Here is a 72,089-nt window from a genome sequence, read left to right on the forward strand (position 1 = left end):
ACACACCAAATTGGTTGTTCCATAAAATAGGGGTTTTCATTGTTACGTAACAACGAAATTTAACAATACAATACATTTTAAGTAACAATCAAAACAAACATTGTAGGTATAGTAACGATACAATACAATACAATGGATAATAATGATCCAAACATAGTGTAGTAATGTTCAATAATTATATTTCGATTATTATTTGTTCATTTTGTCAATTATTATTTATTAATTTATATGATTTCTTATTATGATTATTATTTATTGGGATAATGCCCAAGTACCCCTCAACGTATGCCCGAAATCTCAGAGACACACTTGTACTATACTAAGGTCCTATTACCCCCCTGAACATATTTTATTAATAATTTTTTACCCCTTTTTAGCCTACGTGGCACTATCTTGTGGGCCCAACGATGGTTGACTTTTTTTTTAAACTAGTGCCACGTAGGCTAAAAAAGGGTAGAAAACTACTTATAAAATAAGTTCAGGGGGGTAATAGGACCTTAGTATAGTATAAGTGTGTCTCTGGGATTTCGGACATAGGTTGAAGGGGTACTTGTGCATTTTCCCTTATTTATTTTGTAACGATTTGCTTCAGCAAGATAGGAACATTGCTCCAACTTATGGACTAGATAATTATTTTGGTAAGTCCTCACAGTTTGAAATGACGGAAAATTTTAGGACATTCTCAAATTATCATGCCTCACCTATTTTTTTTATGCAAATGATTATCAGTATGTCCAACACTTGATTTTTTTATTTAAGTTAATTGTTGTGATAAATATTTATATTTTTTTACATATATAGGAAAAATATCTCAATTGTATAAGAAACACTTCAAAAACATCATAAAGAGAGCAAATCGTTAAAAATATTCCTTTTTTAAAGTATAAGTTTTTCTTCCACTTTATAATGTGTAAGAAAAGTTTTACTTTACAAAGTATAAGAAATAGTTCCATTATATATTAAAGGGATAATGCCCAAGTACCCCCTCAACCTATGCCCGAAATCCCATAGACACACTTATACTATACTAAGGTCCTATTACCCCCTGAACTTATTTTATTAATAATCTTTTACCCCTTTTCGGCCTACGTGGCACTATCTTGTGGGCCCAACGCTGATTGACTTTTTTTTTCAAACCAGTGTCACATAGGCTAAAAAGGGGTAGAAAATTACTTATAAAATAAGTTCGGGGGGGGGGGGGGTAATAGGACCTTAGTATAGTATAAGTGTGTCTCTGGGATTTCGGGCATAGGTTGAGGGGGTACTTGTGCATTATCCCTATATTAAAATATAAACGTTATGGGACTAACAGAGAACGTTTGGAATATTTGATAAAGTGAAATTTTTTCTTCTAATGAGCCTATTTTAGTTACTTTCTAAAATAATGGCATATTTTGGTCACTTTTATTTTTTTGTGGCTTATCAAGGTTCCGAACTCTCCCCTTTTCTAGGTACATCAATTTAATATCTCATACCCACAATGTTCCTTTCTTTTTTTTTTAGCCACAAATCTATCCACAGTTACATAGATTAATTTATTTTTGAATTTTAAATCTTTTTTCTTTCCAATTAATGATATCAAGTTATTTAAAAGATAGATCTCTTTCGACCACTTCAGTTTTGATTTTCATAATTAATTTAAAAAAAAATTGTTTTTCATCTTAAAAAAATAACTTTATTAAGATATCTTGTTCACACTGTATTCATTAGTCAATAATATTATATATATATATATATATATATATATATATATATATATATATATATATATATATATATATATATATATATATGCCTTTTAAACTATCAGGATTCCACCTCCCACATTATTAGAGTTTTCACCGACCACAACTAAATCAATCTGAACTCCAATATTAATCTGTACTGAGTTTATTTCCAACCACAAAGAAAAACTTGACCAAACATCTCATGAACACCTGATTCTTCGTCACCTATATTATCACTATCATAAATCTAATCATAAAAAACATTTGAATCAAGAGCAAGATGAGCCACCAACGAGTTATTGCTATGTGCTTGTTACCAAATATTATCTCTAATAAAGAATAAAATAAAATATGAAAAAAGAATAAAAGAGAAAATAAAAATAATAATTGAGAAAAAATAAAAATAAAATGTAATTTATTTGATTTTCTTTAAAATATAAAAATATAGAGAAAAAGATAAAGTAATTAAAAAAAAGAAAGAAATAATAAAATTGTTACGAAATGATATCTCTAATAATAATAAATAATATGAAACAAGAATGAGAAAAAATAAAATAAAAAATAAAAAATAAAAAAGAAAATAACGGAAATAATTTATTTTATTTTCTTAAAAAGGTAAAAATATAGAAATATATAAAAAATAAAAAGAAGATGAACTAATCCAAAAAAAGAAAGAATGAAGGATCTTTTTAACCAAATGATATCTCTAATAAAGGAAAAATTAAATAAAGATAAATGAGAAAAAAACAAAAGAATAAAAGTAATTAATGACTGGACAAAAACAAAATGAGGAAAAAGGAAAAAAATAATAATAATATGATAGTAAAAGTATTGGATTGGGGGAATCGAGCCTAAATTTTAATAAGCTAGCGCGAAATTGAGCCTAAAATTTAAAGGGGGTGAAGGGAAATTAAGCCTAAACTAGAAGAGGACATGAATATAATTTATTGATAAAATTTCATAAACAACAAACATAATATACTAAAGCTCCGTGGCAATACTTTCAATATTGCATCCATAGCTACAGTTCTGTTTGCTACAGAGAATATAATTTGTATATTTCGTTTGCAAATATTTAAATAGGATAATACATATAATTTTTTTATTTATATATTTACGAATTTTTCTGAACTTTGTTTGTATCTTTCATTTGACAATACATAAATAAAGTAATTTATCATGATTTTTTCATAAATCATATACAGTTTAGAATAAACATATGCAAAATTCTAATGTATAAAATCATAATTAGAATGATACAAATTAGGCGAGTTATACAAATTAGGCAAATTATACAAATCAAGCTAATAGCAAAAAATTAAAAAATTATACCTGCAAATTACAATTTTCTTAAATTATTGCTATAATATCTAATATAGGCTAAATATTTGTTATTCTATGTAATTTTCATTCATTTAGTTTGGGCCAACAAGTATTTGCTGAATTAGTTAGAGCCCGTTTGGATGAGCTTAAAAAAAGTACTCCATCCGTCCGGAATTATTTGTCATATTGCGCTTATCGAAAGTTAATTTAACTAATTTTCAAAGGTAAATGGGATCACATTAATTCGATATTTTAAACAAAAAAATTAGATAATTTAAAACTATATGAAAAGTATTGTAAATTACAATTTTTTGCATATTAATATGATGAAAAATATATCTTAAAATGTTAGTCAAAGTTTTTATAGTTTGACTCTAAAAATAAAAACCATAACAAATAATAATGGACGGAGGGAGTAGCTTTTAAAAAGTACTTTTGAAATCAAAGTGCTGGAACTTATTTTTAAAATAGGTAGTTATGTGTTTGGATAAAAGTGCTGAAGTTAAAAAAAATTGTTGATGTGTTTGACAAATAAGTGCTAGTAAACACTTTTTTTTAATCAAAATGTCTGAAATACCCTTAAAAGTTGTTAACATGATAAAAGTTGAATAATTTAAATTTTTTATACTTAAAAAAATTAAACAAAATTAATTTATATTTTACATCCATAAGTAATTATATTTTGCTATCATTCACATATTTCTTTACTATCACAAATTATTTATAAATCATAATAATTATAATAATAAATAATGTAAAATATGAAAATAATAATACTACATAATAATAATAATAAATAATAATATTAATAAAATAATAATAAATAAAATATTAATAATAATATTAATAATATATACTAAATATAATAAATATTAACAACAACAACAACAACAATAATATAATAACAATAGTAATAATAATAATATATAATAATAATAAAGAATAATAAAATAAATAATAATAATATATAATAATAATACTAATAAAGAATAATAAATAAACAACAACAACAACAATAATAATAATAATTGTAATGATAATATATTAATAATACTAATAATTATAATTATAATAATAATAATAAAATAAAATAATAATAATAATAAAATAATACTACTACTAATAATAATAATAAAAAGAAGTAAGGACAAAAAGATAATACATATGGTCAATATAAAATGACTTTTAAGTTGAAAAAAACACCCTTACCTAACTTTTAACTTTTGACCTAAAAAAAGTTATTTTTGACTTAAAATAAGTCAATTTTATAACTGTTAAACACTCTAATAAATCAAAAACTGACTTTTAAGTCAATTTTATAAGCTTTTAAGACCATCCAAACAGGACTCTTAATGTTCTGTGAAATAATAATCATTCTATGTTTTATGCTCATTTATCTACTTTCCCTTATTTTACTTCATAGCTTCTTCTTTCACTACATTATTTTATGGCAAATTCATTTTTTTGGTGTTAATTATTTGTAATTTTATTTTTTTTGTAAAATATATATTAAAGATAAAATCTTATATGTTTAGACTGAAAAAATATCGAATATTAAAACTATATTTCGTCATAAATATAAATTAAAGTTACTTTTATATGTAAGTAAATTATATAGGTGCCTGTGAATTTGAACATTGCAATAACACATAATAATGAAAATTATGTAAATAATATTAGAAATCATAATAATTAACAAGTGAAAATATTTAAAATTCATATAAAAGAAAATTAGTGATTCTCTATTTCTATATGTACCACTTGTATCAATCAGAAGGAGTAATATAATAAGGTAAAAAATATTATAAGTTATATAAATTAACAAAATATTTAAGGTTCATATAACTTTTTTTTTAATTGATTCTCTTAATTTATATATACGACAGAAAGGAATTGTATAATATTATTTGAAAAAATTGACTAAAAAACACCTATAAAAATATAATCGACTCTTCATATTGAAATAAATAAAAAAATAGTATATATTGAACCGTGTTTGGCACTAAGGCCTAATATATATACGCAAAGGATCTTCTGGCGCTATTTTCCCATTTTTCCTGTCATTTAAAGGGCTTTTGCAACTTTCCCTCTTTCTCCAGTACAACACTTCTCTGTTCTCTATTCCTCAATGGCTACACCTCTTTACATTGTTGACGACGACGACGATGTATGCTCTCTATAAGTTTGTTCTTTGTTTCCATGCTCTCTATAAGTTTGTTCTTTGTTTCCCTTTGCTTTGTGATTCTAACTCTTTCTCTCTATTTTGTACAGGAATTTGATTGGGATTCAGCTGTCAAAGAAATCGATGAAGCAACAGCCATCTCCAACAGACCGTCTTCTTCCCATTTTGCTTCTACTTCTCATTCTAATCAACAAATTAAGGAAGCCCACAAATACCCTTTTGCTTCTTCTTCTTCTAGACAATCCACACTTGATAAATTTATCCAAAATTCCACCAAGAATGCCGAAAAATCTAGTCGGGAACAGGAAAATCGAAATGGGTTTGGAGCAAGAAACGGAAATGAAGGCGAATCTTATGGGCCTAGTTATGTTGAGATTGATCCGGAGGCTGCAAAAACTTGGATTTTCCCAGGTTCTTTTTTTCACTGTTTTTTTTTACTTCAAATAATCTGTTTTACATATTAATGTTTTATAGAAGTAAAAATGTGAGAAGTTATGTTCTTTTTAGTTTATGTTTCATAGATTCTTCATTTGAGTTGATGCAGATGTCCCAAATAATATGAACTTCGATTAAGCTGAACGTGTCTGTATCTGATGCAAACATTTACCCTAGTCAGTGTAAACGTAGGATTTGTTGGCTAATATATATACCAATGTAAGTATAATGCTTTGAAGATGTAGGTTTTTGAATTTTGAATATGAAAAGGGAATTCAAGTGGGTTGTTGGAAAACTTGAAACATTGGAAAATCACCATTGTTGCAAAATGAGGTTGTTAAATTTGGTGTTTTTTGACAAATTAATAATTTAGGATTTGTTCTGTATGATATTTGAAACTATGTTTCGAATTCTAGCTCATTTGGAGTAGCTTTAGGAGTTTAGGTATTGAATTGTTGAAATTTGAAGAACAAGTTGTTTCTAGGCAAAAGTTTGTATAAACAAAAATGACAAAACTTCAAGCATATGTGCCCTAAATTCAAGCAATAAAGGCCAAACTTTAGGCATATGTGCCTTGTATTCAGGCAAAATTGCCTGAAGTGCTTGCTTTCAGACTTGCTGAAGTTAGACTTTGACAAACCAAACTTCAGATGCGAATGTCTCATGTCAAACAAAACTTTTGCCAAACCAAACTGCATACACCTCATGTCAAAAGTTGATTTTTCACCACATTTCAAAAGTTGATCAGACATTGCGTATCTGAAGTTGATTTAAAGCTGATCCTGTAAACTGTGCACTGCCCCTGGGGTGACATCGTCTACTTTGGCTCAGGCCTACATGGTTACCCCTAAAACGCCTAATACCATTAAGAGAATTCAACACCTCATAAGTAACTTCTTTTTTTTTTCTTTTTTATTGTTCGTTTAGGACTTTATTCACAGGCACCCACAATCTCCCTCTTGAACCAAGTTCCACATGAACCATCACTATTCATGGGCTAATTTGAAGATTAACTGTGCGACACCCACATTATTCAAGTATTTATGAACACCAAGCCCACAATCTTCTTCTTTTTGTGTTGTCTTCAAGCTACGATTAAAGGTTGTAAACCCGACCCATAGGCATGCAAAGGCAATAAGTCGATTGAGTTGTTGATGGAATAAAGGATGCTTTCAAACCTGAAAGAGGTCCAGATCTTGGAATTGGGTTAGGAGCAACTATTGAATTTGTCTAGTCGAAAGGGAAAGATGATGACTATCAGTTCTGATTCTTTTTCCAAAGGAAGCGAGTGGAATACTAGATAACGATTAAGGGAGTGACTCTGTCCAAATAAGCTCTTAAGAAGTGTTGTTTCAGTCGACAAAAAGGGTTTGGATTGAAAATGTACCTTTATTAAAAAAAAGGGGGTTTGAATTGAAACCATTCTTAGATGGAATCGACTGACTTCTAGTTGCATCATATCGAGAGATCTGTTGCCAGTTCCGATAGAAGGAGAGGAGTAAGGTTTAGGCTTTGCCCAATAGTTGTTGAACCCAAGTTTGGTGATAAACTGTAGTTGCTTAGTCTTCTAGCATAGCGGAGTGAGATATATCGAACAATTAACTTGGACGCCATGCCATCACTCCGCTATCTCTTCCGCCAAACCATTGGCTCTAATGCCTTTTGTTGGGGTAAAACAATAACATAGTGTGATATTATTTGTTTTGAGCCAAGCCCACATGGTTTTCCCCAAAAGGCGTGTCCAAGTCTCATAAGTAGCTTCTTTTTGTTTTCTACTTTTCACTTGGGAGTTTGTTCATACTCACCCAACAGGTATAATAGTTTTAGTTGTTGATTGGGCTTGTTAGGAATATATACCCCCACCCCAAATTTTGTTTTTCAAAAAAAAAACAAACAAACTGTTTTCTCAAAATAAAAATAGAAATTTAACCCCCCCCCCCCCCCCACACACACAACCAACCCCTAAGTTTTTTCTTTTCCAGAAACAAAAAAAAAAAACTCTTCCATTTCACATATGGATTCTCATGTTAGGCCATTTTGTTCATATTTGTATGAGCTTAAATAGGTTGAAGACCATATTAACCCATTTAAGAAAAGGAGAGAAAATATGAGTGATCCATTAAATTTAATATGGGCAAAATGGTTTCATTTCACTTATATGAGCTGAAATTGCCACCTCTAAATATGAGACTCTCCCTCCTTTCCTTTTATAGTTTTAAGACTTCTCTTTTTTAAATTGTAAGTACACTCAGTGTGCTAGCATAATACTTAAATACAGTAGATTATGCTGCTTGAATGAAACTTTTGCTTGGACAATTATAAGCTCTATGATTTAACTGATAGTCTTTTACTATCTTTTAGATAAATCATTGTAGAAGCTTCTTGGAATGAAGATTCATGTTCATTTACCTTCTTTTTCCTTGCAGTAAATTTTGATCGTCGTGATTATCAATTTTCTATCATCCGCACTGCTCTTTTTAGCAACACCTTAGTAACATTACCCACAGGACTTGGAAAGACATTTATTGCTGCTGTTGTAATGTATAATTATTTCAGGTGGTTCCCAGAAGGTAATGCCATCTACGACTATTTTATTTCTTACTTTTTCAAACTTGTCGCCATTCTATTTCCAAGAATTACTCCTATTAAGTCTCTACATTGGAGTGCTAGTTTATGAGAAGCAAGGTTAGTCTCAGCTGAATCTGCTGAAATCTTGAGCTATACAAGAATATTAAGTAGGTGCTTTGAACATTGTAATTTACTCTCCGCATCCTCATAACTGAGAAATATTATGCAGCAACCATATTAGGTCAGATACTTCATTCTATGCATTTTTCGAGTTTATGAACAAAGGAGAAATGAGTTCATGGTTGAATCCTGATGCGCCCTTCAGTTACTGATGACAGTCCTTCTTTATATATATATATATATATATATATATATATATATATATATATATATATATATCATCTGTTTAGATGATATTTTAAATCCTTTGGATTAACTGTTTAGGATGGTGTCCCAATGGCAGGAAAAATTGTTTTTGCAGCTCCTTCACGCCCACTTGTTCTGCAGCAGGTGGAAGCATTACACAAGTTTGTAGATATTCCACAAGTAAGCTTGGAGTTTTATTTTGCTTGATATTGGTTTAAAGTTGTTTTCCTAATCCAATGTCCTAAAAGAGCAAATGTTCTGTTATTTACATTTTGAGACAATTGTATTATACTGATTGCAGGAGTGCACAATTGATCTGACAGGTCAAACAAATCCTTCGAGAAGAGCAAGTTTATGGAAAGAGAGACGAGTTTTCTTTGTTACTCCACAAGTGCTGGAGAAGGATATACATTCTGGTGACATTCTGCACTCTAATGTGAATACGTTTTTATGTTTTTAGAGTTTTCGTGTTTTCCAGCTATTCGAGGTCTAACCTGCACATGATTTGTGCCTTCATGATAGGAAATAGAACTTAACTTCCAGTGAGCTATTTGAATTTCTGGATATCAATGCATAAGCAAGAAAAGAGTCGGGTTATATTTGTATAATTGGATCACTTTAGCGTCACCAACCGTAATCTCTCTAATCAGAGATGTTGGAAATATGTCTAAAACTGAATCCATATATTTGTATGTATTTTTTGACATATTCTTGGAGGTATTTTCAGATATTAACTCTACATTTTCTGCAGAAAAGAAGCTATTTAACTAGCAAGTGAATTTTGTGATTAAACTTTCTTATTTTAAAGAAAAATCAGATGTAAGTATCTAGAGGACAGTATTATTTTAAGCACTCCAGGTTTAAATAAGAATTATAATAGGTTAATTGCTTGGCCCAAATAGGGTATTAGAGGTATCAGATGGTTAAGATTGTAGATGTTAAGTTGTGGTAAATTCAATTATGTGTACTTTATGATAACAACTTTGAGTATAACTTGTGTAGGTTAATTGACACTCAAAACGTTGTTATTTGCTTTGAGCTTCTAACAGTTCAATAACTTCTTCAATTACTTGGATTCGATTATGGATTTTCCTGTCCATTATGGTCATCATCAGTTCTGTCCTGATATTTTTATGTTCCATGATTATGGTGTCATTGGTTTTCCGTTGTGGAGGTGAAGTCATTCATTAGGGGCTATCGTATGAGTCAACTTCATTCTTTAGGGTCGGGTATCTGTTTCTAGTTAATAATTGTAGTGCTTTTTCCAAGGGACTGGATGCTTCTTGGCAAACTTGATTGATATCCCTTGTTGATTCAAAATGGAACTGATCTTGTGCTGTCTTGCAATATATAATATAGTATACACAAGGGAAGTTCTCCAACAGTCAGAGTTTACCATATGATTGCTATAGCCAATGGCGAACACCCCAAACAGATCCAACTTAGCCTCGGTTGATTACATTGTTAGTATAAATAAAAAGCTGTTGGTGCAACTTTTTTGTTTTGATTCTCTTATAATGCACGAATGTGGACTTGGTGAAAAGTTGCTAGCACATTAATCAGATGAGTCCTTGCATATAAATGTGTTAATTCGAGGACATACTTCATGACTAGACGTTGAATGCACATTGGATGTATTTCCTTGATTAAGATAATTGTAAATCTCATATCTTTGTAATATTCCCTTTTTAGACCATATTGAACATTTATGAAGTAATATCTGTAAATATATCACAGGAATATGCTTCATGAAACATCTAGTTTGCTTGGTAATCGACGAGGCTCATCGTGCAAGTGGAAATTACTCTTATTGTGTAGTAGTTCGCGAGGTTTGTCAATTTTCTTTTTTGAAGTAAATCTTCTAAACATTGCTTCATACCTGTTTCAACCTGACTTTATATTGGACCTTTATGAGTTGCTTTGCTATGTGAATTTCACATTGTATCTGTTTATGATTGTTCTCTCCTTTCAGTTGATAATCAGTGTTTCTAAAAAAAATTTGGATGACTGGGAAATATGCTCAATGTTCTCTTTGTCTTGACTATTTACTATTCAGATTTGTTGCATGAGAATACCTATTCTTGGGGAGGTGAGAGAAATAGAAAGGCGATCTCCCTCTTCCCTTTTTGATAGTAAGCTTCTATAATTTGGACAGTGTATCAACAATTTCATTCTGCACTCCAGAATTAATTATTACAATGATGTGGAGGTGCACGGATATCTTTTTCAATAGAAAGAGGAATTCAGGAAATTGAAAGTCCTCTATGTAACTTTTTACATGTACAGTAGTTTTATTCATGAATTACAGCACCAAGATGGTACTGTCTGAGGTTCAAAAGTATCATGGATTTGATTTCTCAAGTGTGAGCAGAATAAGGAAAGGGCAGTACTAATACTGTATCGGTTGTAAAAGACATGTTACTCCAAGTTCTTTATCAGAGCATTCCCATGTACTCTGTATAGCAAATCAAGAAGCAAAGCTATAGATATTCAAGAATATGGGACCAAAAAGTTAATCATGTTCTCTTTTTTTTTTTTTTATTTGTATCTGGCAGTGTTGTAGAAAGCGCAGAAGATCTCTAAGGTCCATTGAGGTGTTAAGCACAAAATAAGGCAAATGGAGAAAAAATATATATATATATGTGTAGTCCAAGACTAATAATTATAAGCATGAATAATAATTATATGGACAAATAAATTTATTTTTTAATAATAAAGTAAAATAGGATTTGTTTAGTGTCACCTCTTAGGATTACTCATTAGAGAGGAAAGTATGCCTTGGAGCTTTGATGACGAGAGTGAAGCACCCGCTAAGCGAGGCGAACCGCTCATGTTTTGCATCTCGCTTTAGGGCAAACTGTACCTTTGGCAAGACTAATTTGTCATTGTGATAACTGACATAAAGGGATTGCGGGAATAATTTATTTGCTTCATTTTTATCTATGTAGATGTAGAAACTAATTGTTGATCTAGTGCCTACTTTATATATCCAACTAGTAAAATTATCCGCGCTTCCCGCGGGAATTTAATATCATCGAATTTATAATATAATACTTAAATCTATCCATCATCAAAGCTAAAGCACTATATTATCTTACATACATGATTATGTACTAACAAACATTTATTAATGTAAAGAAAAATGTAAGTTATTACATCTTTATCATTTATTTATCCTTAATAATATAAGCAATAATTAATGACTGTAAAAATACATACCAGAATCTATAACATAAGCAATGGTGTCAGTGAGCCACTCAATAGGAGCAAAGTGCACAAATATTTAATTGTGAATAAGAGGTTCAGAGCTTTTGTTGTTTTAAAATGAGAGGAAATCCCTTCGTTTATAGACAACAAAGGGTAGTGTGAACAAATATTTATTGTGCCTTATCGGAAAGGTAACAACTATTTGGAAAAGTTGTAACCCTTCGGAATGGTCACAACATTTCATAAAAGTTACAACTTTTCATAAAATTCGCAACTCTTCATTAAAGTCGCAACTTTTCATAAATTTCACAACTTTTCATGAATAAATTTAAAGAGAATTCTGATTTGTGGTAGCACCATGTAGGCGGGCCTAAGGTTCTTTCATATATATATATATATATATATGATTCAACATTCTACCTTAGATTCTTGTTCTGCTTTTCCCTGCTAAAGCCAAATCCTCGGCCCACCCCTACCGGTGATCATTAAATTTGGCCCATTTCCAAATTCCAAACAGACAGGCTTCTATGAGTTCCAAAATTCAAATGCTTATTTCATTTTCTCATGGCCCATTGTGGTGTATACCTTTAATCTTGTGCCCAAGAAAAATGTGAGGATCGTAAGTGGTTTTTATGTGGTTAGTTCTACTCATATAGTACAAAATGTTGTGTTTGAATAGAAGTCTTTACGTTTCTGTGTTTCTTGAGGCACTTATCCCTTAAGGTTCTCTGGTGTGAGCGTTTGATACTGGTGCAGATCTAGAGGTCGGATCCTTCTTGATCTAAATTAATTGGATTTGGGAATAAGGATTCCGGTACAGATATCTGGTGCTGGGATTCAACTATAAATAATTTAAATTAAACAATAGAGTTATATGTATAAATTATAAGACATTAGGTGGAAAACTTACAAGGTATTCCAATAAGAAATACTGATCAAGAGGAGAATTCCTGGAAGAGATTAAAGGAAAATGACTTACATGGAAATTTTTGATACACAAGGTATTCCATTTTCTTCAATTCCACATAGCTTTTGTTTTGGTTACAAAAGTTATTGTATTTGTCATGAAGTTCTCCGTCAATTTTGGTCAAAGTATCTAAAATCGGCTGATCAAATATGGTATGTATCCCCCACCTACATTCACATCCACATTATGTCAACAGTTGACATGGTGACATGGTGTGGCACCGTAAGTGGAAAGTCCGAGCAACTTAGCATTTATCCCACATTTATTTGCTTGGATTCCTAAGGCAACAAGAAAAGTGTGTTCTCTTGTCTGGTTGCCATTATTCTAGTAGTGATATTGACTGCTAAAAACATGTGGAAAAGGAGATACACTTGTGTTTTTTGGTGCTTTATGTGTAAAATATTGGGAGAGGACGTCAACCTCCATTTTCTACAGAAAGTTTGGATTTTGTTGACCATGCAAGGAATAGTGAAGGACACTTTATTTAGTTGAACCTTTAGAAGAAGAAAGAGAAGATACCGTGCGTGGTATATTGCTTCGTTAGCTCTTATGAGGGATTGGAGAGAATTAGGATAACTTTTGGTAGAAACTGTTTTTTTTATGACAAGGGAAACCTGTAGCCGCTACCCTTTGGGTGCACAGGGTAAAACTCCCGCTCCTATGCAATAGCTTGCAAACCACATAGAAGAGGTAACCCGCATTAGGCAAGACCAGTGCGATGAGCTCGACTGAGAAAGCACATCCCTTGCTTTCGCTGACAAGGGATTTCGAACTTGAGACCTCCTACGTGGAAGTTCCAAGCCCAAACCATTGGGCCACCCTGAGGGGTCTAAATTAATTTTGTACATTAAAGAATAGCCTTTTATCCTAAATTTCTTGTTGGGGCATCCATGTGATTGCTATTTGTTTTGAAGGATGTGTGTCTTTTGTGAAGAACCATTTAGTTGTAGAGTACCATTTGGCCAATTTATGAATTCCCCCTATGATAGTCATCAGGATGCAGTTGTCTATAAGGACTACTCTTCCAGGATCGAGGCAATGAGTAGATCATTGGATATGCAAATGTTAATTGGGCAGGATCATCCTCAAATAGATGTTCAACATCCAGATATTGTGTTTTAGTAGAAGGTAATTTGGTATCCTAGAGGAGTAAGAAACAAAGTGTGGTTGCTCAATCTAGTGCAAAAGAAGAATATAAAGCAATGTCGTAGCAACTTGTGAGCTAATTTGGATTGAAACCTTATTCAGAGAACTAAATTTAACACGTGTGTCATAACCAAGTGCCCCTTAATATTGCATCAAATTCGGTATTTCATGAGAGAGCTAAGCACATTGAGATTGACTGTCTCTTTCTTAGAGAAAATATTTTTATGCACTATTGTTACAAAATTTATAAAGTCGAGTGATCAACTTGTAGATATCTTCCCAAGACCCTCGCAGTTGGTATATATGACTTGTATGCACCAACTTGCGGGGAGGTTAGAATAGGAAAAAAAATAGGAATAGTATATAAAATCCTACTTGGATGAAGATACTAGTCTATAAATAAGACAATGTAATATTGTGGAAACACAATTCAATAAAAAAATTAGTTCTCCTGTATTTCTCACAGTTTGTAGGTTCTCAATTTCTTGGTATACCTTGTACACAGGAGTGTTCTAGAACACAGATTGTAGAGTTTCTTAGATAAAACATCTAAAAGAATCGGATTTGGTCTCCTCTTTTTTCTTCCTCTAATTCAAACAGATTTGAATACGTAATACATATTTGAAAGGTAAAATTAGTTAAATTGTTGAAAGGCTCAAAATATTTAATGAATATATTCCTTGATAATTTTCTTTTTTTAAGAAGTTCCAGTCCCCAAATATAAGAGAAATATTAAGCGGAAGTCTTTTAGATTATCAGACCAATTCCTGTTAAGCATAGTCCCCTCCCAGAGTGCAGTTTGAGACATAACAACCAAGCTAGAGTTTGTGGGACACCCCAACTCCTGCTTGAGGGAGGGGGGATAGACATTCTTATCCTGGTTAGCTTAGGACCCTACAATCAGCTTGTATGTTGATTACTGTTTTATGTGTTTAAGATTTACTCCTAAAACATAGTTGCCAAGTTAATATCCTACGGCTATAGTACACTTGGTGATAAACTGATAACATAATGTGTGCATGATATGCTCAAATACTGCTAAAAGATGAGCATAGCCCAGGAAGTAGGTTGGAGGACTCTTCAGTGTGTGTTGTATATATATTTCCTTGTACAGGTATCATTAGCAATCATCAATACACAGAGAGCTTGAATTTCAGTTGTGTTCTTTCTATTATTTTCCTTAGAAATTGCCATCTCAATTCCTTGATTTATCTGTATTTGGTTGGTGAAAATTCTAACTTTTTTCGATTTATTTGTAGTTGATGGCATTTCATGTCCAAGTCAGGATATTAGCATTAACTGCTACACCTGGGTGTAAGTAACTATTTATCTGCTGGACTTTATTGGAATGTAAATTGGTTTCATGCCTTATGTCACCTTCTTATTGGGATCTTTCATGTGTCAGCTAAAAGGCAAGCAGTTCAGAAAGTTATTGATAACTTGCAAATATCAACACTTGAATATCGAAATGAATCTGACCCAGATGTGCTACCATATATGCATGCTCGAAAGATTGAACAGATAACAGTATAAATATAACTCCCTTTTGGCTCTCTGGGGAAGTTTTTCCTTCGTTGTTTATATCCAAAATTTTGTAATATACTTTCAGGTTCCCATGGGCCAAGATGCTGTTGAAGTTGGGGAACTCCTATTTGAAGTAATGGACCCATTAGCATCTCGGCTTCGTGCATACGGACTACAAGTTAATAGAGACTACCGGACAGTACGGCTACTATACCTGAAAATTTTGTAGATGTTTATTTATTCATAGTATAATTATTTGCTACATTTTTGGATTTGCTGTTCTGACTAGTCAGTCAACAACACAGTTCAGGTTAGGATACTTGTTCAATGAAGTTTGTTATTTTTTTCACGTTCATCCTATTTTTTGTTCTGGTTATTTTTTCTTTTCGTGTTGCAATTCTAAGTAGATTATAGTGATGAAGTCTAATATTAAACGGATGCTAATGCCTCCATGTGGCTCCTTTCCTACGGTCATGGGAAATCCAAAACTTGTATATTAACTCAATACTGGGTCAGTCAAAGTTCTTTCTTAGTGAAGTGGGAAGACAACATTGAATCAGACAGGCACAAAAGAAGTGGTTTCATCCAATCGGCGGGACAATTCTATTGCTAGTCAGCTAACTGAGAATCCAATAGAGAAAATAGGTTTTCTAATGATATCTCGGTAGAATGATTATTGTGAGCAGTCGTTAGTACGAGTCTCCGCTCTCCTTCTTTATCCGAATTGGTTCCTAGTGTTAGTCAATCAAGTTTCGCCATCAAGAGAGGGAAGTGCCTTGACTTTATACACTTCATTGAATTAAAAAAAATTATGCAACAAAATTTCAAAGTTCTGGAGAAGTAAGCAGTAATACCAAGAATATTGTGAATATACATATTAATAAACAAAATAATTTGTGATCTTTTTAAATTCTGACTAGTTCAAGAGAAAAAGTTTCTATAGTTGTCTGAAAGAGAGAGCACGTGCTGGTACTTGGAGAGAGAGAGAGAGAGAGAGAGAAGGCATAATTAGAGAGGAAAAAGACGACATGTAAGCTTTTTGGCGAAATAACACAGCATCTTAAGAAGACTTTGAATAGGATTAAGACTCTCTCACAGATCTGACCGAATTAGATGCTTTCAGACCTATTAAGTGATTTTTAAAATTTAAAAACAACACTTAATGGCCTGAAAATTTAATTATTCAAATTTAGACCCTCGTAAAGTGCAATTGAGGCCTTAATGTTAGTAACGTATAATTTCTGAAAAAGTCGAATTGTAAATTGCTGTTTCAAAGATTCTGGTTTTTTCTTCTTCTTAATGTCTTCTCATCACTTAACTCAGATGTTTGGGGTGTGTGCTCTTATGACAGATTGTACTAATATGATCCTAGAGGTTTCTACTCTTAAGTACAGATAAGGACGATTTTCAATTTGCGAGATAATCAGAGTAATATAAAATACAAGCGGTCCTATGCTTTAACCAAAAGCACATTAGCATACAAGAGGGTACATTGAACGAGCAGGGAATGGTAGAATTGAACTATTGATTTGTTAATGTGTCATGTTCTCCAATTTCTTAAGATTATACAGTCAGCATGCTAACCATGTTCATATGTACATATAGAATGTGCTCTTCTTCCATTTTAGCTATTTTATGTTACTGTTGTCACTTCTAACATTGGATAGGACAATCCCTCTTCTGTATATGTAATTGTCTTCCCTTTTTTGTTGTTTTAAGTCTCTCTCTGTCTACCTACACACACACACAGACTTGTTCCTTTCTTAAGGTTTATTTGTCTTGTCCAATTTGCAGTTAAGCCCACATCTGATACTTGATTCACGGTCAAGATTTCGCGAAGCTCCACCTCAAAATTTGCCTCAAGTGAAGTTTCAAGAAATTGATGGACTATATGGAGTTCTAATAACACTTTCACATATAGTGAAGCTGCTCTCGAGCCATGGGATAAAATCTGCATTTGAGATGCTTGAAGAAAAACTGCAATCCAAGTTTGTCCTCTTTGAGCTTACGGAATTTGATTAATTCAACTTGTTGAAAGAGTGCTATTTCGTTTATGATGAGTGGATTTGGCTTGAACAATAATATCCCTCTTACTAACATACTGCCCCAATCCATTTCAATGTGCCATCACATTTCTAACGACCAATTGCATCCAAGATATAGTCATATACGTATTGCGCAGTTAATTTCACCAATTTGTAAATCTAGATAGTTTAACCAAAGCTTTTGACTGTTCTCTAAATATGTGCATGTCGTTTACAGGTTGTTCGGACGACTGATGGGAAGAAATGAAATTCTTTTGAAAGCAAAGCGTTTAATGCAGCAAGTTGTATCTCATGGTGCTCCTAGTCCTAAGTTGTCAAAAACGTTGGAAATACTGATTGATCATTTCAGTATGTTACATATCACATTCTTCTGTTTGTTTAAGTATTTGTTCATTTTAACTGTTGAATGAGCAACCTGTTTATGTTATGCGGATGCAAAACAGCTTTGAAGCATGTTTTTAATGGATTTTGGTGAGGACATCATTATTGATGAAATCTTGATAGTTTGTTTATATGTTTGACAGTTTGAGTGTGTTATTCAATTCTTTTAATTTTGCAAATTCATTTAAGGATTGTACTTGTTTTAAATTTTAGATTTCTCCCATCTTATTTATCCTTATAGAGGTACTATATCATTTGAGTTTGATATTGTGGAGAACTGTGATTTAGTTTCTACTGTTTTCTGTGAAGCTTTTGTTACTTATTTGGAAAAAGAAATCAAACTTAAGAATGTTGTTTAGTCCTAGGGAATTTTAAATGGGATAATACATACTTCTACCATTCCCGTCTTTCACAAAACCACAATTTTTTAACTTATTTCTTCTGTTACAGTCTGGACTGTTCGTAAAAGTCTTGAACCATGTCAATGAAAGATAAACATTGTCTACTGATAACTTTGTTCCAAGTTCGGAGTCTTAAGGCCACCAAAACAATCAGTGCAGATATTCAGGCCATAGATAAGCTCCTTTGGTAATAGTACCTTATTACACATTGATTTTCATGTTAAAAGATGAATCATGAACGCCTCACATGCTTTAGGTGTCATCAGCTTCTCAGCACTGTGTTGCACTCGTGCTCGGGGTATTTTTACCCTCTGGATTTGACAAATAGAAATAGGTGAATTTGAAGCATTATTCTTTGCTGATGGTGGATTTGAAGTTCATTTGTAGCTTCTGATGCAAACTGGAGTACATTCAAATCTAGGCTAGCCATTTATATTTAAATTTAAACATTTTAAATATGTAGCTCACTGAATTTCCTATATGGTGCAGTAACTTAGCAAGAAGAAATGTCATTTCTTGTGCAAATTGTCAATTGGACTTTATGGAAAGTGAGATCTTGTAGTATCAGATACTAAGTTATTAGTTTCACTCTCTAGGATTTCCTTTTTCTTTTTCAGACATGGTAAATTTAGTGCATCCTACTTTGTAATTTCCTTTGATATCCTTCCATCTGTTGCAGAAATGAGTGATCCAAAAAGTTCAAGGGTTATCATTTTCTCAAATTTTAGACAGAGTGTCAGGTAAAGCTTCTATGAGTCCCTCACCATTTCTCACACTTCAGTTACTTGATTGCAATATTATTCTTACTTTAAAATTCTGAAAACCTGATTTTGGCTGCAGTGACATATTGCTTTCTTTGAGGAGTTTAGCGGATTTAGTTAAAGCTACTGAGTTCATAGGCCAAAGCTCAGGTACCCCTACCCTATACGTTTCAGTGGATCATTTTCCTACTGTGTTGGTATTTTAATCTGTTTCTTTGTTAGACAAGTGCTATTTTCCTCTTGGAAAAAGGCCGACAGACTGTTCTTGCGCAATATTATTAAAAGGTGTACTGGTCATTTCTCCTTATGTAGCAGTTTATTATCATTGCCATGTTTGCTGAAATCAAGGTTTTACCCAGCAGTGACTTCATATTTGACCTTATCAGTTGGTCTTCAGTCATAACTCATGATTGCAATTTTCTGAACATACATCTGTTTTAAGATACGACATATACTTGCATTGCCATTTTCCTGTGTCTTTCCAGTTACAACGTGTTAGAACCACATCTTTCAGTCAGGGCGTGAGCCCCAAAACCAATATGCTTGAGCTTCAAAATTTAAAAATTTGAATCCCTCCTAAGTTTGATGTACAGTCAGCTATGTAGTAATAGCTAATTCTGCTTCCCTCCTCCCCCAAAAAGACTAGTCAAAGAATGACGTTATACCATGGAGAAATGCATGCTGTAGCAAAAGTAATTTATGATAAGTGAAACTTAAACTACTGTGCTTTAGTCTTTATGACAAAGTTTGTAGCGGCAGTGTTGCTAAAGACTCACTTTAGGCATGCATAAGTCCTGATGTTATGTGAAGCTCAGGTAGGCGCTTGGGTGTAGGCACCAAGGTTTTCAGGCAAACGCCTCATGGGCCATGGATTTTCCTTAAGAAGGTAGCACTAGAAAATAAATATCTAATAAAGTAACTATATTTATTGTCAACAAAATGTAATGTCTTTTTAGCGATTAGGTTTATAAGAACCTGAAAATTTAGCAACAGAAAATAGTCACGAAAAAGTTAAAACTGTATTTTAACATCTAAATCAAATGGTTGACATGATTGTTTCCTCATATTTTCTCTTGATTATAGTTTTCTCAATCCTCTTGTCCAGAAAATACAATGATTTTTTTTTTTCATGCATCACTCACACACACATTCCTCATTAGCCTTTCTCGCTAAAGCCCATGCTTCAATTGTGCTTTACGCTTAAAGCCTCAGCATAACGTCAAAACCATGGCGCCTTTCTAGTCTTTCTGCCTTTGACAAAACTTATTATCTTCAGTCCTCAGGATGGAATTACAATGGTAGTCCTTTCACTAAATGTGAGGAAGAATATCTTTTAACTTTTATGGTGTATCTTTCCTCAAATATTTCAGTTTGTCCTAATTCCTGATGATGATACGTCAAACTGAAATTTTTCTCCACACATCTCTTCCATTTTTATTTCTAAGAATCTGCAGTTCTCATGCCATTATTTCATGAACTTCTTTGCAGGCAAAACATCAAAAGGCCAATCACAAAAAAATCAACAGGCTGTTTTGGAGGTAATTCTTTTGCTCTCTTTATGTTGTCACTTGACAGGCGACCTTCCTTGAATTGACTTTTTCGTGTAGAAATTTCGAACTGGTGAATACAATGTCATTGTTGCAACATCGATTGGTGAAGAAGGTCTGGACATCATGGAAGTAGATCTTGTCATATGCTTTGATGCTAATGTATCACCTTTGAGGATGATTCAGCGCATGGGCAGAACAGGAAGGAAACATGAAGGAAGAGTTGATATCCTCTTCATCTAGTTTAGGATTTTTTTTCCCTTTCATTTGCTAAAAGTTGTTTTCTTCAAGTACAAGTGTTTTTTTTTTTCTCTCTGCACTTGCAATATTCAGTTTCTGGCACCCAAATTATTTTTTGATGTGGTGATTTCAATATATTTCCTTAATGAAGTTCTACTGGTTTTAGCTTACGAAGGAAGAGAGTTAAAAGGTTACTTGCAAAAGCAAACAAGTGGCAAGACAATTATCAAAGACATGAGAAATGGGGGAATGAGTAGCTTTTCATTTCATTCCAGTCCGAGGATGGTATGCCATATAAATAGATTTTCTCACCAACTTCATGTAAACCATTAGCTTCTTAAGTTTGTTTGTTTGTATATTGTAGATTCCACATATTTTAAAACCAGAAGTCCAGTTTCTCAAGCTATCAATTCCACAATTTGTTCCTCGAGGAAAAAACACCAAAGATGTTCTTCCTGTACAGGTGTCTGCATTCCAGAATAAATTAAGTGATGAAGAAGCAAAATTGCTCGCAAAATATTTCAATTTTACTGGTCAGGAAGCTCAGGACACATGGAGACCATCGCTTATTGCCTTCCGTCATTCCCAGGCATTTCCATCCAAAGTGCACAGAGTGGTGCATTCTTTTAGAACAGGGATGCTAATAGATGCCATGCAAAATTTGCAAGAAATGCCTTTACCTCGAGATGTCAAAGCTTCTAGCAATGAGGTTCTCACAGTGACATTTGCTTAACTTCTTATTTTGTATAATAACTGAAAATTGAATCACTTCTCTTTGATGACTCAGGATGAAACTTCAGAAAATTTGTCTATGAAAGTTGAATCTACCGAACCATGTGAAGAAAATCAGAAAGGTAAGTTTTATACATAATAGATTCATCAGCAAAACTATTCAGCAGTTTGAACAATTTAGTAAATATGTTTGATAATCTGTTTACTTCCGTAATAGATTGGCTCTACATTATCACTGAGTCTGACCAAAATTGTTGATTTTTCATCAAATGGAATTGGTATTAACATTTAATAATTCAATTACAAATAGTGTTATGAAATACCTTCAGCAATTTACACAAGTTTAACATGATGCAGCAGATATATCTCCAGCTATTTCATGTAACAGCACTCTTTCTTAGTATCAATCATAATTTAATGGAGACGTTTAAAAGATGAAGGTTGCACATTTTTTTTTATGCCACTACAACAAAAAAGGTCATCCTAGCGAAGCTTTCCCCTACAAGAAAGTGAAAGATCTGATTTATGGTGCCAGTATAGACAAGATGTCCATTGGTCCAATTTGGATCATGAACTGGAACTTTACGATGTAAATTTGCATACCTCATTTATCCTGGGGTTAATCTCAATGTAAGAAACATTGAAATCATTCAACCTGTTGCCTGCATTTTGTCATTTCATATAGGAATTAACACCAACTTTCAAGAATATTTCGAGACTGTTTGTATCTGGTTTTGTCCTGTAATTAAGAGAGACAAGGGAAGAATTCTGCATTGTATTATTCCTAGAGTAAGAGCTATCATGTACAACTGAATCTATCTAAGGAAACAAAACCAGAAGCATCCCTAAATATCTCTACCAATAATTGTGTGATGTGTACTATCTGAAAAGGTGCCTGTGTTCATACTTCATTCTCTAATGCTTCTCCTCAAATCTGTCCGTAGATATTAATAGTGCCCAATTTGTTACAAAGCTATTCTACCTGAATTCCATCTAAAGCCTTCGTGAAGACGTGAATATATTACCCAATTGCTTTTCCTTCTTCACATGGCCCCTATAGAAATTAGGCTTCCTTGGATCTTCTCACGGATAAAGAGACAGTCTAAGATGATTCAATGTGTCCTTCACGGTTTTAGCGATAGAAATAGAGTTCCGAGAGACAATCAAACAACTGGATGCAGGAGATAAGTGGTTATAAGAAAAAATTAGCAATGGAATATGTGGATTTGCTTTGATGTGTACCTTCGCGAAGAGCAATTGGAATGTCAAAAAGTTTGGGAGGATCAAGGGAAGGAGGGTCTGATGACAAAAGAATTGGTGCATGGATTGACATGTACCATTGGTCTCTCTTCTTTTGAAATAAACTTGGACAATTAGTGGTCATGTTGAAACAGAAGGTGCAATTACTGATTTGAGACACTGAAATCAGTTGGTGCTTAATAGAAGAACTGGGAGATGTAGGAGGAACATCTTATTTCAGTTGAAACTCTAAAGGTGTCACTTGGTATATTAACCACTCATCTTCCTCCCCCTATCTGATAAAATTTGAAGGTGCACAGTAGAATGGTGTAGTTTACAAAAATACCACATTAGTGGACACAATATGTTTACCAAGTTTAGTAAGTAATAACTAACAATGATATGTCTTTTGAAGACAAAATAGTCTAAGCAAACACACTTCAACGCCTTTGGGTCTAACTAGGTAACAATGGTTATACATCTTGAACATAACATGAACTCCAAGACACCCTAGGCCACATGGAATGATGAATTGTTTGGAGAGAGAACATTATAAGTTACATCACCTTTAAGCACAATAGAATGTTGCTATTTATTAGAAAACGAATTGTAGAGGTTGTGTTTGGCCCAAAACTGTTTCGGAACTTTTGTTGGAACATTTGTGCTCAAGCTGTCTCAAGAAGATGCCTATTATTTCTTTCAGCTACTCCATTTTGAGAAGGTGTTTCAACACAAGATGCCAGTGGAGAATCCCTTGTCGTCTCATGTAGGTTCTTAATGGTATGACATGTATTTTTTGGCATTAATACATCTTAATATATGCACCAAATGATTGTATTGAGTTTAACTTTAGGACTAAAAGAAACACAAGTGAGAAAATACTTTCAAAGGTTTTTTTATTATATAAATCCAAGTCAATCAAGAAATGTCATCCACAAAATTATCAAAATACTTGTTCCCAATCTTGGACACAACAACGATGGTCCCCAAACATTGAAGTGAACTAACTAAGAAAGTACACCAATTTATTTACCCTTGGACCTAATGGGTATGATAATGTTTTGCAAACTGGCATGACTCACTATCCAATGAAGAGATATTCATGAAATGAGGACAATTTAAAGTAGGGAGGAAAGATGTCCGAATGGATAATGTGCTTTAAATGGAGGCGTGAGACTAGAGCTGACAACTGACCGAGGCACCTATTTGTCAAGATGTGGAGGCTTTACATCCTTGCTTCGTCATAAGATCTTGAACAATGAGATTGAACAACTGATCTTTGACAAGTCTATTCATAGTGATTTAATTAAATGCAAGTTTTGACACCCATACAAATGACAAGATGATAGAGGAGGTTGGTTTAACAATCCAAGGTCCCAAGCTATTATAGGTTGGCCTATCAACTACAACGTTCAAAGAGGATGCTTTGTGTGATTGAAAGCTAGAAAATATCAAGATTATCTGTCATGTAATCTGTGACATCATGTCCTACACCCTTCAACCGAAAGGAAGAATAGGCATCTCATGGGGCTTCTCGCTCTCTTCTCATTGAATCTTATGTTCCACTGCAGTTTTAGGGTGATGTAGTCCTTGCATCTTGTTATTTAGTTGATATAATTTCCTCATCTTCTATTCAAAATCAAGTTCCACGTTCCATACTATTTCTTGAGTCACATCTCTTCTCTATCCTCCTCGTGTCTTTCGGAGCACATGTTTTGTTCATAACTTAGCTCTTGGAAAAGATAATTAGCCTTCTTGTGCTCTTAAATGTTTCTTTCTTGGTTACTCTTGAGTTCAATTAGGATATCATTGCTATTCACCTAATCTCCATCTATACCTTGTGTCCGCCAATGTCACATTCTTTAAGTATTAACCTTACTATACACCCTTGACTTATATCGCTGTCCGCACCTAGCACTAGTCTTAGATGATTCATGTCGTGCACTAGGACCCTGCTCCTACTACAGACTTGCGTCCTCCTAGCCAATCAATTGCACTTCAAAAAGGTTTGCCACTTAAAATGCTAACCACATTATACTTTCTTATGATCACCCTATTATGCCTTTGTACCATCTTTGCCCTCTATTATCCATTGCTAGGACTACATGTGAAGCACTTTCTCATTTTGGATGGAAGCATGCTATGATAAATGAGATGTTTGTTTTACATGAGTGGTACTTGGGAGCTTGTCTCCCTTGTTGTAGGTAAATCAATTGTCAGTTGCTGTTGGATTTATGACGTAAAATTGGTCTAAAAAATCAGGTTGATAGGCTTAAGGCTTACCCAAAGGGTATACTCAGATATTTGGGCTTGATTATAGTGATACTTTCGCTGCTATGACTAAAATAGCATTTGTCTGTCTTTTTCTATATTTGGTTGTCGTTCGTCATTGGCCTCTTCATCAGTTGGACATTAGGAATGTTTTTCTTCATGGTAATCTTGTGAAAGAAGTTTATATGGAGTAACCACCCAATTTTGTAGCTCAAAGAGAGTCTAGTAGCCTTGTATGTCTATTGCGTAAGCCACTCTATGATTTGAAACAACCTCCGCGAGCATGGATGGAAAATTTAACATAGTAATTCAAGAGTTTGGCATGAGTTAAAGTGGAATTGATCACTCTGTGTTTTATCAACATTCTGCACCTAATCTCTATATTTATTTGGTTGTTTACGTTGATGATATTGTTATCACTAGCAATGATCGAGATGGTATCACTAATTTGAAGCAACATCTTTTTAAGCATATTTTAGGTATTAAGGTTGCTGGACCAGGTTTTGCTATTTCTCAATGCAAGTATGCTTAAAACATTCTTGAGGAGACAAGAATGATGGGATGTAAGATCCATTGACACTCATATGGATCCAAAAAATGTTAAACTCCTTTCCGAACACGGGTAACCATTCATTAATCTTGGAAGGTATAAACGATTAGTTGGAAAGTTGGATTATCTCATAATGACTAGACCTACCATCTCTTTTCCTCTTTTTATGTGAGTGTTGTAAGTCAGTTTATAATTGCCCCTTGTGATCGTCTTTGGGATGTAGTTGTTTGTATATTGCGATACATATAATCAGCTCCTAGCAAAAGACTACTTTTTGAAGATCAAGACCATGAGCATATCATTGGATATACAAATTTTGATTGGGCAGGATCACCCTATGATTGACGTTTTACATCTGGATATTGTGTTTTAGTAAGAGGTAATTTGGTGTGGAAGAGTATGAAATAAAGTGTGGTTGGTCGATCTAGTGCAGAAGTAGAATATTGAGCAATGGTTGTAGGAACTTATGAGCAAGTTAGGATCAAACAATTGTTGAGAGCTTAAATTTGGCGAAATCAGTCAGATGGAACTTGGAACTTGTGTGTGATAATCAAGCGACCCTTCATATTGCGTCAGATCCAGTGTTCCATGAAATCACTAAGCATATTTAGATTGCTTGTCACTTTGTCAGAGAAAAATACTCATTATTACAAAATTTGTGAAGTTAAGTGATGAGCTCGCAAATGTCTTTACCAAGTCCCTCACTTGTCTGCATATAAATTACATTTGTAACAAGGTAGGCGCATATGATTTGTATGCACCAGTTTGAGGGGAGTGTTAGATTAAGAATATACAATCCTACTTAGAATTGGAATAAGAACAATATGTAGTATCTTACTTTGGTAAAAAATGTATAGTAGTGTTTATAAATAGGGTCTCTATGTAATAATGTAGATACACAATTCAATAATCCTATATTTCTCACAAACATAATATGGGAGCCCAACATTAAGTAAACCAAGAAATTGGATGGAAGAATTCCTCATTGTTTTGTTCCAAGAATAAAAGCTATTTATACATGTGCACGTGAATCTATCAAAGAAAACAAATTTAAAAAAATCTTTAAATATCTCTCCTTATAGTAAACTATGTATGTTATGAAAAAGTGCCTATGTAGTATGTGCCTTTTGTAACATGTGCAAAGGTGGTTATGAGTATCCTCTTCAATCTAGTTATAAGAAAAGTATTCTCTTCAATCCTAGATTAGCTCTTATTTTGTTCGTTGATTATTTTAGGATCTGATTCTTGTGCTGTAATGATTTTTAAAACATGAAATGTTGCTATTATCGTATGATAGACTAGCTCTTATTTTCTTCCTAATTATTTAAGAATCTGGTTCTGGTGCAATAATCATCTTTAACACATAAAATAGCTGGCTGTGCTTCGTTGTCCATATCTGAATGTTAAGCCTTATCCAAACAGCTGAAGCTACCATTGTTATGTTTTCACGAACAGGGTCATGTTTTATTTTCTAGGTGAAATAGAGGCAAGAGGGCCAAATAACATTGAAATTTATGCTAATGTCCCCTTAATCCTGATTTTGCCAAATTTAAGAGCATTGTTTGTTTCTTATGTCTTCTACATCAAGCAATAGAAAATAGAAGAGAAACAAGAATAGTTCAGAAAAAAAAGAATTTGGATGTATGTGTGTGCTCGTATCTAAAGTATTTCAAATTCATACAGGCTGTTCTAATGAAGATGATTGTAAAAGAGAAAAAAACAGCCACTCCATTCCAGTCCCAAGTAATAGAAAGACGCTTCTTCTTGACATATTTCCAGGGGAAAATGCTCATGCACATGGTTTCCTATTCAATTCAGATTTTGTAAGTGTTGATGATCAGGGGAGGGTTATAGTCTCATCTCTTGCCCAACTATCTCTTAAAGAAACTTTGGTTTCTAAATTTACAAGCACCAGATTATTTGAAAACTTCAACCTGCCAGAAAAAGAGCCTCTTCATGGGATGGTTTCAGTGAATGATCTGGACGATAAGACTGATGGAGTCAAAGGTGTTTATTCTACTCGGACAGTTACTACAGAAAAAAATAATCTGGAATCATCAAGAATTTGTGTGTCTAATGCAAAGCAACAGAAGATATCTGATATCTCTGAGAGGAGTTTTGGAAGTTCAGATCACAAGGTTAAACCAGAAGGTAAGAGCATAGGTGAGAGTCTGGAAGTCCAAATTCGGGGGACAACAATAGGAGCTGATGAGCCAGATGAAACTATTGAAGATATGGAGCTTAGTCCACGTCTGACCAACTTCATCAATAGCGGCTTTGTCCCTGAATCTCCTACAACTGATAGTCTGTTTCTTTTCCTTAACCCAAGTCTTTTAAGGGAATTATGCCCTTATTTTTTTGCAGCCCTATCTTTTGTTACCTTAAAAGTTTTACTTTTTCTTTTGCAGGAGTGTTTAAGGATAAAAGTGTAGAGACCATGGTTAAAGACCTATTTTCAACACCAAAAATATCTTCGGAACAGAATGAAAAGACAGTGGGTGGCAGTAGTACCTGTGGAAAATATAATGAAATGTCAACTCCTATACAAAACATTGACAATACTGAACCCAGAAGTTGCAAGTACACTAGTCTAATTGTTGAAGATAAACAAACTCCTATGGAAAAAAATTCAGGCAAAAGCTGCAGCGAAGACTGGCAACTGCGCTCTACAGATAAATCAGATAGCATTGGGAAAATATGGAAGTTTAGAAGATTGCTCAAACACGGTGATCTTCCTAGAAGAAAGCCACCAGACGAGCTAAATACTAGTACTTCCAGAAGAGGGGCAGCTCTTTGTGGCACTCCTAGTCATACTGGTTTCAAGCATCGAAGAGCTATAGGTAACTTGAGGGTTTTCCTTTTTATCGAAAGAAACAGTATACTTGCTGCTAATCCTTCTTGCCTTTCAACGTTAGAGGGTTTTAATTGACAATTCACTTTTCACAACCTTCTAAAGGATTTCGTGTTCTATGTCATTTGGGAAGTAAGCTCATCTTGATGAAAAAATGGATATTGATGCATCTGTTATTGCCATCAGGTGAGAAACGACAGCAAAACATTGTGAGAGACTTCATTGAGGAGGAAGCTGAGTAAGTTCATTCTTAGAGAACTGGAAAATTTCATGCTTCCTATTATAGTTGGTGCTACTTAGCTCACTTGAAATAAGCACATATAGATGGATTGCATAGTCAATATGCTGACATTGGTGCTTGTAGTACCTAGTGATGCTAAAATTTACTAGTATACGTTCTATTTTGTTCGTTTGATTTCACTGAGGAATATTGGAAGTTATTGACTTCTTGTTTTTCGTACTTCATTCTTCATGAGAATTGAGTATCTGGCCGTTTTATTCTTTTGTAATCGGGTGTGTGTGAATAACTTAAGTCTAGATTGTAATCTCGAGCTCTTTGCTTCTCTTCGTTGTTTATTGTGGCTCTAACAAGGCATTCCTTTCATTCATGTCTGATTCCTTCCCGTCTCATAATGCTTCTGTGAAATTAGGTCTTAGGCCTAACTCACACCTCAAAAGCTAGCTCAAAGGGAGGAGGATTGCTCAAGCTTTATAATGAGTCCATCATCTCATTAACCACCGATGTGATTCTTTAACACCCCACCTCACGCCCAGTGCTTAGCATTTGGTGTGTGGGCAATTTTGATTTTGGGGGTCCCAACATCGGGTGAGACGAGCCCTGCTATGATACCATGTGAAATTAAGTCTTAGGTCTAACTTACACCCCAAAAGCTAGCTCAAAGGGAGGATGATTGTCCAAGTCTTGTAATGAGTCCACCCATCTCATTAATCACCGATGTAGGACTTTTGTCATTCTTTAACAGCTCCTTTCAGTTTTGTGTTTTTCCTGTCCGACGCTGTCCACTACAGAAGAGGGAAATGTAAAAGTTCCTCAGGTGTCTGAAGGGGAAAAAGTGAGTTTCTAGCAACAGATAAAAAGGGAAGCCTGGTGCACTAAGCTCCCGCTATGTGCGGGGTCCGGGGAAGGGCCTATGTATGCAGCCTTACCCTGCAATTTCGCTGGTGGTTATTTCCACGGCTCGAACCCGTGACCTCCTGGTCACATGACAACAACTTACCGGTTATGCCGAACTGTCAGGTTCCTGGTCACATGACAACAATTTTACCGGTTATGCCGAACAGTCAGGTTCTCTATTTTGATTAGCGAAAACCTTTGGGTTTTTTTCTGCTGAAAGAGTTCTCAGGCAAGGTGATCCTCTTTCACTTTTTCTATTCATATTAGTTATGGAAGAACTTATTAGTATGATGAGGATTGCTATCAATAATGGGTGGTTGAAGGGTTTCAAACTCAACAACAGGACAAGTGAGAATTAGCAAATATGTCAACTGTTTTATACAGATGATACGTGGTCTTCTATGAGGCTAAAACAAAACAAATTAGCTACATCAAAGTGATACTATTGACTATTGAGGCAGTTCTGGTTTGAGTGTGATTCGGAGGAAAAGAAATTATTTCCTATTAAGGAAGTGGCACAGATGCGGGGTTTTACTAATATGTTGAGGTGTAGCATAGAGCAACTGCCTACTGTTTATTTGGGCATGCCTTAAGGAAATAAACAAACCTGAAGATATGGGATGGGATAATTGAAGAAACAACGAAAAAGGTATCTGTTTGGAAATCCCAATATTTGTCACTAGGAGCAGACTCATTTTGATGAATGCAGTGTTAATTTCATTACCAACCTATGTTATGTGATTATTTCCAATCCCCTCCAAAGTAATCAGGAAGCTAGCCAAATTCAGAAGGGACTTCTTGTTGTTTGGAAACAAGGAAGGAAAGGGTATGCATTTAGTGAAGCGGTCAACTGCTCAGCTCAGAGAATTCAGGTGGTCTTGGTATTGAAAATTTGAGGTTTTAGAATGAGTGCTTGATAATGAAATAGTTATGGATATATACTTTAAAGATGAAACACTGTAAAGGAGGTCATACATAGTAAATATGGCCTAAGCAGGCCATGGGTCACTAATTCTGTCCCTAATACCTCTGGATTTTTAGTTTGGAGGTCAATCAGGGGTCTTTGAGAATGTTATCATGAAGGTGGACACTGATCACAAAATTCTTTTCTGGAAAGACGAATAGAAATGGCCAGGTGGCTTTGGTGAACTCCTATCCTGACCTATTCTCTTTCTGCACTAATCCTGAGGCTACAGTGGATGAAAGCTGGTTCATTTATAGATGAGAAATTCATGTTAGGGGATATGTGAAAGATTGGGAAGAATTGACTCATTTTTTACTTGAAGTAAGCAGCTTCAAAGGAGCTTCTTCAACTCCAGACACAATCAATTAGAAGCATGCTACTGATGAGAAATTATCTGTGAACAGATCACAAAATAGGGGTGAGGAAGCATCTAGGAGGGGGAGAAGGACCAGGTAAACAAATCTGGATAAGTTGAGCACCAACTAAGGTTAAATGTTCTTCCTAGTTGGTGGCTAGGAAGGCATGTCTCACACAAAAGCTGAAAATAAGGGGATCCAAATATTCTCTAGATGTTTCTTATGTAACGAGGCAGAAGAGACTAATAGCCACTTGTTTTTCTATAGTAAATAGCTTCACAGAAACAAATTGGTTGATGTCAGAACATACTGTTAATCTTCTTAGTTGTTGGATATTAGGAGAGGTGGAAGTAAAAGCCAAAAGAAATGGTGGAAAGTAATTCCAGCTTGCATATGGTGGAAAATATGGAGAGAGAGGAATGGGAGATGTTTTCAGGATAGGTTTAATTCCACTCAAAGTAAAATGGATTTGTATTATATCCTTTCTTTTTTGGTATAAAGAGTATGTATAGATGAAGTTGAACAGATAGTAGATATTTTCATCATGTCCTTAATGCTGAGGAATGCAACATTTTGCACTAGGGGAAAATTTGTTGTCTTATAAATAGTTAAAACATGATATATTTGTTTCTTTCTTGTCACTTATTTTGTTTTTCCGTGACTTGCTTGGTGTACACAAACACAAGAAGATGTGTAATGGTATAGTAGAAAATGATGTTATTTTGTCTAACTATTTATTTATTTTTAAATGGAATACAATCTCAAAACAACATTTTTTAAAGGTATTAGGGGAATATATATATACAATAATCCCTACTGTCCAACTATTATATTCAAGTTTTTGTGTTCATTTGACCCTGCTTGTTCAAAATCATGGGTTAGCCACTATCTTTTGATATGTTTCTAAAGTACTGGTTCTTACACAGGGTGTCTTCAGAAGTTTTAGTATCTGATGACGAGGAGGATAAGCTGGATTTCGGTTCATTTGATGATAGTTTTATAGATGACAGGATAAATCCTACAGCAACAGATAGTCAAGCCGAGGCTGGTGAAGTTGACATGATAGCAATTTACAGGTTTTTATTAAGTTCTCTTCATTTTCTCTTATGGTTTAAAAGTTCTTCCTTTCTAGGCAATTTTTAGTATTGATTCTTTTGAAGATTTAGAGGTTAAATATCCACACTTGAATTTTGGGAGGGAAAAACTGTCCTATTTCAAATACCACACCTGGGTCGGATTCCCCTAGAATACAATACTTTTAGAGAATCTAACACACACCTGTTGACGGTTTTGAAGAGTCCGAGCAACATAGCCTATTTTGAATTGAAAAGGTGGTAACTGATCATTAGGTCTAAACAAAGGGGAAAATCTAAGAATATTTGGGACGAATGCATAGTGAGACTAGGCGTCACATATGACTGAATCTCTAAATAGCTTACCAGAAGTAAATCAAAATTGAACAATCAGGTAGAGGTGTCAAAATGAGCTGGTCCAACCCAAACTAGCACAACCCTAACGGGTTAGAGAGTTAAATGGGTTGGGGCGGGCTGACCCTTTAAATAAAGGTTCAACAAAATAGCGGCCCAACCCAGCCCTAAGCGGGGTACAGGTTGGGACGGATTGACCCTTTAACCAAAAAATGAACAATATTACTCTCTTAGAAAGAGTGTCGAATGTTGACGTCTATATACACGACATCAATTCATACAAAAGTTCATTTATCAATCACATACTTCAGTGAATACTTACAAAAATACATTCACCAACGTAAGATTTAGTGGATAAATGTTGATCATTCCATCATTTCTCCCACAAAAAAACTAGTTGGTTTAAAAGATCTCCAGTAACACAAGGCAGTCTAAATACTTAACAAATCTAAATTTCTAAATATTACATGACTCATTAATTAGTGTTTTACAACTCCGCTTCTACTTTCACCATCGATCACATTTGAATCAACATGTGATATTATTTCCTTAAGAAGTTTATCTTCATTTACAATTCACCATGCAAGATGATATTGCAAAATACTTGATTTTTATTTTTCAAAATATTTATTCATAAAATTTTTACAAATAAAACACTATTAAAAATATATATAAAAATATTTTAAAAATTAATAGCCCACGGGCTGGCCTCAGAGGCTTGCGGGTTGGGCCTACGAGGCTAACGTGCCAAATAGGGCGGGCTAAAAAGCCTCGTTTATAAATGGGCCAAAAATTTTAAGCCCAACCCCACTTATTTCAAGGGTTGGGTTGGGCCGGCCTCGCGGGCCAGCCCATTTTGACGGCTCTACAATCAGGTCAGTTTATTGAACGTATTCAGCTTCTACGTGCAAGGGGCTGGCGTGCCTGCTCTGGATTTGAACACAATTAATTAGTATCAAGTTATTAATAAGTTGCCGTTCTTGCTTCAGAATTAAGAAGAGGCTATAATTACTGATCCCTTTGTGCTTCAAAATGTATCATCTACGGGTGCTTTCAATGAGACACCACTTCAGTAGTGAAGTGTGAAGCAATGCGGCTACAAACTTCTTGGCTGAAATTTATAATTTCTTAGCTGGTGATGCACTTTGGTTTATCTGGTTTCACCCAGATGTAGTGGCTGTAGTGGCATCGTAAAATCCCCTTCCAACCCAAAGAAGGGAAAACAAATAAGTTAGAGAAAAGTGAGGAATCTTTTATCATTAGGTGCTTCATTCAATTATCTCTAGTTAATTCTATTTTTGTTAGATGTGCTTTAGTTCAGTACTCTTTTTTTTTTCGAATCACCATGAAGCCTATTAAATTACTATGTTCGGGAACTTTAGAATGCTTGTTGATGTAGTGCTAAAAAGATGCAACATTTGTGGTCTATCTTGTTTTCTGGGACTTTACCAAGCTGAAAACCCTTGTAAATGTGAGAAACAGCTGGTAGCCTCTTTTATGAAAATCTTGACCAAAAGGTTATTGATTAGTGTCTGATTAGCAGAACCTGGCCAAAAATTACAAAAATTTCTTATGCTTATGAAACACTAGGCTATGTCTTTTTAATATAAAAAATAAAACATGAAGTCTCTGTTCACACAGATACAACTTGATATCTAACTTTGCTTAAAGAAGTCTGTCTCAAGAATATATAATTTTGCAGCACCTTCTTGAATTTTATTGTGAATTGTTTCAGGAATGGAGTGGGGGGGGGGGGGGGGGGGGTCAAGTCATATATCAACTGATGATCACGGCTTAATTGCCTTGTTTTTTTTGGACCTAAGCCAATCTTTAATCACAGGCGTTCATTGCTCACTCAGTCACCAATTCTAAACCTTTCAACTGATTGTACTCCTGATTCTGAGGTTCCAACTAGCAGAGCAGATGAAAGGAGCTCATCTGGAACAGCAGATCATCACACAACTCAAATGGACCCAAAGTCTGTAACGAGAAATTCCTCAAGCTTTCAGGAAAGTATTAGTAAAATCTCACCAGAAGCTATGCGATGCTCAACCACTTGCTCTTCAAGACAAAACAATGGCAATCTAGCGAGTCGGAAAAGAAAGTTGAGCTATTATCAAGCAACTTCCCTGCCAGTTATAAATTTAGAAAACGAATTCTCCCGACATTCTACAGCTGCTGGTAAAAACTTGCATCTTTTGGAAGAAGCAGCTGAGAATGTAGTTGGTGATCCATTTAATGATGACCTGTTTTTTCAAAGTATCGATTTTGATGCAGTGGAAGAAGAGGCTACTAGAATGCTTAGAAACAAATCACAGTCCTTGGTTCAAAATACAGTGACCTCAATACCTACTACTCAAATTTCTAATGGCACAGACGCTCCTTCATTTGATCTGGGAATTTAGTGTTGCTGTCTTAACCGTCAATTTTTGTATGACAGCGTTCATGATCATTTATGTAAAGGAAAAACATATTAAGTTATTATCTGTGCAGAATAGAATAGTTGTATTTATCATTTAATAGGTTATAGGAAAGTCTATCTTGATGAAACTGACTGTATTTGCTAGGAGTGTGGAAATATTTTGATTGTTTCCAAAATGTATATAATCTCACAATTAGTGTTCCCTTGGTCCAAGTAAAGTTTTGAGGCTTTTGTTAATAGCTGTGTTTTCTCAAGATGGTATGTTTCTCTTGTTACGAGTACCTTAATGTTTAAAGGATTTGTATATTGGGGTAACAACGGAATTGGATATGAGTTGATAGAAAATGAGTTAGGAGAAAATGGATAAAATATTCGATTAAACTCATATTTGATAAAAACTATTTTCTTTTTAGTAAAACCCAATGTATATCTATATTATAGATTGTTTCTTATTATGTAATAAATAAGTACTTCCATTAATTTCCATACTACAAGATTTTATTTTTCTTGTTTTTTTTTTTTTTTTTTACATTTTTATGTTTTTCTTAAAACATATTTTATTTATTTTTGAAAAATAAATGGTTTTGAGTCAAGGTCGAGAGGTCAAAACAACTATCTGAGATGGGTCAAGATTGGGTGGGGGTTTAACGTTGGATACCAGGTCTGCATCTGTTTTAGGTGGTGTCAGTGAAGATTTTTGAAAAATATTTTTCTGATTTAAAGAAAGCTTTGAACTTTTTTGTTCCTTGCTTTATGTATGAAATTTGTTTTATTTTTTAAATGAGAGGAAAATAAGTTTATTTGAAAAATATATTTCAAAATATTTAAGTAGATAAACATGAAAAAATTAAAAAATATTATTAAAAATTATATTCTTCATGCCAAACACACCCTTTAATGAGTATATTTTTTTGGTAGCGTATAAATAAAAATAATGCATGCATTAATTTTATGTATTAGTAATAACTTGTTTGATATATTTTTTATACTTGTATAACTAACACTCGTTCAATTGTGTTTTAAGGCGTGTAATACTAATATCATAGATTTCGAGGACACAAATCCCCTCCAATATTGTCCATACAGATTTTAGACTTTCCACCGTCAAAATGAAATTTAGAGGTTAAAATTGTTGTTCCTAAAATTAAATCTCACGTCGTTAAACTTTATTTTTATTATATAAAAGAATCATCACCTCCCAACTCCTTCCTTTTAATAGTCTGGCTATGGGTGAATGCTCTGCTCTCTCTCTTTTTTTAAAAAAAAAAATGTTGTATATCTAGTTTCATTAGCGTTGACGTCATGCTCTTATTAGCATTCATTTTGTATTTATGATACCATCATAGTATATTACATTATATGGATAATTTTAAGGAAAAATTTCTTAATTACACATCATTTGTAATCATATTTTCTTATTTTCCCTATTATTTCAAAAAATATCAAAAATCCCTTCTTTTTCTTTCAGTATCTCCTTTTCCTGATACATTAACTTGAAATCTCATACCCATGATTTTCTTGCCTTTTTTCACGCCACAAATCTCTCAATAATTACATCAATCAATACATTTTTGAATTTTAAATCTTTTTATTTCCAATTAATAATTTCAAATTATTCAATAGGTAGATTTCTTTCCATCTCTCAATCTCCGATTTCTTTTATTATTATTTTTTAGCTTTTCATCTTAAAAAATAAAAACAAAATTATCTCCTCCCGCTGACCCCATTGAAATCTTATTGAACCTTTGTAATTTTAGTTAATCATATCGTCGTTGAAATTTTTTCTTGAAAAATATTTATTTTCTTTTAATGTATCTACAGTTAAAAAACGTCCAAAAAAAATAAAATATGGAATCTGTCATTGCACGCCATCACTGTCAAAGATACGTATTTTTAATGTATCTCATTTATTTAGAGTCTTAAATTAGTCTTTGTTAGTTATCATTGATTTGATACAGTGCTACAATAATCTTTGTTGTATGCAATGTATCATGTTCATATTTAAGGTAGATACATAACGCTAATAATGTTGAATCTTCAATTAGTGTTTATCATGTTCAATATAAATGTACTTGATACATAAAATTTGTGTTATGTATCACACACAAAAAGGGAAGCTAATTTGATACAAATTCATGTATAATGTTTTTTAAAAAAATTTTATTATAGAATTTCTCAAACAAAATAAAATACAAAAATAATAATGTATCATGTACTAATTTTTTAGCTTTGATATATAAATTTGAATTTATACTAAATGTATATGATACATAACAATTACCAAAAAATAATGTATCGATCTCAAATCTAAAATCTTATGAACAACACTTTCTTATTAAATGTATCTATTAAAAATACGACACTTATTTGAATCAGTACAAAGAAAGTGAAATATAAGAATAAAGAATCAACAGAAAGATGGTCAAGAAATAACTGTTTCTAATGACTACAAACTGAGAAAACAAAGTCTACAGCAAAAGTAAGAGTTTTTGGCTACATAGGTTCTTTTCAAAATTTCTTAACAGGAAACAAAGTAACTAAATAGAGATTTTTCGTGCCTTAACTTTCAAAGACATGGACGTTCTTTTTGCAAATTCCCTCAACTATGGACAAACATTCTAATTAAATATCTTTACAACTTATTTTCTCTTAATTTTGAAAGGATCTTCATTTAATGTGTCTCCTCAATTTTTTTGATATTATGAATAAAAATTTGAAAGGATCTTGAATGAACTGTAGATGAATTTTGAATCTCAAAATTTTCGGCAATCTTGTATCAAAATCGAAAGGATATTCGATGAACTTGAAGATTCACAAAACAAATCGTTTGTCCAAAAATAATTTGATCACTTTTGTATCCTTCATAACTCACCTTGCTTATCCAAAATCTTGACAAAAGTTTTTATGAAACAGAGAAAACGATGTACAAGAAGAAATTTAATTTTTTAATTTTTTGGATAGTTACACTATATGATTGAATTCTTGACAATATGAAAGAAAATAACCCAATTTATGGGACTTAAATTATTTTCAATTCCCCCCCCCCCCTAATTAGTGTAACAGATGGATAATATCGTAATTTGATTTTTCAATTTTTTTTCCTTAATAAATGCAACAGATTGACACATAATGTATCAACAATAATCCGGATCCTTAATTATGTATCAAAAATACCTAAAAACATGGGATTTATTTAATTAAAAAAATAATAGAAATAGAAGGTAATTAAAATCTTACACTATGGGATTTATGTAAGTTATACTAATTTTAATGGTATGAAAAAATTATTGAGTAGTGTCTTCATTGAATAGTTGTTTCTTTTTCTTTTTTTTATATCATCGAAGTATAATATATTTGGTGATATCTGTACATTGTTTTTGTTAAGATTTGTTCTAGTCTTCGATGTGATTACTCAATCATTTATACTACAATCATGGTATATCTACATACTGTAGTGGTATTAGTAAATATTATTTCAGTTCCTCAATATTTTAATCTTAAAACGATTTTAGAAAGGATCATAATTTAGATACTATTTTTAAAAAAAATCAAAAAGAGAAAAAAATATAAATATATTTTTTACTAATTTAGAGTTTAATAAATAAGATTGTGACTTTAATAATTTTCTCTTAATTGCTTTTATTTATTTCTTTAGAAAAGAGCATAATCCTATATGATATTGATAGGATATCAACGCACCGACGAATCATCAGGGAAGATTGAGCTTAGTCCTATATGATATTAATAAATCGACGGAGCATCACAACGGATTAATTCACAATAATGATGTTGATGTCATGCTGACATTAGTCGCGAAATAAGAAAAGAAAAAGTGGGGGTAAACATGGATCCAGGATAAATAGTAGGGGTTCGACCCAATTTGGATAAATAGGTTTACTATTGAATCTATTTTGAGTAACTTTTTCCCTTTTTTTCATCTCTTGTTTTGATTTATTTTCTTTTGTTCTTTTATCCATAATCGTTTTAAACACCTTCCTTGTAAAAAAAATAAGAATCCAAACATTTGGTACAAAGCATCTCTAGAATATGATTAATTACTTTCTGTCTTTTATTTTGTATCACGTAAATTTAGAAGATTATTTCAAAAATGAGTGAGTTTTCAGGGTTAAGTTTCGAATTTGATGAAATTTCATAGTTTGTATTCAAATAATGTACTTACGTTTAATAAAAATTCATTTATTTTATATACATGTATATCCTGGGTGAAATCAATCTAGTTTAGGTGGACGAATAACACATAATAAAAATAACCGATCAAACATTTCAATTAAAAAGTCATTGAACAACATTTTTGAATCTTAGCTAATGAATTCAAGTTGGTTTTGAATGAAAACATTATCGAGACTAGTAGCATACATCCAGTACACCCCATTGCCCAAAGATGAAGGGCCTCATTCGAAGCCCGTCAGTCTTACATACAGTATATTACCTGCAAGTGGATCCACTTGAATAAACAAATAAATTTCAAATCCATATTTACGTTGCTACATATAAGAGACATGCAATGGGGTAATATGCTGCTAGTCTAAATATGAATTCAAATCACAAAGAACACTGGCCACAGCCATCAAATGAAAACAAGCTTTCACTAATCAACATCCTACCAACATCCACATACAACCTACTCCTACACCACTGCAGGTTAAAAAGCTTAGAGTAGTCCAAAACACATTTTTACATGGAGAAATAAAAAAAAATTGCTTCCAAAAAGTTATGGATATGGCAACGATGAGCAACATGCACTAGTGAGACATGAATGACATATTTCGTCTGAAATCCAAGTTCAGTGTTGATTCTGAGAATTTGCCACCAGGTACCCACAAACCTCCATTTTGAGGCAGCATCACCGGTGCTTGATTGCCCTTAGGCTGTTCTTCTCCAGCTCCTGGCATGACTTCTTGCTTCTTTTTTACAAACTCGAAAAAATCAGCAACTTGACGAGCATACCTTCAAATAAGAAGAGACAACCAAATAAAACATAACCACCATGAAGTTCAAGAACCAGGCAATGAGGGGGTAAACAATTGTACAGAAACAAAGCACAAATCAGAGGACATTCCTGATACACAACAAACTTACTAAAGATAAATGTTAAAGTCAGCTAGTAAAAGGATTTTATGAGCTTCAAAAAATGACTCTACAATTCACGTTTAACAAGTACTTCAGGGAAGGATTGCATATAAAAGAAATTCAGTTGTCTACAATCCACTTTGATCATTATGGACTAAAGACATCGGAAAACAACGATTACCTGTTATGATGTTAAAATGTAGAATAATAAATCCCAAATATTATGAAGGACAACTCATTTTGAGGATATAGATCCTTTTTTGGGGGGCAAGTATTAGAAAATGGGAGATACTTTTTCTTTATCCTCATTTTAGTGATCAAGTGTTAACAGCTGCAAGATCCTATTGTGTGTGTAAGACTGTAACATGATTTTAATCAATCAAGGTTCTCTAGCCCCAACCCCAAAGGAAGAAAGGATCTCTTAAGCCTGCATCTCAGGGAAAGAAAAACCAGCTCTCTTGCACTGTCAGATCTCCATTCCTCACTTCCTCAAGCCTATCATGCCTATTTTAGTCCATGTCAAGTTCCATGTTAGCAGTAACCCTACAAATTACCGGAGCTGTCAATTAATTGATATACCTATCATCCATACTTCAGAAATATCTACTAGACCTATATGGCTTATTAGATGATCAACTGTTCCGACATTTACTGGAACCAGCACTCAATCCTTATATTTAAAGATTTGTAACAAGAAGATGATATCCTCCAGTGGGTATATTAAGTGAAAGAGAAAATAGATATAAGACAATAATACTAGTAAATAAGGAAAAGTTGACATACTGCCTCTTTGCTTCAATATCTCTGTTAAAGTCAATGTTAGGCTCGCAGTCGAGAACCAACGCAGGAACCTGCATTATAATAGATAGTTAGACACATTGTTGTCTGTAGCACGAATATCCAGGAACTGCTTTATCAGGGGAAAAGTGTCCACAAGCTGAAGTTACATTCATAGAACATACCTTTTGAATACTCGGGTGCATGTGATTGCCTTCCAGATAAAAAACACGATCCCTTATTTCTGGGGGTACAGATTTGTCAAAGTTAAGGGGTAGCTCGCTGACAGACAATACCCCATGATTTCCACTTTCAAATGGGAAAAGCCAGCTTTCATGCTTCTCATGCAACCCTCGCAGATATTCCAAGGAAACTCCGCCTTCTTCTGTTCTCTTACGCAACATCATTCTCTTGTGACATGTGTCAGGGCTTGCTCTAAGATAAATAAAACCATCGGGAATGAGTCCAGGCAAAGTTGAAACAACCGGGTCAAACCATGAGTCATAAATGCTGATCTCCATCTCATTCATCCAGTTTGCTTCATGAACAGCTCTCACAAAGACCTTTATGAAAAACATTATGCATCATATAGAAGCCTTGTCACAGTATTACAAACCAGATATACTACATTGCATACAACAACAACAACTCAATCTCAAACTAGTTAAGGTCCGCTAGGTATAGTATGTTGTGTATAGTGTTATCAAAGGTGTGCTTAAGCCCTGAAGCGAGGCTCAAAACGTGTTGAGCGCTTCGCCTCGCTTTATGGGCGCTTCAGTGTCGTCATCAAGGTTCTAAGGCAAACTTTTCCTTACCAATGAGCATTATATGACGAAGTGACACTAAATATTTGATTTCACTTGATCATAATTTTTTTCAACTTCTTTGGTCACATATTTGTCATTCATGTTTATAGTTATTAGTCTTCGACTAAACATATATATTTGTATTATTTTCTCCCTTTGCGCTTTTTTTTCCATTAAGACACACTTTATTTGTGCTTTGCGCTTAAAGCCCCCATGGACCTTAGAGCTTTTTTGCACTTTTCGCCTTTGATAACACTGGTTGTGTATAGAACAAATATTAACTCTCAGTGGATTGTTTGAAGCATATATATATATATATATATATATACATATAAACATGCGTTGTCTTAGGAGCTAAGGGACTGCTACACAATCAAAGATCAAGAAATAAGACACGATCAATGAGCATCTTCACAAGCTTGTACAAGGTGAGAAATTTACCATCCTGTCACTGAACACACTTCTCTCCATCAACCTGAGGGGCCTGATACCACCAGATGATTCTCTCTCCTGCATAACCCTTGTTACAAAAACATAGTTTTGAAATGTGTAAGCATATCTTTGTGGTTCCGCATAGAATGCATCTAATATGTTAAAGTGATCTGGCCCAATATCCTGCCACTTGGCAATAGGTTCGGGAACTATTTCAACAAGATCTTGCAATTCAAGTGTCTCATTAGCTATTCTCTGCAGAAAGGTTGTTTTTCCAACACTAATATTTCCCTCAACACAGAAAGTAAGTCGTTTCTTTTGTGTTGACTTCACATTGGAATCTGAGTTATTCTCCTTCAACTCTTCATCCACGCTCTTTCTGATATATGTGGTGATACTCTCAGCATGGTTTCTGTGAATGATTCCAATTGAGCTTTGCAAGAACTCAACCATCTTCTCGTTGGATTTTCCAAAAAACTGCAAAGAAGCCAAAATACTGCCTTTTTACTATAACAAAGTATATCAAGTTTACAGGTCAAATAAGCTGCACAATTTCCTTAACATTACCCAAACATATTCTTTTAAGTTAAGTACTTCACCCTGTTCAACTCAATAATAACTGCAAAACAGAGATACCAATTACTATTTTGGCTATCCAAATTGGTCAAGTTAAACAATTAACTGGATTCACAAAAGAACATGCAGTCCTAGAAAATCCTAACATATCGAAAAATTGATAAGAGTCATGTCCAAGAAAATACAACTCAATAGTTCATGCCCATCCTCTTAACACTTCTAAGAGAGTCGTCCATCCATTTCGCCATGGAGGTTTCTATGCCATGCAGTTATTCAACTACAATGCTTGGTTAAATTAATCCTTTGTAGTTAGTCCGCTTTATTCAAGGTCAAGTCATTTCAATACTACTTTCTGTAGACCCTCTAAAATTATGGGTGCCTTCTCAGGTATGGAGGAAAATGTTTTCCAGTTAATATTTTCGGGAGAAAATCATTTACCAATGTTTGATTTTGTATAAATGAGTGGCATATAATAACCATTACAAGGTGAAAGATGGAGTGTTTTTTTTTTCATCAGAGCTGGTTTTTCCATTTGATGGAAAATATTTTTCCCTAAAAATAAATGCCTAATAACCAAGCACCAGAAATTGACTTTTTATGGAAACAAAATCCCCTACAGAAACAATCGCACATGGACCTATGAACAGAGCAACGCAACAAAATAATGCAAATAATGAAATGAAGAAGAAGGCATCGAAGGAAGGCCGACGAACTTGTTACTTGTGTTTGATGAACTACTTACTGGTTAACTTCTTGTTCTTTCTCGTAAGTGGGATGCCTACACCCCATAAACTTAATCCTAAATACAAAGTTTTCACTTTTTAACATTTCAAAACTATATATTTTAGGTGCTTATCATTATACCTTATCTCTGTAGAGCTGTTTGAGTTGATCAACCCCCATAAAACCCTTCTGCACCAACTTCCTCAAGTTCCTTGGCCCAACACCCGGTATAGTTAGCAAATCTGGACTAGCCATAACCCCTCCTTCCCCACCACCACTACCCCTCTGCCTCCTATGTAACCCGGGCTTCTCCTCCGAGGCACTCACATTTTCCTCTTTATCCTCAACCCCACTTAAGGAGTCCTCCACCTCCTCAGCAGAAGTGACGGGAACACCCTTCTCAGACCCAGAAGCCGAAGCCAGAGTGCCAAACCAGGCAGCACTAGTCCTACTCTGCTTCAAAACAACCCAAGCCCTCACCGGCGCATTTTCAAGAGAACATCTACAAATATGGCAATTATTACCACCACGAGAAACAACTGCCTTTCCAGAAGAATCCGTAGACATATTCCGAAAACCCAAAAAGGGTTTACCGATAGTGGGATGGTGAAGCCGGTGGAAGGCGGCAGAAGTCATTCTAGGACTGGGAGGAAGTGGGTGTTTGTAAAACCCTATGGGATGAGAAAGAGGTAAAGAAAGAAGGGGATTAAGGGATAGAACTGGAGGCGGTAACGATGGGTTTCTGCTTAACAGTTTCTGCATACCTTTGGTGCATTTCACAGAGTCACCCTTATGGTCTCTCAAAGTTTCAGAGAGTAAAACAGGGAGTGATAAACCCTAGTAAAACTAAACCCTAATACGGATTTGCTTATACTCTTATCTACCTCTTTGTCGACATAGATAGCAGTGAAGATAGAGACAGATATTACAGAGAGAAACACACAGCGGGAATAAGAAGGGTTTTTGTGATGAGTTTGGCCAAACAACTGGATTTTCGTTTTATTTCAAACATAATACTCTATTTCTGCAAAATTATTATTTATACGTCATTAATAATGATTAATTAATGTGATTATATTATTGATTGAATTTTTTTAAAAAAAAAAAACTCAAAGCTATTATCGCATTTTGCAATTCATTTATTTCATTCACCAACAAATAATAATATGCATATTAGGGGTGTGCATCCAGTGGTGGACCCACATTGGATCCAAGAGTTTACTCGAATCTTTTTAGAAAAAAATTATATGGTATAGTTATATATATATATCGAATTTTCTTAATAACAAAGAAAAATTGATGGTATAATGGAAAGTCTCTTGGAAATTGAGTTTCAAATAGCAGTTCAATCTTTTGTGATAACATTTTATTGTTATCTTTTCTAGTTTCAATTTCTTTTTTTTTTTAATTTTCAATTATGTTTTCAAGTTTCTTTTAGTTTTTTAAAAAAAATTAAAAAAGTTCTAAAAATGTTGTTTTAGTCCTAAAAGAATTCAAGGGTCCCATTTCTAAAGACTTATTTATACGTTTACACTTTTATTTTCGAATTCCCTGAACAAAAATTATAGATTCATCATTGTGTGCATCATTGCTAAAGGTTCATCTAAGGCGTCACGAGTCAAATAGTCCTTTGACATACATTCAAGCAACCAATCATTTTTTTTTGTGACAGCAACGATTGATTTGATTCTTTTTTTTAATATCGGTTCAATTTTTTTAATTTAAATATCAATAACCAAATCAATAAGATATTTTTATTAGTTTATCAGTTTTAGTCCTTAACAGATAGATTTTTGGTTTTTGATTTTTGATTTAATCAATAAGAAAATATTTATCAAACAAATATATGACTTCTCTAATAAATTTGACGCGACAAGATAATAATGTAACTTTTACAAACGGAGGCATATTATGCTCCTCAAGTATTTGAATTGGTACAAAATTACAATTTATCCACCTTTTGGTCCTAAATTACCCATGACGTCTACCTTTTGACTGAAAAATACTCTTGATGTTAATCCTTTGGCTTATATTTGTCCTTATTTTTAATAAGTTTCTCAAAGTAAAATTAAATATTTATTTATTATATTGCTTAATGTGATTGGTCCAATTCAAACCCTTCACAAATATATATATATATATATATATATCACGTGATTCATATTTTGACCCGATACACTTGAAAATAATATTTTGAAAAAAGAAATTCATAATATACTCTTATTTATCTATTTAAATAAGCCTTCAATTCATTTTAACGTAACTCAACTCATAAATGGAGATCCAGCTGAAATCCATACTCACCCGACTTATTGTCCATTTGATTTTTTTTATTTTCATTAAATAAAATCTTCTATTAATTATCCTAATGTCTTGTTCATTTTTTTCTTTTATTTTTTAATCTCTTATTCTTAATTAGGATATTCGGAAGTATAACTTGAAATAAACTCACATGTTTCTTTTCTTTTAATTTGTATTGTTATGGTGGGATAAGGGTGTCGATAAGAGAAATGGTTGTTTTTATTCTTTTATTTTGAATTTTTGGTACCCATAAAAGAAAAAAAATGTAATATCCTTACATATTTGCGTAATTAAGTCATCTTTTATTGAATTAATTATTTCTATACGAATGGATCGTTATTTCCCTCCTTTTTTTCTCTCTTCTTTGTCATTAATTGAAAATAATAATTACATAAAATGGTGGACAAAATTCAAATAGGAAAAAAAAATGGAGGAGATAGAAAGTGAAGGGCTGGGGTCTAGAGTGGGTGGAGGTGTAGAGAATAGATGACTAACTTTTTATTTAAAATATATTATGAAATTCAAAACGAAGTCAATCGTGCGAGCTTCTATATTAAGTAATTTCAAATTGTTTTAAAGGAAAAGTGCTTAAAATGGTCTTAAACTTTATGATTTGGTACAATAATGTCCTTCATTCACCTAATGAGTATGATCCATCAGACATAATGTATTATTGAGCCAACAGGTTAACATCAGGGGTATTGGGGGCCAAAGGTGGATGAAGGATAATTTTGTATCAATTCAAATAGTTGATGGGCATTTTAGGCCCTTCTCCTCTTTACAAATGCTCATAAAATAAAAAATAATAGCAAATATAAAAAGAACTATATGTATATATCACAAAGAGAAATTAAGAGGAATAATGTTCTTGCTTTAGGTTTTGACTATTTGAATAATAAAATTGTTGAAATCGAAGTCAAGGTGAAATATGAATTGAAGGTTAAATGACAAAGTCATAAGTAATAAGATTTTGAGATTAATATTTGATACTTATGTACAAGTAAAAGTAGTAAATTACTGTTAGTGGGTTATCAATTTACCTAATAATCCAATGTTCAAAACCAATACAAAATCGATATCCCAATAAAAAAAAATTATAAAACAATTAAAAATCATTAATCCAATAAGCCAATAACAGAAATCAATAACATTCTTTTTTATTTAACTTATATATGGATTGAGTTTTTATACACCCCTAATGAATATGCCTATTTAAAAAATCAAAATAGTATAAATGAACAAAAGTTTTAACTGATAATATGATGATTCTCTTTTTTAATTTTTGATGACATACCTAAGACTTTTTCCCTTTTTTTAAACGTTAGAAAAGATTTAACATATATTTTTTAAAAACAATCTCAAGTTAAGTAGATAGTTAATTCTACAAAAAAATAATAATAATAAGAATGTGGATATTATAATCAGATAACAATTCTCAATATATATAAATGATATTGAACTTTAAAAAAAATTCATTTTCTGTCTTTCGTTAAAAGATAGCTCATTTATGTCATTCTTGTTTGACAAATTGCTTATTCATGTCATTATTTGTTAACTGAAAATAATCTATTCTACAAAATCTTATTTCGGTGAGTTTATAAATAGGAAAATTACGCGGCTAAACAAATTTATACTATTTAATTACTCATCATAGCTATAGTTTGCTATAATTATCACTCGCGACTACTGTTATGCATTAATTATGTGGGCTGACTTCGAGTTTGTATAATTAATCATGTTTGTATATGTATAATTCACCAAGATATACAAATAAACTCTGTTTAGTGCATCAAATTCCCCTTGAACTTGACAGCAAAACTCACTTTAGTACTTTAACTATACGCGCGTTTAAATACCACCCTTAACATCTTTGAACTGTATTAAACACAACCTTGAGAGTAGAATACCACTCTCGCCTGCCACATCTTAACCATGTAAGCACTACATCAGCCATGTAAGTACCATGTCATTAATTTTTATTTTTTTTTGCTATTCACCTTTTTGTTTTCTTAAACTCATTACACTAATCATTTTATTAAAAATACATTATAAAATCAAAATTACCACATCTTCTTCAACCCTTTCTCTTCCACCCCCTCCCCTTTCTTTCTTTTTTGATTTTCACCATTTTCAACCTTCACTAACTTCTTTTTTTTCTGAATTTTCATCTTTCAATGATTGTTTTCTTTTTCAACATTCATCAAGTACTTATTTTTCTTCTTCGAACCATCTCTCTCTCACAAATTTTCTTATTATAATATTTTTTGAAATTTATTTTTTTCTTAACAACTTGAATGAAAAATGAAGATTGTGAAAAAAAGTTGATAGTCCCACATTTTTTTACATCACAACTATAGAATTCAAAATAGTTTACTTAAAATTCAAGAAAGTTTGCATTCAATAATATGAATTGCGTGTTGAGTTTTTGTGATTGATGAAGGACGTGTGAGGTGAATGATAAAAATGAAGGGAAAATTTTAATATGAAAGAAGAAATGTGTGAGGAGTGCTTCAATGGGGAAGAAGACATTTGGGGAAGACAACTAAATAAAAAGAGAACAAAACAAATAAATATTTTTAAAAATAATTGAACCCACAAATTTCATTTACTTCTAAAAAAAAATTTCACATTCTTTTACTTTAACTTGTAAAAAATATTTAAAAAAATATTAGTTAGATATTAGCTAATAAAAAAATGTCATGTGTATGACTTTGAGGAGAGTGCCTACACTTACTTTGCCATGTCAGCTCTTAGGGTGATATTTAATCAATTCAGAATTGTTAAGGGGGATATTTAAATACTCGTGTAGTTAAAGTACTAAAGTGAGTTTTGCTGCCAAGTTCAGGGGGATTTGATGTATTTTTCCTAGTATAAATGAACAAAAATTTTAACTGATAATATGATGATTCTCTTTTTTAATTTTTGATGACATATGTAAGACTTTTTCCCTTTTTTTAAACGTTAGAAAAGATTTAACATATTTTTTAAAAACAATATTATGGTTAAACATATAGTTAATTCTGCTAAAAAAAAATAAGAATGTGGATTTTATAATCAGATAACAATTCTCAAAATTATTCATGTTATTAGAAATAATATATATATATATATATATATATATATATATATATATATATATATATATATATATATATATATATATATATATATATATATATATATATATATATATAGAACTTTGTAAACAACTCATATTCTGTCATTCATTAAAAGTTTAACTCATTTATGTCATTCTTATTTGACAAATTGCTCATTCAAGTCATTATTTGTTAACTGAAAATACTCTATTCTACAAAATCTTATTTCAGTGAGTTTATAAATTGAAAAATTACGTGGCTAAACAAAGTTATACTATTTAATTAGTCATCATAGCTATAGTTTGTTATAATTACCACTCACATTATACATTAATTACATGGACTCACTTCGAGTTTGTATAATTAGTAAAGTTTGTATATGTGTAGTTCACCAAGATATACAAATAAATATGTATAGTATACAACTTTTTAACCTATATACCTATACAATTCACTTCTCTCCCACTCTCTGCCCTCTCTCGCTCGCCTCTCTCCTCCCGCTCTCAATCTCGCTAGCTTCTCTCCTCTCTCTTCCAATCTCGCTTGCCATTTATACAAATGTATATGTATAATATACAATTACGTACATATACATTTCACCTCTTTCCCACTCCTGCCCTCTCTCGCTCGCCTCTCTCCTCCCTCTCTCAATCTCGCGCACCTCTCTCCTCTCTCTCCCAGTCTTGCTCGCCTCTCTCCTCTCTCCTCTCTATCCCAGTTTCGCTCGCCTCTCTCCTCCATCTCCCAATCTCTCTTGCCATATATACAAATACATATGTATGATATACAATTGTCTAACCAATATACATATGCAATTCATCTTTCTCTCACTCTTTTTTTCCCTCTCTCTCTCAATCCCGCTCGCCACTCTCCTCCACATAACATGTAACTACAAATTACAATTATCAAACTATATCTATGGAGAGTAATTAATTATTTTTAAGTGATTATATGTAAAAGTTCTCGAGTATTTTTAATTCAAATAAGTTTACAAACTTGATCGAGTTTTTAAGACAATTTAATTAATGACTAACCAAATCATAGCTGGCGACTTGAACAAAAAGCTAATATGAGGTAATGATAAAAATGTGTCAAAGTTTTAATGCATGACATAATAAGTCTTTTCGATGACATATTTGAGTATTTCTCCTTTAAAAATTAATTTAATTAATGGTGTAATTGAATCATAGTTGACTACATATACAAATAAACTTATAAAATCAAAACTATTTTAAATTAACGAATAATGAAATGAATAAACTTTTTTTTCAATTTTTTTTATATAAATAAACCAAATTGTTAGCAGATAGCGTACATGAATTTTTTTAAAAAATTTGATGATATGTTCGCATTTTTTTATTTTTAAAAAATTGAATATTAAATTATGGGGCAATTAGTAAAATAGATTCTTTCTGGAATTTAAAAAATTGATTAATTAAATCATGGGGTAATTAGTAAAATAGTAGTAAATAGATTCTTTCTGGACTATAGGACTGTTATTGGGTGTGTTAAAAAGCAAAATTTTAAAAGTTATTATGATGGCGGACTGTATGTGGTCAGAGGATTTGTCTTCTTTTTTTTCTCTGTCTTCTCTGAATTTATTAATCATCTTCTAATTGTTGGTAACCACGTGTATATATATTTTTTTTTCTTCTTTTTAGTTTATCAATATTTATGAATCAATTCTTGCATTAGGAAAATTATATTTATAGAAAGAGATTTAACTATCATCTTTATTTTTTAAATTATTTCTCGAATGAGTATCAACTTTTACATGTGTAGTATTAATATCAATGACTTAAGTTTAATTTATTGAGGGTTATAACAATAATTTATGTAGAGTGAGGAAACAGACAATTACACTTTGTTTGAATCATTGTTATTTATTGTTTCATAATGTATTGTATCGTATTATACTGTAATATACTGTAATGGATGAGATACAATGTTTGGTTAGATTGTATTGTTTGCTATTATTTAAAACATTTTTATTGTTTGGTTTGACTATATCATGTTGTATTCTAATTTATAAATTTACTAAAATATCCTCAATTATTCTAGTGTAGGAGGTTTGAATAGAATTAAATAATATAGAGGTGAAGGGTAAAAAATATCATGAAATATTATGTACGAATATAAATTGGAAAAAGAAATTAAGTAACAACGGGAGCACACCAAATCGGTTGTTTCATAAAATGAGTTTTAGTCTGACTCTGAGTGCTCAATTGGATCAACGAGGTGTTGGATGCTGATTCTGGTTATCTTTGTCTGCATCATAAAACGATGCATGTCAAATGATATCAGTATACTAAATGTACGAGTATGCGAGGGGAATAATAAACAAGACAAAGCTTGAAAGAGATCCGGAAAAAAACACTTAACTTAACTTTACTCAACTCATAAATAACTTCACTCAAATGCAAGTACACAACAATAATAGGTGCAGTTTATACAAAACATTTATACAGCACACACCAACTCAATTTGTTAAAGAAATGCAATAACAACTCACTTTACTCATATAATATAGTAGAGAAAAGACATAAAGACACCATCGAAGTTGTCCCATATTTGCATAAAGACACCTAAACTCTTGAAGTGTCCTATCACCCTACTATACAACTATATATCGTTATAAATTGGCCATTTTTACCCATTCCATCATCTATGTAGTGCACGTGTTGCTCACTCTCTAGGTAACCCGACCCGACCTTTTTTTTTTTTGAAGAAAATTCGTGAACTCCTTCTTTTTCATTTCATTTCTCAACTTTTCCCTAAAATCAAACGAAATACGCAGTGTTGTTGTTGACGATAGTGTTGTTGTTGAAAATCTCGTTGTTGATCATTGTTGATCGTTGTTGATGTGTATTTGTGAAGATTCTTGGAGATTGAAGGTCTAACAGGTTAGGGTTCTAAAATCTTCACTTTTTTTTCGATTATTCTGATTTTATGGATTATTATAGTGTAGAAGTGTTAGAATCGACCTCCTATAGTTGCCATTGTTAGGATATTTTTGAATATGTTGGGTAATCGACTTAATTAGTGTAGGGTATTGTGTTATTGACTTAGTGCGACTGTTAGTGATTAGGATTTTGTGATTGTGTTTTAGGTTAGGGTTAGATGTTATCCACTTAGTTTGAATCTTATTATTTGTCTCTTATACATTTGTAGACTTCAATTTGTACATTATCAACTGCTATTGTTAGTGTTTTTGTTCTGTTAGTACTGTTAGAGCTAAATGTTAGTGCTTTTTTCTACTTTTGTTAGTTAGTGTTTCTGTTGTTGTTGTTTGTTAGTGATTATGTTTGTTGTGTACAACTTGTTAGAATTAGTTATTGAAATGTGTGTTTGTTGTTGTTACATGCTTTTTCAGGATGACTTTTACTCTGATAACTTTAAGATGGTATCATGGGGGAGGGGGGGGGGGAACAGAATTTGGTCCACCACCTCTAAATATATTGGGGGCATGTGACAAAATTTCTAGATGTAGATGTTGATAGGATGTCTTATTTTGAGTTGAGGGACTACATAAAGGAACTAGGATATACAATAGAGGTCCTTGTTGATAATGATAAGGTTATATTTGACCTTTCTAATATGATAAATGATGGGGATACAGTGGAGGTGCATGTTTTTCATGGGGTTAGTGAAGCTAATCAGACCCCACTTGAATTGGAGTTTGTCCCCCATGTGACTGAAAGTGGGGCAGGTGAGGAATCTTTTAATGAGACTTCTAACCCTAATAATCAGTCTTCTACTTCTACTTTTCCTTCCATCCCTACAACTAATCCTTCTGAAACTTCCAGCACTCCATTTGAAGCTCAGTCTTCTACTGTGCCTCCACCATCTTCTTCTATTGTGCCTCCTCCTTCATCTGATTATCCTATAATAGATAATAATTAAACTGATGATGAAGTGGAAGATGAATCAGGATCTGAAGGGGATACTAGTGAAGATACTGAGGTTGACAGTGATGTTCATCAAGAGTATGTAGATATAAGGGCAACCAAGAGGCATTTCAAAAGGTCACAAAGGAGAAGTAGGGGAACTACTTCAGACCAAATTAATGTTAATGAGAAAGGTCCAGATATAGGGTATGATGAGACAAATGATGGTATTAGGGAAAGCTTAGTTGGTAAGCTAGGAGGTGATGAACCTTATTATCTAAGTAATGAAGTTCCTAGATTTGAAATAGATGGTGAAGAGGTTGATCAAGTAGAGCATAGACCTGTTAGGAGGAAGAAAACCCCAAATAAAGTTGTATTTGATACAACTGCTGAAAAGATTGATTGGGAATTAGGACAGGTTTTTGGAACTGTTGAAGAATTTAGAGTGGCAGTGACAAGATATGCAATCGAAGAACATATTCAAATTGAAAAATATGTAAATGAGCCTGACAGAGTTAGATTGAGATGTTGTAAAGAGAGTTGTCCTTGGTTGTTGTGTGCAAGTAAGGATAGAACTAGTGGAGATTTCATTGTTAAACCATACAACCCTATCCATAAATGTTTGACATCAACTCATAACTACCTGTGCAACTCAAAGTTTTTGGCCACCAAATACAAATAAAGAATAACTCAACAGCCAAACATCAATATTGTCTTGTTGCTAGACATTATTAGAAAGGAGTTAGATATTAATGTTGGTAGGACAACAGTGAGAATAGCTAGGACTAGAGTGTTACAAGAGATCATGGGTGATCACATTGTGGAGTATGGTAGGATTTTTGATTATAGAGATGAAATATTAAGGAGTAATCCAGGTAGTACTTCTGTAGTGAAGGCTGGAGAAGATTCTGAAACTGGGCAGAAATTTTTTGAAGGATTTTATGTTTGCTTCAATGTTTTAAAGAAAACATTTTTTGGAGGTGCTAGGAGGTTGATTGGTTTTGATGGGTGTTTTCTCAAAGGTGTGTGTAAAGGCCAGTTGTTAGTGGCAGTTTGTAGAGATGGAAACAACCAAATGCTCCCTATTGCTTGGGCAGTTGTTGAGGTTGAGAATAAGTATACCTAGACATGGTTTCTTGAACTAGTGAAGAATGATCTTGAACTTGGACAAGGGCATCAACTATCCATCATTAGTGATATGCAAAAGGTAATTACTGATATCCATCTTACTATTTTATTGTTGTTGAGTTTTGCACTTTAATTTATTATTTTTTTGTTATGTTGGTTTGTTAAGGACTAGAAATTGTTGTGGATACTTTATTGCCACTTGTTGAACATAGAAAATGTGCAAGACATGTTCTTGCAAATTGGTCAAAAAATTGGAAAGGAGTTGAAAGAAGAAGAGTATTTTGGAGGATTGCTAAATCCACATTTGAAGCTGAGATGAAGGACAATATAGAGACAATGAGGAAATTAGGACAAGAAGGTTTGGATAATCTTTTATGGTACAATTTGAATACATGATGCAAGAAGTATTTTGAAGAATATAGCAAATGTGATGTTGTGGACATTAATATGGCAGAAAGCTTTAATGTTTGGATAGTGTCTGCAAGGTATAAAACCATCATTACAATGCTTCAGGAGATAAGGGTGAAGATGATAAAAAGAATTGGTGATTTGAGAGAGTTCTCAAACACTTGGATCACTGATATATCTCCTATGTCTTTGAAGATTTTGCAAGAAAACATTCAAAAGTCTATGCAATGCAACTTGACTTGGAATGGAGAAAGAGGTTTTGAGATTAAACACCATGGATATACACACACTGTGGACATTGTTAATAGGAGGTGCAGTTGCAGATCCTGGCAGCTCAGGGGAATTCCTTGTCCTCATGTTGCTGCTCTTCATTACAAAAACTTGGAGCCAATCCATTATGTGGCTAGCTGTTATATCAAGGAAACCTACCTCAGCACATATGCCCATTTTATTCAGCCAATGAATAACATGAAAATGTGGCCAACCTCAAATAATCTAATTGTAAAGCCATCAAAGATCAGAAAGTTGCTTGGAAGACCAGGTAAGGTGAAGAAAGGAAGCAGATGAAAATAGAAAAACTTGAAAGTTGAGCAAAAGAGGTGCTGTAATGACTTGTAGCAAATGTGGCACACAAGGACACAATAAAAGAGGATGTCCTACAAGAAACCAAGCTGATCCAAGTCAAACTTAACCTTGTTCTCATGCAAGAAGTACTGGTCCAAGTCAGTCATCTGAACCATCTTCTCATACACATGTACTTTTATTTGTTACTCTCAAATGTATGTTATATGTAGATGTATATGTATTGATATATTAATATACAGGCTACTTAAAGTGGTAGAGGAAAAGGCAGAGAAAGAGCAACAAGAGGAAGAGCAAGTGGCAGAGGTGTTGGAGCTCAATCACATGGAAATGTTACAAACACAGAGGTAATATATCTAATTATTATATCATTGTCAGATAATATAGATATGCTTTAATATTTTGATTTCAAAGTACAGACTGTAAATGGTAGAGGTAGAGGTACAGGTACAGGTAGAGGAGCAGGATCAAGGAGAGGAATGGCTCAAGAAAGAAATGTGAATGAAGGACTAAGTAGAGGAAGAGGAATGACTTTACATAGTCAAACTAGTTATGAAGCAAACTGCAGTGGAGGAGGCCTAGGAAGAGGGAAGAGACCGGTAGAACATAAGGACACTAGTGGAGGACAAACAAGACCTTTTAAAAGGACAAGAATGGTAGGTGTTGGCATATACCAAGCTGAAGATGGATTTACAACTCTCAATGTAAGTTTACAACTATCAATGCAAGTTTACAATTGTCATTGCAAACCTAATTATCTAATATTTGAGTGTGTATTTATTTGACTAAGCATCCTGGATTGCCAAGTAGAAGAGTCATCAATACTGGTACAAAAGTTACAAAGAGGGATGATGTTGTCACTGGTGATATTAGCTACACACCAGTACGTGTATTCAAATGGAAGGGGAAGACAACTATTACCTGTAGCAACCTGGAAAGAATGAGGGCTGAAAAGGTTATCCAAACTAGGTCTGTAGCTGCTGCTAATAGCCAAGGGCAAACAACTTCAAGTAGGAACTTCTGTGCCATGGAAGTAGGGAATTTTGATGTTGTCTTGTTTTGACAAACAAAATTTAACTATGCATATATTTGTGTTGTTTTTTATTGGAAACAAACTCAGTTTTGGGTGTAACCAAACAAACTTGAATGGTTGGAATCAAACTCGATTATGAAGTCTTCTTTTTAGTCAGTTTTGTTATTGCCTTTTTAATTGTAATTGACATATTTGTGAAGTTTCTCAAATGGTTGCCACGATAATATAAATTAGAGAACCAAATACATTAACTAATTGTTCAAATCATAACAATTTCGACAACAAAGAACAACAATAACTTGAACATTCAACAAATTCTATCCTTCAAGTTACACACACTTACAACTAGCAAGTTTAAGACAATTAGCTTCTGGGTACACACACCTACAATTTCAAAAATTTGAAAGTAACTAAACATGTCTATGACAATTTTGGTTGCACACACCTACAATTTCCATCCTTCACATTCTTGGTTAGACTTAAACATAGAAAACACACAATAATGATCAAGACGATTAGCTTCAAGTTACAACATTTGCCCATCTTTTTCTCCTTCATAATGACTTGGTTACTTTCAACACGACTTTCATAAGATGTCAATACTTATTCCAAATCCTTAATTCTCTTTGCTAATCTCGGAATAACGTACTTGGATCGTATATCAACTTCTTCTCGATCCCTCCATCTAAAGAAGTTGCATGCATCCTCCTAAAATACGCAAAACACAAATTAAAGAAAAATACATAAACAAAATATGTCCATAAAAGAATTAGTAAACATACACGATAGCGTGGACAAGACCAAAATCTTCGAGCTGGGTTATGCTCCGACCATGAAGTTTGCATTGTTAGTAAGTCACCATGTTTGCATCGCAGTTTCACTCGCAACATCGTATCATTCTCATCATTACAAATACGATTCAACATTGCATTTGACATTTTCAATCAAAAACTAATCACAAAATTGATAATAAATTCAATCATAAAAAACTTCAAATTAACGTTTCTATTGGAAATTAAAAGAGAAAAGATGAATTTATACATTATTTTCTTGAGGAAGATGATGAAGTCGTCAAAAAGAGAGTACCAATATTGTTCTTGCCATGAAAATCAAAATTTTAGGGCTACCAACGGCTATTTTTGAGTTTAAATTGGGGAAGATACAAAAATTGATTAAATAATTAATATTAAAGAAAGAAAATGACATGTAGTTGTTTTAAACTGGTAAATAAAAATGAAAAATGGCCCATGACGCGCCTAACATGCGTGTAAACAACCCAGATGAGTTAATAGGTAAAAATGGCCAATTTACAATGATATATAGTTGTTTAGTGGGGTGATAGGACACTTTAAAAGTGTAGGTGTCTTTATGCAAATATGGGACAACTTCGATGGTGTCTTTATGTCTTTCCTCAATAAAGCAATATAGTTTATGTGGGAGTTTCTCTAACCGACAACCATCATTATTAGCCTAAGTGGTGATACATCTTCTTGCCCACACTGTCAAAACTATCCTATACTTCACTTTCGTATAGAACGCCTTCACTAAGAGGATCAACTAGTATATGCTAAAGAACACTAAGGAATCATCTAAAAAGTATAATCCTTTCTACCCATGATAGCTACATGGTTTATGGAGAATTGAGTTACTATAAACTCACATTCTCATATTGGTGCTCAATACTACTCCAAAAAATATAATCAACTCATATGTTTTTAGAAACAAAACTCTTTCTTTGGTTTTGAGATAATTACTCGAAAAACTTAGCTTAAAAGCTCTCTTGGAATTGGTGTTTCCTTTCTTAACTGACTCTTAACTTCCTTGAATTGAATTATGGATTCAAGGTCCATGATCTCATGTTTATGGATAATTTCATGATCTTTAGATGTACTATAGAGTATTGGAATTAACTAGAAAATATAGATATGTTGCTAAGGGACTAGTACGGAAATAAGGGGAGAAAATGGGAAGAACTCGCATCCCTGTCGCTCTGAGAGGCACGGAACACTAGCCCTTAAATTTTAAAGGATTGGTTGGGGTGCTCTGGCTGGCGCAACACCTTAAAGCCCAAACTTTACGCTATAGCTAGGGCGACCCTTATCTCATGATTCATCTTGGTCTTTGCATGTCACGAAAATGTCTTTTTTAGCATGATTTCATAACTTTATGCATTAATATCATACTTGGTACAATACTTACTGACGTATACTCTTGCATACATTCTTATGAAAATGTAAGGTCTGACACTTTGATTTTGCATCCCCGTGGCTAGACATCACCTTAGTAGATATTGAAGATTAGCGAATAATCATGTTATGAGGACAAAACTTTTATTTCTTATTGTCACTACTTTTCAGTATTGTATGTGATGTGGGGGTTACAGCTCGATCACTCTTGATGTACTAGATGACTTTGAGACTATGTTAGATTTCCGCTACATTTTACAAACTCTTATGTTCTGAAATTGTGTTTTAAACTTTCTAAATTTTTTATTATCTTGTATGAGTTATTCCATGTTATGCCTAGGCCATGTTTTGGGTGGTGACAAACTTGCTTTTAGAGCACAAGGTTTAGAAAGGTCCTAGGAAGTCTCAAAAGACACGTCAAGTAGAGTGTTGTTCATGAGTGTGAAGTGTGTCACACTTATGAATGAGAAACTATAAAATGTTTATTGAACTCCACTTCTTTCATTACTCTATGTCGTGTGACAGAGCATAAATCTATATGTCCTTTATCCTAATCATGATTCGATGTCTTTAGGATGAGACCCTCGAAGAGCTTAAGTTATGAGGAAAGGGAATGAGAATATGGAATGAGAAGCTCCTTAAGTTTCGGTCGACCGTTTGGCTGAACAAGTGATTAACAGAGTTAAGGGTTGCTTTTCAAGTATTGTCTAAGACATAAAGGCTCAAGAAAATAGGGAGGTTGGGTCCATGTGAACCTAAATGTTGGTACGACACTAAGTAGAGTGAGAGACTTTACTAGAATGAATCCTTCGGAGTTTCATGGTTTTAAGGTTGAGAAAGACCCTCAAGAGTTGATTGATGAAATGTATAAGGTGTTGATGTTCATAAGAGTGACGCCGATGGAAAAAGCGGAATTGACCGCTTATAAACTTAATTGTGTTTTTCAAATTAGTTCAATCAATGGATAGGAGAGAGTGTAGAAGATGCAGGTGCTCTTGATTGGAAAAAGTTCAAAATTCCTTTTCTTGATAGGTTCTTCCCCCTTGATATGATGGAGGCAAAGGTAATTTAATTCATCAACCTTCATCAAGGAAACATGTGTGTGAAATAATATGCTTTGGAGTTCAAAAAATTATCTAAGTATGCTTTGATTGCCAACCCTAGGGAAAGGATGAGTATGTTTGTTTTAGGCATGTCCAAGATAGTAGTCAAGAAATGTTGTATCGCCATGATTATCAATGATGTGAATATTTATCATCTTATGGTTCATTCTTAACAAATAGAAGAGGAGAAACTTAAGGGAATATCTAGGGAGACAAAGAAGGCAAGGACCAATGATGGTAATTTCTTATATTCAAGGTTTTGATGTACATGTCCGAATGAAGTTTCGAGAAAGGTTTTTCGGTTAAGGTTCCTCCAATGATCTTCCTAAGTTCAACAAATATGTGGTGTCTAAACGTACGCGTCAAGGAGGTAATGGTGGTGTATCTTCATTGTCTACTTGTACTAGGTGTGGAAGCACGAGGGTAAATGCTTAGCCAACATTGATCGTTGCTTCAGTTTTGCTAAGAGCGGTCGTTAAATAGGGGATTGCCCACCGATTATATAAGAAAATAGAAGTTAAGCAAACTTCTCCTAGTGTTTCGGGTTTAAGTTCTCCAAAGAAAAACCGATTCTATGCTCTTTAGACTCGTCATTAGCAAGAGGGTTCTTCTGACATTGTTACTAGTATGTTGAAAGTCTTCTAACTTGATTCTTATGCTTTACTTGACCCTAGTGCTACCTTGTCTTTTGTGACACCATATGTGGCTATGAGGTTTGATATTCTTCAGGAAGTGTTGTTAGATCCTTTTTAGGTCTCTAATTTAGTTGGTGATTCCATTGTGGATAAGAGAGTCTATACGAGCTGTCTCGAATTCTTATCCCGTAGAGTCACTCATGTTAAATCTTGTAGAGCTTGATATGTTAGATTTTGATGTTATTCTTTGTATAAATCGATTGCATACATGTTATGCTTCTCTTGATTGTAGAACCCAATAGTCAAGTTTTTGTTTCCAAATGAACCAATCCTAGAATGGAAAGGGGAAAATTCTATGCCTAAAAGTCAGTTTGTTTCTTGTCTTAAAGATAGAAACATTATTTTTAAGGGTTGCATATACCAGAGGTGAGGGATATGGATTCCAAACCCTTATTCTTGAGTCAGTTCCCATTGTAAATGAGTTTTCCTAAAAGATCTTGAATTCAATGTGAATGATTGGGTCTACTTGAAAATTTGACCCTTAAAGGATGTAATGAGATTTGGAAAGAAAGAAAATCTTAGTCCCCGTTATGTGGGCCCACATCAGATTTTGGGGTGTGTTTGTAAGCTTGCTTATGAACCTAATTTGCCTAATGATTTGGCATTAGTTCATCCGTTTTTATGTCTCTTTATTGATGAAATGTGTTAGAGATCATACATCCATAGTTCCCTTAGAAGGTTTGGGAGTTAAGGAGAATATTTCATATGACGAGTTGAGATTTTAGACCGACAGATTAAGAAGTTGAGAAAAAAAGAAGTTGCTTCCGTAAAGGTTCTATGAAGCAATCAGTTAGTTGAGGATGCTGCTTAGTAGGCTGAGGCCAATATGATGTCCTGTTATCCTTGTATATTTCTCTTAGTCTCAAGTCTATCTTGAGGTATCCAATTCCTCATGGTTCACTCTTTTGGTTTTAGTTTTAGATATTCCAATGATTCCTCACTTATGCACGTCAATGTAAAAACTTGACTTATGAGGAAATGAGTTAATTTGATTGATTTCTCCATGTTTATGTGTATCTGATAATGGTTTGCATATGGACTTCATGATATGATGTTTTAAACATGCTTTAGCTTGTAATTGATGTTTCCTCCTCAGATATGTGCATTTATGTGATTACATTTCTTGTTGGGCTGTTAGGTTGAGTTCCTACCCTTCTTATGATGTCTTGAATCTCATTCGAGGATGATTTTTCCCGGGGGAAGATAATGTAACACCTTAGATTTGAGAATGGCTAGAATAGGGTCAAACATAACAAGAAAGTCACTAGCCCAAATGTAGACCATGGAACCCTCCACAGAACCCTAGATAGGCCGTGAAGGGGACCCCCGTCTGTTAATTAATTTGTGATGTGTCCCAAAACCTGCCTCAAGCAGGCTCCACCTTGATGGACGCCCAGATGACCTGTGGTAATATTGATCGACGTCAAAGGGGTAGTCGAGTGGGTTAAATTAGAAGGGGTTCTCCCCTAGTCACTGGTCAAGGACTACAAACATCTAAACAGATCGTGAAGCCCCATATGGACCGTGAATTTGTCCGTGACGGGGGTTCATCAGACTTAGAGTTTTGGGTCAACTTCAGACGATCATATCTTTTAGCAAAAAATGAATTAGGTGGCTCACTTACAAAATTGAAGACCTCTAAGTCCTATTTCCAACGTCACTGAGTTTGCCTAATTGCAAGCTTGGAGTAAAACGTTATGCCCAAATTGTGAAGCCATTTTAGACAAAGTTTCATCATGACCCGTTAGACGGACCGTTGTGGTCTTATACGGGCTGTTAGGCCTCCTTGAAGTTATTCGTCAGCTTTTAAGTCAGAAGCTTTCGGGTCTTTTCCCAATTGTTTTAACTTAATACTACATCGTTTTATCTTCTATCCAAAACCCTCTATAATGATTTTTAGCCCAAAATCACCCAATTCAATTCATTCTTGTAAATTCCAAAAGTTGAACAAATTCATCCTCTCAAATATTTCTCCCTCTAAAGTTTGAATAAAAAGTCTAGGGTTTCAAATCAATTCTCCAATTTCACCATTGATTTCAAAATTTTAACATCAAAGTATGATAGTATTAACTATGGTGTCCTTTCCTCCATAAGGTTCCTAAATGCATCAATTCTATAAATTTAAATTCCCCAATCAAGTTATGGGTTTATTTAATTGTCATGGGTTCCTTTAAATAAAATCTTATTTTTTGAAATTGTTTGTTAAACTCTCTAAATTTTGAATTATCTTGTATGATGTATGCTAAATGACTTGTGTAGTGCATCCCGGAAATCCTATACACCATGTTACACCTAGGCCATGTTTGGGGTCATGACATTCTCCATCGCCTTAGAAAAGAAAATACCACCAAAGAAAAAGGAAAGATACCAAAGTAGAACAACATGTGCTTCTTTATCAAATTTGAAGGTGACATAAATAAATTGAGGGCCATTTCATTCATTTTGTTGTCTTATCCAAGTCTTACTAAAACTTGGTAGTAGTAATCTCTAGGTATCCTTGGTATTAGGTTAGATCACATATGGTGTATTAAATCATCCATGTATTAAGTGTGATTGAGTTGAATTGTGCAACCAAACATTATATTGGATCGACTAAATTTTAATCCAAGGATTATTTTAAATAATAATCCTACATTTGACTCCTAGGCATTCAGATTCAAGGTTCGAATATATTTTTAAAATATGAATTAAAATTCTCTTTGGCACTATTCCTAAATTTTTCTCTCTCCTACTTCTTAGGAATGCAAAACCTTTTCTGGTGGTTCTAGTCAGAACTTAAACACTTTTTTATGAACCCATTCACTACAAGAAAATTCAATTGATGCTACAAAATATATTGTAGCTAAATCTGATTTTTTTTTTTGTAGTTAAAAGCTTTAGCCATAAAATATTTTTCTGTAGCATTCGTGGCAAGATGTAGGACGGCTAAAATTTAGCTACAGACTTAACATGGTATGTGGCTAAGGACTAATACTTATAGCTACTAAAAATTGTGTTGTAGCTTTCATAGTAAAAAGTGTTTCTATGGAAGATATACTTGTAGCAAATATGTTTACTCCCAGTTCCAAGAAATCGTATCTTCTACCAAGAGATTTACCGAGAAAGCAGAAGCCCTTTTGAAGGAAGCTATTCAGGAACAAATGGATTGTTTTATACTTCAGGAACAAGCATAAAGAAATATTTATCACTTTTGTCTTAATCTTAATAAAAAAAGGACTTAAGCTTCTTTCTTTATTCTTTTTTGAAAGAAAACCCTCACCTCATCCATATGTGTAAAAGACACTAGCCGCACTTAAAAGCCGAGTACTCTACCGTTGAGTTAGCAACCCGAAGAAAATATCGAAAAAATTAAGTAGATCCTTTCCAATCACTAAGAAAAAAAAAAGACCAATCAAAGCCCTATCTAAGTAAAGCTTCGTCTGTTATTTTTCCGGCCCCAGGGGAGTTTATTCGACCCATTCCCCAGTCTCCTGCATTGCTCAAGTAAGTGTGCGACTCCGTATGAGGACCTCCTTCTCTTTTGCCCACTCTCCCCGCCCTGCTAAAGAAGATCGATGCAAAGGTTAGATTTCACCACCTCTATCTACCCAATATTACCTCTCGATGATCTTGAATCAGATCAATATCATGAATTTGCCACAATATATAAAATCTATATCAATTTTTATATACTGTAGGCACCTATATTCTATTGTGGCAATTGTCTTGATTTATTTGCATGAAAATTAAAAAATTGTGGCTATTTAATATTTTTAATCTTGTGGCAGTGATACTTATATTTAGCTACAAATTAGAAAATTTATGGCTATAAAATTAAAGCATTTGCCACCAATATTTTTTTTCATAAAGCTAAGAATTCAAATTTTTTGCCGACAGACAAAATTTGTAGCTAACTTTTTTAATTTTGCTATGAAAAATAAAAATGTATCGCCCAATTTTTGTTAATTACATTCAGATTTAGTCATTACTACAAATAGCATTGCTACAAATTAAAGAATATTTTCATAAACATTATTAATAACAAGAATTTTTATACTATAGCTAAAAATTGGATCTCAATAATTTTATTACTACAAATGGATAGATTTTCCACTAGCTTTGTTAGTAAAAACAAGTTATATAATGTAACCTCAATTGCATTTTTGAGATTTTAAAATAATTTTCAAGTTAAATATAATTGCATTTTACAATTTTGAGATTAGTCATAATATACCATTCTTGTAAAACATCATCTTGTTTGAGTCCAAAGTAGCATAGTCTTCTCCTATCTCTTCTTCCATAATCTTCAATTGCACATTAGCTTGATCAAGATTTATCCCAATTTGTGATTTATATGCTCTTATTCTATAAATATGCTATCAATAATGATAAATATTTTAGCACAAAAAAGATAATGATTTAGAATTTCAAAAAGGAAAAAATATTTGTTTATGATAATTTTTTTTGCAAACATGTTTAGCAAATAAAAAACAAAACACAAACTAAGCAAAGAAGTAAGCAAACCTGTAACTTTTAAACTTCTTAAAACCTGTAGATAACATCTGAAATTTTAATATAATTGTAAAAGGTATACCTAGTCAACAAATTTATGTTACATTGATAAATATATAGACTTCATTGTAATACCCACCAATTCAAGCTACGAATATAATCTCTTGATAAAATATAAAATATAAAATATAATTGCGTATAATAAATCAATATTTATGGTCCAATCTTTTCTTGAACCTTTAAATAATAAAATATTTAGAATATAATATACAACTGAATAAAATAAAAAAAACACTCATAATATAAAAACTCATCTCATCCGCTTGGAGGATACTAGATAAAACCTACAAAAGAAAAATTAACAAATTATTAGTAATAACAATTGAACAAAAATTTTGCATAAAGAAAGGGTGAGGGAAAGGGCGGACAAGAAGGAAATGGAAAGAGGGGAAATGATATACAGGTTTTTTTCAATTGTGTTTTAAAATATTGGGGGGAACTTCTAATCTTTTGTAATTTTTAATTGTTGGGATCTAAAAGGGGAAGGGGAAGACTTATTTTAGGTGAATGTTTATGTTTTACTTTTATAGTTATCATCTTTTATTATTATAGTATAATGATTTTTGCTTCTTTTAAAATTAAACGAATACTATATTTGTTATATATAAAACAAAATAGAACAATTTTTATACATGATAACAAAGAAAATTATCTCCATTAAAATAACAATAATTGATAATATTGACAATAATAAAAACAAATATATACTTTGCTTTAAGTTAATGGGAAAGGTCAATTATTTATAGAAATAAATATTTTTTCTAAAATACATATATTCTTTGGTCCTTTATTAGTTTTGTTATCTGCTATCCTTTTCAAAATGAATTTTTTAACTTATACTCTTTATGTCTTGTATTAGTTGTCTAATGCTTAAATATTTAGTGAAATATACTAAGTGAGATCTAAGAAAAATAGAGCGTATACAGACGTTTTTACTATCTCGTGGAGGTAGAGAGACCATCGACTCATATTATATATTCATGTTATTAAAAATATTTGTCCCAAATTACTTGTCAGTCTGTGAAATCAAGGTAGAACTAATTAATTTTTGTAAATTTCCCTTACAATTAATTCTTTTCTCTTTAAATCTCATATTTAAATAGTACTATACTAAATATTCAATATTATTATTATTTTTAATAAATTTAAAATGATATATATAATAGAACATCAAGCTAAAAATAAAATATTTTAAAATAATAAATGTAACGACCATTTTGAGCACAAGAACTTTTTATATCAAAAAAATACTTTCCGATAGATTTAAATGTGTGTTTTGGACTATTCATAATTATAACTATGAAATTAATGAGATAGTTTTACTAATTTGTTTAGTTAGTGGTATAGTTTTACTAATTTATTTAGTTAGTGGTTAAGAAAATAATATAAAAAGAAATTATGGGTCACTTTTATCAAATTGTATAGTTGATTATATGATAATTAGGGTAGAAGTTGGTCTTTAGAAAAAGAAGAAAATAAGAAAAGGGAGAATTTCCTTCAAAATTATTGTTGACTTGGTTTGGAGAATTAGAGCCTGTTTGGCTCAGCTTAAAAGCTGGTCAAACTGACTTAAAAGCTGGTTTTTGACTTATTTAGCTGTTTGACAATACTCAAAACAACTTATTTTAAGTTAAAAAAACTTATTTTAAGCCAAAAGTTAAAAGCTGGGGTAGGGGTGTTCTTTTTTTTTTAGCTTATAAGCTGTTTTAAGTTGACCACATTTTTATCTTTTTGTGCTTAATATTTTTATACAATCTCCAAATTACCCATATAACCCTAACATTTCTTTCTTCCATTTTTCCCTTTTCACGTTTGACATAACAACTTCAGCACTTTTATCCAAACACATAACTGCTTATTTTAAAAATAAGTTTCAACACTTTTAAAAGTACTTTTTTAAAGCCGTTTTTATTAAGCCCATTCAAACGGATGAAAGCTAAGTGCTGAAAAATTTGTCCCCAGAATTGATTTTGGTGAAGTATTAAAATAAACATATGTTGGCTGCCATAAAATTGTGATTAGTGGATTACGTTCCACTATGTTATAAGCTAAAAATTATTACATTAAGATAGAAAAGTAATAATTTGTATAATAGTGATAGAGGGGTGATGGAAACGAGGACAGTAGATAAGTTTCAATTTGCCTTTCTGCATTATTACTCCATATAAGTAGTTTAATATAAATAAGTTAGTGGAGTTGAATTGTGTATTCAATTGATTAAAAATTTAGAATGGTAGTTTGGCATCAAATGTTAAAATGTACTATACAGAAATTGTATAGGCTCACGTTTTGGACAATTAAAATATAATGCTTTCAATTCAAGTAGTATTCAGCTTTAATTATTTTACTCAGTTCTCTATCTTATAAATTAGGTATAGATATATTGGGATGAGTAATTAAATATTAGGTTTATTGTATCATTTGAATACAATTAAAATTGTGATAATAGTAGGAATTTAGACTTAGCTTAGATTTGAACTTTATTAAAATGATTATAAAATTAGGTGAATTGATAGGTATAGGTTAGACACACAATAATTTGAGTATTTATGGGATTGTCAACTTACACCTTATACATATATATACTTGATAAATTGGAAGGGTTCAGAGGCAATAAGAAAAGGAAAAACGTTGGAGAAATAGTTGTCTGACTTCGATTCTTCGGTGGAGGTAGGTTATGGTTTATTTCTATTGATAGATAAACTCTCAATAGCGATTAATATGTATTGAGTGATATTGTAAAGTCTCCTATATACTTGATTGTGTGGTTGAATGTCTTGATTGTGTGGTCTGTGGTTGGCCTAAAATTATGAGACGATTGAATTTCTAATCTTGAACCCTCTCTATTAAAATGACGCCTTGAATAAAGAAGGCTTGATGAAATAAAATAATGAGATAATTGGATTGGAGTGTCACGTTCCGACACGATATTATGGGATCGGAGTGTCACGTTCTGACACGGTATATGGGATCGGAGTGTCACGTTCCGACACGATAACATTAAAGGAAAGGAATCTTGAATTAACTTAATATACTTAAACTCAAAGAACCTATTTCCCAAATGAGTATGGTGTGGAGACATAAGTCCTCATAGGTGTGCTTGATGTTGTGATTGATGTTGTACCTATTATGGTGTTGTTGTCAATGGTTCATGTGTTTGTTGTTTGCCACCTGTTAAGTATTGTAGTTGATTTTATATTATTATTCAATGTATATTGGCTTCTATTTTGAGTTGACCGATGATACCTACTCAGTACGTGTTCCTTGTACTGACCCCTACTTGTATTTTCTTTTTTGTTCTTTTGTGGAGTGCAGCAAGTGTATCATCAACTTCGACTCTCCCCCAGCTCTAGTCAGTCTCCAGCACATCAGAGTTCAGGGTGAGCTATTATTTCTAGCTTGTGCTGGATTCTCTCATTCACGTCTTGATGTCTTTGAATTTCATACATGGACCATCTTTTTACTTATTTTGGTTTCTTAAATACTCTTAGACTTGGTAATTTGAGGATAGATGTTCTTGATGTGATGACTTCCAGATTTTGGGGATAATAAGTGTTAAACTTTAGAAGCTTATTTGATTGGTTACATTAATAAGTTTTGGATCTTCCGCATTATTCTTGTTATTCATAGTTGAACTATTGGTAAATGTTGGGGTTTAAATTTGTTGGTTCGCTCACCTAGTAGGTTAAGTGTGGGTACCACTCACTATTCGTTTTGGGTCGTGACAATAAAAGTGTCAAAATTGAAAAACAAATTTAATCTATTTGTATAGAATTGGAGAAGCAAAACATTATTGTGTTGGGAAGTGTCTATTACCATATAATTCAAGTTTGAAAATTATTTTAAGATGAAATTTTCAAATAAGAAACTTAATTAATTTTTTTTTATATCAACAATGTAGATTTAAATATTAGTCAAATTGTTCAACTATAGTAAAATTATATTTCCATACTGTTTGATTATTTCGATTGAATTTTAGATGGAGATGTGAATTTTGAACAGTAGCTTTATATTTTTATTGAAAATTCAAAAATATATGGATTATGAAAGAAAGATTAAAACAAGAAATTCAAAAATTAAAAAAATTGTCAATAAAAAACAAATTTTAAAAAAAGAATTGAATGTCAATATCACTTCTTTGTATATTAATTATACTAGTATACGTGTCTCACATTGTTCGGTTAGTCAATAGATGTAATCATGAATATTGATTTACTAATAAATTTTAAAATTTTAACTTATTATAAAATAATATTGTAAAGTTTATTTGAGAATGTTAACATTTAACACCTTTATGTGTTATCGTAGAATATTTATGTCAATAATTCAATATATAAGCTTGGTTGATTATTCAAATTTTAAAATAATAACCTTTTATCATTATTTAATCTATTTAAAATGATAAGTAATATCACTCTTTACATAATAATAAATATTATCTTCTTGTTAAAATAATAAATATATAACAAAAATTTATTAGTTCAATTTAAATAAAATATAACTACGACAAGTCGTATTTTAATGCTAAGCATATAACAAAAAAGTTTTAATCACTCAAAAAAAATGTAGGTATATTATTCAAAATTTTGTATTTTGTCTTTTATTTTTTCATAAAGTCATATATCAATTATGTGATATTCTAAAATGAAAATTGTATAATTGTATTCTATAATTTAGTACAATAATTTTTTTTTCATATGAATGATACTTTCATAAATTAATATTTTAAATTAATTTAGTTTTAGTTGACTTTACATTTTATTTTATTTTGTCTCTTTATTTTTATTTTTAGAGTTATTTTTATTTTTCAAACCAAATATAAAATTTATATTTTGATTTAAATAATCTTACACCAAGCAGGCTCTTACTTAAACATAAAAACCTTCAATCCCAATGAATTATTTATTTTTGATATCACAATTCAATTCTATTTTTAGAATATATTATATCTAAATAATATTCAAAAGTATTTCATTTTTTTCAATATAAAAATAAGAATCATATATTCATCAAATAATTTTGTATACTTCTCTTTTTCTCGATTATATTTTTCACTGCTTATTATTATACAGTCAAATTTGGCTAACATTCTTTAATTGTATATGGCGGAATAGTCTGGTGAACCCTTATACTTGTTTGCGTTTGTACTAACTCTTTAACTTAATTATTTGTCAACTGAACCCTTGAACTCAATCAAAATAAGTATTTTAAACTCCTCCAACCATATGTGTAGCTCACTCCCTTTAATTCAATGACATGTCAAATACACATCAGTTATATTAATGTCATGTCATATACATATCAGATATACGAATGCCATGTCATGATTATTTTTAAAAATTGTTAATCAAAATTATTTATTAAAAGGTAAGATAATAAAAAATAATTAAATTATTTAAAGTAGGTTGCCTTTAATTACAACTCTTTACAGATTTCCCATTCCCAGCCCAAACCACCGTCGCCGTCGCTACTGTTGTCGACGAAACCACTGATAGTCCTTTATTTACCTGCCTTCATCTCCGCTATACGTCATGATCATTTTTCTTTCCTTCTCCAACCTCACAAAACCAACAATCTAAGCGACCACACCAGATCTAGCCGAACACCATCACCATTTGTACCTTATCTCCGCCGCACACTGTTGAATGTTAATCTTCTAACTGAGTTAGAGTTACAGAAGCAGAGTAAGGAGAAAAGGAATGTAACAGTGAAAGAGAATGGCCAAAACTACGTCTCATTATCTCCAAGATTCTATTTATACACTAACTATTAGAGAAGAGATGACTTTGATAACTAACAAACTTATTAACAAACTATAACTAACTCACTAACAAACTTATTAACAAACTATCTACATTAATTAATCATATACAATATTCATTTTATCACTCCCCCTCAAGTTGGGTGGTGGAAGATGTCCAACAGTCCCAACTTGAACAACATATCACTGTGTAACTGTTTTCCCAAAGCTTTGGTAAAGACATCTGCCATTTGTTCTCTGCTTGTTATGTAAGCAGTTTTGATAATTCCCTCCTGTAGCTTCTCTAATGAAATGACAATCTATTTCTATATGTTTTGTTCTTTCATGATACATGGGATTTGAAGCAATCTGCATAGCTGCTTTGTTGTCACAATGGAGCTCCATAGGCAAGTCAATCTTAGCACCAAGTTCCTTTAATAACCCCTGCAGCCATACTAATTCTGCCACTGTTGTTGCCATACTTTTATACTCAGCTTCAGCTGAACTCCTTGAGACTGTGCTTTGTTTCTTGGACTTCCATGATACCAATGATTCACCAATTTTAATACCAAAACCTGTGACAGATTTCCTGGACAGTACACACGATGCCCAGTTTTCATCACAAAAGACATTAATTTTGTGTGACCTTGTACTGCTCATAAAAAAGCCCTAAGCCTGGTTGCCCTTTGATGTATCTTACTACATGTAATGCTGCATCGAAATGCGACTTTTTTGGGACATGCATAAACTGACTCAAATGTTGCATGACAAATGAAATATCAGGCCTTGTCATTGCTAAATATAGGAGTCTACCAATCAGTCTTTGATATATTCTTTTATCCGCTAATTCAGCATCACTGGTGATATTAAATTAAGTATCATACTCAAGGCTAGTCAACTTCTGATTCTGTTCAAAAGGAGTTGTAGTTGGTTTTGCTCCAGCTATTTCACACTCTGGCACTAGCTCTAAACCATACCTTCGTTGATTCATCATAATTCCATCTTTTGACCTTGCAAATTCAATGCCAAGGAAATACCTCAACTCCCCGAGATCTTTCATTTTGAAGTTATGATGCAAAATTTCTTTTGCTTCTTGAATTAACTTCACATTATTTCCAGTAATCAAGAGATCATCAACATACACCAAAATGATTACTATACCACCAATATAATTTGTTTTAGTAAACAATGAATAATCCAGTTTGCTTTGAGTGAACCCTGAGTGTGTGAGAGCATTTGTAAGTTTCAAATTCCACTGCCTGCTAGCCTGTTTTAAACCATATAAAGATTTGAGCAGCCTACAAACTTTATTCTCCCCCTGGCTGTCAAATCCGGGAGGCAGGGTCATATATACCTCTTCAAAAAGATCCCCTTGGATAAAGGGATTGTAGACATCCATTTGAAAAAGAGACCAACTGAACTGAGCAGCAAGAGCTACAACACATCGAATAGTGACCATTTTAACAACAGGAGAGAAAGTGTCATGATAATCCAAGCCTTCTTGTTGAGTGAAACCTTTTGCAATCAACCTGTCTTTATATCTTTCAATACTACCATCAGCCTTGTATTTGATTTTATATACCCATTTACATCTAATAGGTACTTTGCCCAAAGGTAAATCAATAATTTCCCAAGTGTTGTTATCACTGAAAGCTTGTATCTCTTGGTTCATAGCAAGGAGCCACTCACTGTCCTTTGCAGATTGTGTAAAAGAAGAAGGTTCAGTCATGGAAGAAGATAAGGTGGAAAGATAGGATTTGTAAGAAGGAGTAAGATGAGAGTATGATAGGGAAGTAGAAATGAGATGTGGATTCTTGGAGGAAGTAATATAATCAGTGTGCCAAATAGGAGGCTTGATAGATCTAGTAGATCTTCTAGGAGGTGCAACAGTTTCAGGTGTAGATGATGAAGTGATAGGAGGAGGATCAACTCAAGGTAAGGGAAAACAATCATCTGTAGGATGAGGAAATGAAGGAAGAGGGGCAGGAAAACAAGAAGGATGAGATGGAGGAAGAGAATCAAGGAAAATGTGTTTAGGATGTTTGAAAGGAAAAACATTTTCTCGAAATGCAACATCTCTGCTGACAAAAAAAAACCCAGAAGCAATGTCATAGAGTTTGTAACCTTTTTGAGTATCTGAATAACCCATGAAAACTGAAGGAATAGCTCTAGAGGAGAATTTGTCAGTGACATTTGGTTTAGTGG

At 32.9% G+C, this 72,089-nt stretch overlaps 2 protein-coding genes across 5 annotated transcripts; one reads left to right on the top strand and one right to left on the bottom strand.

The window, feature by feature from the left end:
* The first annotated feature begins 5,059 nt into the window (after nucleotides 1-5,059).
* On the top strand, nucleotides 5,060-35,004 carry LOC101256834 (DEAD-box ATP-dependent RNA helicase FANCM). Of its 4 annotated transcripts, none has more exons than XM_010314567.4 (23): nucleotides 5,060-5,217; nucleotides 5,322-5,643; nucleotides 8,094-8,237; nucleotides 8,699-8,781; nucleotides 8,903-9,017; nucleotides 10,339-10,430; nucleotides 15,181-15,235; nucleotides 15,327-15,448; nucleotides 15,531-15,644; nucleotides 17,240-17,433; nucleotides 17,708-17,838; nucleotides 18,952-19,012; nucleotides 19,113-19,183; nucleotides 20,522-20,571; nucleotides 20,641-20,806; nucleotides 20,978-21,105; nucleotides 21,185-21,529; nucleotides 21,608-21,674; nucleotides 27,296-27,916; nucleotides 28,021-28,452; nucleotides 28,650-28,701; nucleotides 31,845-31,994; nucleotides 34,186-35,004. In XM_010314567.4, the coding sequence occupies exons 1-23, from the start codon at nucleotides 5,179-5,181 to the stop codon at nucleotides 34,748-34,750; spliced, it is 4,119 nt and encodes a 1,372-aa protein (XP_010312869.1). In that variant the 5' UTR covers nucleotides 5,060-5,178; the 3' UTR covers nucleotides 34,751-35,004. The 4 variants fall into 4 exon arrangements, 3 of the variants coding, with proteins under 3 accessions (XP_010312869.1, XP_025883916.1, XP_069147760.1); XM_026028131.2 differs by having other exon boundaries at nucleotides 21,284-21,529; XM_069291659.1 differs by having other exon boundaries at nucleotides 5,110-5,217; nucleotides 8,925-9,017.
* Nucleotides 35,005-39,395: 4,391 nt separating this feature from the next.
* On the bottom strand, nucleotides 39,396-43,999 carry LOC101253045 (dCK/dGK-like deoxyribonucleoside kinase). Its single transcript, NM_001320055.1, has 5 exons — nucleotides 43,314-43,999; nucleotides 41,883-42,350; nucleotides 40,821-41,198; nucleotides 40,642-40,709; nucleotides 39,396-39,735 (listed from the first exon to the last, which is right to left on the bottom strand). The coding sequence occupies exons 1-5, from the start codon at nucleotides 43,932-43,934 to the stop codon at nucleotides 39,531-39,533; spliced, it is 1,740 nt and encodes a 579-aa protein (NP_001306984.1). The 5' UTR covers nucleotides 43,935-43,999; the 3' UTR covers nucleotides 39,396-39,530.
* Nucleotides 44,000-72,089: the final 28,090 nt, after the last annotated feature.

Source organism: Solanum lycopersicum, chromosome 11, assembly GCF_036512215.1.
Source record: "Solanum lycopersicum chromosome 11, SLM_r2.1".
NCBI classification, from domain to species: domain Eukaryota; kingdom Viridiplantae; phylum Streptophyta; class Magnoliopsida; order Solanales; family Solanaceae; genus Solanum; species Solanum lycopersicum.

Bases quoted from the DNA above. Each gene is read 5' to 3' on its own strand.
- LOC101256834 (XM_010314567.4), top strand. From the start codon at position 5,179: ATGGCTACACCTCTTTACATTGTTGACGACGACGACGAT. The intron at 10,431-15,180 runs GTTTGTCAATTT...ATTTATTTGTAG, and splicing joins ATTGTGTAGTAGTTCGCGAG to TTGATGGCATTTCATGTCCA. The intron at 31,995-34,185 runs GTTTTTATTAAG...CTTTAATCACAG, and splicing joins GACATGATAGCAATTTACAG to GCGTTCATTGCTCACTCAGT.
- LOC101253045 (NM_001320055.1), bottom strand. From the start codon at position 43,934: ATGCAGAAACTGTTAAGCAGAAACCCATCGTTACCGCCTCCAGTTCTA. The intron at 41,199-41,882 runs GTAAATTTCTCA...TTTTTCATAAAG, and splicing joins GTGTGTTCAGTGACAGGATG to GTCTTTGTGAGAGCTGTTCA. The intron at 39,736-40,641 runs GTATGTCAACTT...TCTTATTTGAAG, and splicing joins GATATTGAAGCAAAGAGGCA to GTATGCTCGTCAAGTTGCTG.